Below are 70,959 nucleotides of genomic sequence, written 5' to 3' on the forward strand. Positions count from 1 at the left end.
CGGATGCGATCAATAATGAGGACTTTTTTTGCAGAACCCAAGGAAATGAAAGGCAACTCCGGCCTTGGAATGTCTCAGAGCAGCCCTGCCCCTTCGCGAGGGAAAACAAAAAGACCCGGAAACATTAATCAGTGCTGAAATTCTTTCTGTTTGGAGACGGGGTGCATCCCAATAATTCAGGAAAATCAAATTATTCGTCATGGTGGGCTAAGCAAGGCCACCTTGCAGGGAGGGGGGGGACACCAAGAAAGATTCTGCAATGCAAACCACCTCCAGTCCTTCTTGCCTTTGAAACCCCTTCTTAAAAGTTACCAGAAGTTGGTTGCAATTTGACAGCACTTACGTGTGCAACCAAGATCTCGCTAGTCTCCACAGAGGAGTAAATCAGGGTCATGATTTTGCAGAGGAACCTGCTCTTCACTTGAAGGCAAAATGCATTCCCTTAAGCGTCGTAACTCCGAGCTCCCCGAAGCGCATTAGCAGAAGGATGATTTCATGCGCAGTCTTATAGGCTGGCTCAGCGTTTGACGGCGGTCGTCTCCACGGCTCTCCTGCGGCCAGGAAAAACTGCAGCGAAAATAGTATAAGGCAGTGATGGCGAGCCTTTTCGAGACCGAGTGCCCAAACTGCAACCCAAAACCCACTTATTTAACGCAAAGTGCCAACACGGCAATTTAACCTGAATACTGAGGTTTTAGTTTAGAAAAAACGGTTGGCTCCGAGGTATACATGACTCGGGAGGAAGCTTGGTGGTAGTCGGTGGCTTTGCTTTGAAGCAACCATGCAACTCTTCCAATGGGTGAATCACGACCCTAGGAGGGTTTACTCAGAAGCAAGCCCCATTGCCAGCAACCAAGCTTACTCCCAGGTAAAGGATTGCGCTTTAGTTTTTCGCATGAAAATCAGCGGGTTTAACAGCCCTTAACAGGGTTACCTACACTGCTTCTCCAAAACTAGGTCTTAGGTTTAATGCTAATAATTGAGCCCAGTGGCCCAGGCCATCCTAGATGTGTGCGTGGGGGGGGGTGATTTCCCCCCCACATGATGAACTCTGTGCATGCCCACCCGTGCCATAGGTTCACCATCACTGGTATAAGGGGTACGAAAGTCTATGAAAACAATAAGCCAGATACCACTGCACAAAACATAAACTGTTTTTATATGTATTGTAAATAAAAATGCTTAACCATTGACACATGACGTCTTCAAACAATAATAGCACAATCCAGAGATGAGGGGGACAGGAATGGCGCCATTTGAACGCTGCCCTGCCCGCTCCACGGGGTTTTCTCGCAGTGTGGGAAGACCGAAAACGTTTTTTTAAAACCCTCCAATTCCTCCATAGGGGAGAATAGAGAGATGCTGCAAAAATCATGGAGTATCCAGGGGCCAAGTTGGGTCTGGAGCAGAGGTGGGATCCAGCAGGTTCTCACAAGTTCCCGAGAGTATGTTACTAATTATTTGTGTGTGCCGAGAGGGGGTTACTAATTGGTGATTTTGCCACATGATTTTTGCCTTAGTTACGCCCCTCCTCTCAGCAGTAGCGCACAGAACTTGAAGCAGTCTAGCAGGAGGTGCACCGGCATGCGTGGCAGCCTGCGCCTGCGTGCATTCGTTTCCCGCCCAAGGACCGGCGCAGCGGCTGCGTCCTTGCCACAGCCCCGCCCAGGAATGCCCGGCCACGCCCCCATCATGCCCCGCCCATCCCCATTGGTGCTACGCTACTGTTTGAATCCCACCACCATGGGAACCTGTTACAAAATTTTTTGGATCCCACCACTGATCTGGAGGCTGACTATTCTGCCCTCAAAATGCCCCTCGAATACCGGTGTAGCTGGGGGCGGCATGCCAGCACTGTCCCGAGGCCAAACACTGCGGCTGAGAATTGCGGGGCGACTCAGAAATAATGTGCCAGCGGAGTTGCCCCTTTGCTCGGAGGGAGCCTTTGCGCCGGTGGAAGCCGGCACCACATCCACACGGGGATCCCCCTCCTCAGGATTGTGCTGCCTGTCTTTTTTTCAGATAATTGTTGCAAATTTAGAAAAAGTATTATTGTAAACAGACATTGTAGGCCAGTGATGGCGAACCTTTTTGAGACCGAGTGCCCAAACTGCAACCCAAAACCCACTTATTTATAGCAAAGTGCCAACACGGCAATTTAACCTGAATACTGAGGTTTTAGAAAAAATGGTTGGATCTGAGGCATGCATTACTCGGGAGTAAGCTTGGTGGTAGTTGTTTGTTTTGAAGCAACCATGCAACTCTTCGAATGGGTAAATCAGACCCTAGGAGAGTTTACTCAGAAGCAAGCCCCATTGCCAACAACCAAGCTTATTCCCAGGTAACGGATCACGCTTTAGTTCTTTGCATGAAAATCAGTGGGGTTTAACAGTGCTTAACAGGGTTACCTACACTGCTTCCCCAAAAAACTTTCAGGGTCTTAGAAGTTTCATATGCTAATAATCGGAACCCAGCAGCTCCAGGCCAGCAACCTACAGATGTGGGGGGCGATTTCCACACACACACACACACACACATGATGAACTCTGTGCGTGCCCACAGAGAGGGCTCTGAGTGCCACCTCTGGCACCCGTGCCATAGGTTCGCCATCACTGCTGTAGGCCAACGGATAAGTATCTTTATTTGAAATAGAACTTTGTATTCTTGAAAGGTGCATTGCACGTTTAACAAAATATCTGATCGTTTGGAGACTTTACACACGTATCCAATGGGTTCGTGGTTGCACATTTTTATTTGTGATACATATAAAGAACAGTGCAGGTTTTGTATAGCGATATCTTGCTTTTTTACTGCAAGGGAAAACTGAGCTGTGTTCTCACACGCAATGCGTCTGGCACTGTTTTCCCCCCATCTGAAATGTTCAGATTTTGTTTACAAGGTTTCCGTTGCCAACACTGACAACGGGATTGCTGACGAAGGCCGCTTTGACCCTGAAAATCTTGCTGATCTTCAAGGTGCTAGTGTATTTCTCCCTAGTAATTCTACTGCAGACCCGCCTTGGCTACTCTTTGAAACTGAGACGGCTGTAACAATTTCTTCTGCATCTCACACAAGTGCACGGGAGGCCTCATGATTCAACATGGTGCGGAACTACGTTCCCAAGCTAGCCAATATTCTTGCCCTATACATAAAAATCATCTTTTCTTTTTTCAAGAAAACCCCAGGGGTTATTGGAGCCTGCCCCCAGGTATTACTTTAGAGATTTACGTCCCGCTATTCTCTCCAATAGGGACCCACAGACGCTTACGTTCTCATTCTCCCTCCTCCGTTTTACCCTCACAACAACCCTGCGAGGTTGGTTAGGCTGAGAATGTGTGACAGGCCCAAGTGAGCTTTCCTGGGTTCGAACCGGGGTCTTCCTGATCACATTCTGCTCTTTTCACTGCTACCCCGAGTAACAGTAAAAACACAGCTTTTAAATAATAGTTGAGAACAATCCGAGTCTCTTTCATGTTCCTTAAATGCTCTGGCTGCGCCTTTGTGGCAAAAGCGTCCAGGGGAAAGAACCAGAAAATCTGGGATATACCACAGAACCGATCCAGCGACACTCTCAGTATTTGAGTAACAAATAAGAACATAAGAACTAGCCTGCTGGATCAGACCAGAGTCCATCTAGTCCAGCACTCTGCGACTCGCAGTGGCCCGCCAGGTGCCTTTGGGAGCTCACGTGCAGGATGTGAAAGCAATGGCCTTCTGCTACTGCTGCTGCTGCTCCCGAGCACCTGGACTGTTATGGCATTTGCAATCTCAGATCAAGGAGGATCAAGATTGGTAGCCATAGATCGACTTCTCCTCCATAAATCTGTCCAAGCCCTTTTTAAGTGCACTGGAGGACACCTGAGTCCAAGGAGATGCAGGTGTTTCATCTGTAGAGGCCAAGTGAGGAACACGGGTGATGCAAAGCCAAGGGGGGAAAACCAGCACAGTCCAGTCCGATCGAGAGACGACAAGCACCTGATCCTGCATGGGAAATCCATGCCGTGCCCACAGGTAAACTGGCACTAGGAGGGAAGGGTTGGGAAGACGTCCAATTCATGCTCCTGTGAATGTTCTTATCTTTACAAGCTGTCCATGGGCATCCTCGGTGGCCCCAGGTACAAAACGTGCTCCTCGGGGCATCACAGTATTTTTTCACACCCCGCCCAGGGAATGACTGAAGTCATGCTCCTAAGAATGGGCAGGCTGGAGATTGACAACCTCCTGGCCCAGCCTGGAGATTTCCTGGCATTACAACTGAAGTCACACTCCTTCCTAAGTAAGGACTGGCCCAAGATTGCCAACCTCCAGGCCCAGCCTGGAGATCTCCTGGCATTACAACTGAAGTCACACTCCTTCCTAAGAAAGGACTGGTCCAAGATTGCCAACCTCCAGGCCCAGCCTGGAGATTTCCTGGCATTACAACTTAAGTCACACTCCTTCCTATGTAAGGACTGGTCCAAGATTGCCAACCTCCAGGCCCAGCCTGGAGATTTCCTGGCATTACAACTGAAGTCACACTCCTTCCTATGTAAGGACTGGTCCAAGATTGCCAACCTCCAGGCCCAGCCTGGAGATTTCCTGGCATTACAACTTAAGTCACACTCCTTCCTAAGACAGGACTGGTCCAAGATTGCCAACCTCCCGGCCCAGCCTGGAGATTTCCTGGCATTACAACTTAAGTCACACTCTTAAGAAAGGGCCAAGTGAAGACTGCCAACCTCCAGGCACAACATGGATATTTCCTTGAGGGCGTACCCCACCGCAGCGCCCCCCATCGTGCGCCCCAAGAGGCATCTCCAAACCTCCAGGAATCTCCCCGCCTGGAATTGGCAACCACATGGGCCACCTGACCTGGGGCGCCGCGCGAAGGCCCCTGCCCTGCCTCCCCCGACTCCTCGCCGGCAAGAGCGCAGGGATGCGCGGGGGCGCACCGGCAGGGCGCGCGGCCCCCCTCGCCCAGGCTCCAACGTGGCGGGCCCGGCGCTGGCGCGGCTCCTCCCGGCCGGGCGGAGCCAGAGCGGGGCGGGCCAGGCGGGGCCGGGCCAGGCGCCTTTATGCGGGGCGGCGGGGCGGCTGCTCGGCCACTCGGTCGGCGCTGGTAGGCGGGCGGCGAGGCTGTTGCGCCGGAGCCCTCCTCTTCCTCCTCCTCCTCCTCCGCCGCCGCCGCCGCTCGGACGCGCACGTGGCCGCCAGGGCCGGAGCCCCCGCGGGAAGGAACGAACCCCCCAAGCGCCGCCGCCAACATGGGCAAAGGGGTGAGCTCCCCCGGGCCAATTCCGCGGGCTTTGTTTTGCGCGCGGCGGGTGGGGTTTGGCCGCCGGAGGAAGCGGGGAGCCGACGGACTGGACCTTGAGGGGCTAAGTGGCTGCGTGCGGGGAGAGCGAAGGACTGGACCCGGAAAGGCTAGCTTGCTGCGTGCGGGGAGCCGTCTCCCCAACCCTTCCCTCCTTTGCCTCGCTCAGCTTTCGGCGGCCGTCCGGAGCCAGGCCCTGCGCGCTCGTTTCTGCAGCCAAGCCGGGCGCAGAAGCTCCCCCGAGCCCCATCCTCGCCCTGCTGTACGCAGCCTTCGCAGGTTGCCATCTTGCTGGCGGTGCCACCCCCCGGGCTTTGGAGAGGGCGCGCCTTCGGGGCCCGGGGGCTTCCGTGCGCCCGGCTGGCTTCTTAGCCGGGCAGGAGGGTTGAGATCGCCGGGAGAAGGGGCCGGCCGGGCGGCCTGGGGCGCGGATCGACGCCTTGCGCCTTCTCCCGGGGGAGCCCGTCGTTGTGCACGGCTCCTGCGCGCCCGGGCCCGTCCCCAAGGGCCCGTCGGCGGTGCCCCCGGGGTCAAGTTCCGCCTGGGCCGGGCAGGTGGTTGCATAAGTGGCGCGGACGCCCAGGTGGCCTCTTCTTCCTCTTGTGGCGCAATCGCCCGGCTTTGCAAGGCTGGGCCCGCGCGGCAGGTTTCCTTTTGCAAGGCCTGCGGGGGGGACTCCTGCATGCAAAACAGCCTGGGTTTTTGCAGGCTGCGTGGCCGTAGCCTGGTCTTTTTTGCTCCTCCTGCCCGTTTCACCCGCATCTGTGGCTGGCGTGCCCCTAAGGGCCGCCATATTTGCAGCCCTTGGGGGTGAGTCCAACCAGCACCCAACCGAATGCCAATTGACAACATTGCGCAAATGTGCACGTAATGTGAGATTGGACGGGGACATTCTCGGGTTGGAATAGTATGAAACGTATTTCCAGTTTTCTAGGTTAAGCAGGGCTTCGAGGGCCGGCGGATATTCGGGCAGTTGCCTTTGGTTAAATGCCTCCAAAGATGGCATGGCTCTGGAGATGCCAGCTGCCCCACCCAGCCCGGAAACCACCACCACCACCACCACCACCCCCCCATGAGTTCATTCCGGCCTCCTGGAATCTTTTGGCAATGGGTTGAAATGAGCGCCTGGCCTTTTGCTTTGCGTCTTCCCTGTCCATAGGGGAAAGGGTGTGCAGATCCCAGTTGGAAAGCCCAAGACTGTTTGGGGTCCCCCTTTCCTCCCAAGAAAAACCTGCCAGAATGTTTTTTCCTTTGTGGGGGAGGGAAGAGGACTCGCCTCGCCTCCTCCTTGCTGGGCATATTGATTTTCCGCGGCTGCAAAAACACTCTGATTCACATTTCAGTCAGTCTTGGAGATATTTATTGTGAAGCAAAATGGGAATAACGTTTGCCGAAGGAAGCAGGTCTAAGCCTACAGCATGTCCAAGCGGGGGTTGGGGGGGGGGGTGGGGGGTGTTTTTTGGCTATGTTTCGTAGCTTGAATTAAGCCCATCCAACACGGCAGGTAAATCATCTCTATTTACATGTGTGGGGTGGAAAATGTTTAATGGAAAAGCAACAGTGCTGGAAAATGTTTAGGGGAAAAAATTCACCCCACCAGCTGGAAGGCAGGGGGGCCGCTCTCTGGGTCTCTGGCCTGTTTGGCAGCTAGACTTTCGTGCTCGTTGAATGCAGTCTGCTTTCAGTGCACCTTGGCGGTCAGTTGCAAAAGGCTTTTGCTCTTTCACCCATTGAAATCCGCTCGCAAAGTGCCCTGCAGAGTCATTATTCAGCATGTGGGAAGGAGAAGAAGAGGAGCTTGGATTTATATCCCCCCTTTCTCCCCTGTAGGAGACTCAAAGGGGCTGACAATCTCCTTGCCCTTCCCCCCTCACAACAAACACCCTGTGAGGTAGGTGGGGCTGAGAGGGCTCAGAAGAACTGTGACTAGCCCAAGGTCACCCAGCTGGCGTGTGTGGGAGTGCACAGGCTAATCTGAATTCCCCAGACAAGCCTCCACAGCTCAGGCGGCAGAGCTGGGAATCAAACCCGGTTCCTCCAGATTAGATACACGAGCTCTTAACCTCCTACGCCACTGCTGCTCCTCTAACGGAAAGGGCCGTTGGTCCCATCCAGACCAGTCCTTGTGGAATGCAGTGGTGTTTCTTTTCTTGTAAGATGGTGCGGACAGCCGGTGTCTTTGGTGTTGCTGTTGTGCCCCACCTTGACCAGGGAGCTGGCTGGGGGTCACTTCCCTTGAACTTTGTGTGTGCGTGGGAAGACGGAGAGACGTCTGGCTTTTAAAAAGGTTGCTGAACGTTGAGCTGGCCCTGAAATGGCTCCACACGGCCCTGGGGTGCTTTGGACTGTATGCTGTTAACTTCCCTGGAATTAAGAATTGGTGGTTGTGGGGGGTCGGGACCAGGAGGCGAACGTAAATTAAGCCTGGTTTCTGCCAACAACTAGTCCCAGGCCACACACTGCTCCACCGTAATGTGATTTTTAATCTTCTTTCTGACGGCATAGAAAAGGGACCGGTTTGGAGCCGTCAGCGCTTCTTCCTTTGGCAATGCTGAAAACAAACAGAGCTGACATTTTGCAGCCGGCAGAATTTCTCTGCTTGCTTGACGCGGCTTTTGTTAAACAAACCGCAGAAGACTCCCAGGTTTGGTTTTGCATGAGCGGCAGGGAAAATGGCTGTACTGTGCTGGCGGAGAAACCGCGTGAAGGTGTTTTTTTTTTCCCTCTGGTTCCCTCTTGCTCTTTGCCCAGAGTTAGAGACGTCGGGATTTGGCCCCTGTGTAACAGGACTGTCGCTGCAAGACGTAACCTGCTTGCTCCAAACTATTCCTTTCCGTGCTCGAGAGTCTCCTCTCTGCTGTATTCGAGGTTGTGGATAATGGCCTGTAGCACTTTGCTTTTTTTTGGCTGTTCTTTAAAAAACTTTATTGTTTTAAGGAAAGGGTTGAAATTGGCTCCTTCTCTTGGGATTTTCCATTTCCAGACTTTGGTATGTGTTCGAGCAACCCGGGACCGGAGGCCTTAATTTCTCGTTGTGCTAAATACTCGTCGTTTTCTCGTGCCAGATTTTCATGTCTGAAAGTAGTTAGATTATACCATAGGAAGTGCCTTCAGGATGAAGTCACTAGTTAGGGTCTGTAATGGAAATCCCTGGAGATTTGGGGGTGGGGGTGAGGCTTGGGGGGGGGGGTGTTTGGGAAGAGTCCACCCTCCAAAGCAGACATTTTATCCAGGGAAAGTAAACTCCATACTCACTTGCAAAAGCAGGAAATCTATAGGCCACTTGGAGATTGCCAGCCCTGTAAGTGATCCAGCTAATCATTCATCCGGTCTCACACAGTAGTTCTTTCTGGAGGGCCAGCATACAAGACATAGAGCAGTGATGGCGAACCTATGGCACGGGTGCCAGAGGTGGCACTCAGAGCCCTCTCTGTGGGCATGCGCAAACAGAGTTTGTCATGGGGGGGCGGAATTGCCCCCCCCTCCCACATCTAGGCTGGCCTGGGCCGCTGGGCTCGATTATTAGCATTAAACCTAATTTTGGGGAAGCAGTGTAGGCAACCCTGTTAAGCACTGTTAAACCCCACTGATTTTCATGCAGCTCGGTTGCTGGCAATGGGGCTTGCTTCTGAGATAAACCACTCACGCAAGTGCATTGATTCACCTGTTGGAAGATACCGCGGTTGCTTCAAAGCAAAGCCAAAGCCAACGACTACCACCAAGCTTACTCCTGAGTAACACACGCCTCAGAGCCAACCATTTTTTCTAAACTAAAACCTCAGCATTCAGGTTAAATGGCCATGTTGGCACTTGGCGATAAATAAGTGGGTTTTGGGTTACAGTTTGGGCACTCGGACTCAAAAAGGTTCGCCATCACTGACATAGAGGCTGAGGTCTTATCCTAATATTGCCTCCTAGCACGGTGTTTCTGAGGTTTACTGCCTCTGACTATGGAGGTTCCCTTCGCTCACCATGGCAGACAGCCACGGTGGAACCTGTCCGTTCATTCTCTGTATCGAAGCCAACTTGCCGAATCAATGTGCGTTTGTGTAGACTTAAAAAAACAAACAACCAAGCTTTAAATAGCCACCTTCTTTTAAAAACCTCATTTAAACCTGTCCATTTTATTTTTTTATCTGCCATTATTTTAATAGTTTCCTCCCCCAGCGTAGGTATTTACCCAGAATCCACGGCGAAGATCTCAGAGCGTCAGAGATTGCGGGACCAGTTCTTTGTTGCGAGGCCAAAATTTCCATTTTCTCATCCAAGCGGCTGGCAGTGAAAATACTCTGATGTTCACCACACATCTGACTCATAAGCAGGGTTTTTTCCCTTGTTACCAGTGGCTTGGTTACTGGTTTTTAAATGGCTGGGATGGATTGCTTTCCTTGCTTACAGTTCTGATAATGTCAGAGCTGCATCCTTGCTCCAAAAGGTTGTTGAGAAATATTCTTTTTTGCAAGCTGGCCGTCTGTTCTCTTCCTTCGCCCACTCTGGTGAGCTCATGAAATTGTTCTCTTTTTTGCCTTCTGCTGCATTTGCCATCTGCAGTAATGGTGGCCCAAAAACTTGCACCCATTTTCCCTGGGCATCTGACCTCAAATGCGCCGAAGCCGGGTGCAGTAGTTTGAAGATGTGTATTTTTCCCCCAGCAGTCTTTAGACAAATGTGGTGGTTACATGGCAGGGGTTGTAGTATTATTTTGTGAGCTACAACTGGGTGGGGTTGTTTTTTTAAAAAGTGGAAACGTTCCGTATGAATCTGAAACAAGTGGCACTATAAATAAATGAAAACACAATGGGAGTAATTTGATCCTCCCGTGACCCTAGATCACTTTGGATCCTGAGCTTGAATAATGTTGGCTTAGATAATGAATTGGAATTCATGTCCTTAAAAGTGCAGTATCAGACATCATTCTCTGTAGGAGTAGCGACAGAGTTGTTTTTTTTTAAATGTTTCTGCGTGTTTCTCAAACAAGAGTCCTTTTATGGAGGCTTGGAAATTTACAGGGCCAACAGTTAATTTGGGACTCCTTTATCCCTTTACGGTAACGGAAGCATTGCCTTGAACAGTTACTGTACTGTTCTGGATCTGATGCAGCCGCGAAGCCTCACCGTTCCCTTGTGTAGCAACGCACAGTTTGTTTTCTGCTGCCTCATGAAGTGATAAATTGAGGGAAGTGCACAAACAAAATAACACAATGCAACTTTTTTTGACTCCATCAGACACATTTCAGCCAAACGGCCTTTCTTAGTAGTCAAAATTACTACATTAACATAGTGTCAAGCTTCCAGATTACAAATAACAACTATTTCCTCTTTAAAAGTACAATATAATGTGCCAGTCATGCCCAATTCTGTCAAGGCAAAACCTTATAATGCCTCAGTCATAGGAAAGCCTTTTAGTCTTGAGCAAATGGATTTAAGTTCATCTACAACTGAGGTATTAGAAGCGTTAATTTTAACCACTGAGGAAGCTTGTTTGGTCGAAACGTGTCCGTTTGCTAGAGTTTTTAAAAAGTCTTATTGTGTTGTTTTGTACGATCGAGATATGTGTAGATCAGAGGTCTGCAACCTGCAGCTCTCCAGATGTTCATGGACTACAATTGGCCATGCTGGCAGGGGCTGATGGGAATTGTAGTCCATGAACATCTGGAGAGCCGCAGGTTGCAGATCCCTGGTGTAGATGATTTTAGTGTGTAGCAAGGTTTTGACATTCAGTAGTTTAAATGTTTTCTCAACCTTCCAGGCACTTAATTCTAAATTGAAGGTAGTGCCATCCATGGCAGCTGGCAGAAATGTGTGGCGGTTATCCAGATGTGTGTGTGTATGCACATATGTGTTGGGAATAGATCTTGGCACCAACAATCTGCCAGTCTAGTTCGGGGGAAGCAAGGTAGCAACTGAAGGGGAGGCATTGCCCGTGGGTGAGGTGGCATGGGCTATTGGAAGTGGCCATCTGGTTGCGGTATTGTAGAGCACAATTGTTTCTGCGGCAGAAGGTGCTGTTTGGTTCACAAGATGAACTGGGGTGTGTGGAAAGAGTGGCGTAGCTGGGCGGGGTTTTGTGTCCCTGGGATCTGCCCCAACCATGTCATCCTTTCACTAGAAAAACGGTTGTTGCAGTTTTATTTATTATTGCATTCATATGCCACCCTTCCCTTTACCGGCTCAGGGCGGCTTCCGTTCTTCCCATAATTACGATACAGTAAAACTCATGAAATATAAATATGATTTGAAATCTAATCGAAACTGGCAGCAGAAGTCCTGATAATTTTATAGCCCAGACCAGTAGGAAACATAGGCTGGGATGAACAGGGCAGTACAGAAGTGATTTCAAAAGCCATAGGTGGAACAGTTCTTAAGGCCCTGGGAAACTGACTCAGGGCCCTGGTCTCGCTAAACGGAGTGTTCCATCAGGTGGGGGGCCACTCGCAAGAAGACACTGCCCTTATGTGAGGCTAGCTGGATCTTTCTCAAGCCAGGGATCACCAGATTCGCAATTTTGCACGATTCCTTGGGGTAGCTTCCCTCACCCTTGGAACTGAAGACTCTCTTAGCATGTCTCGCATGGGCGATAAGACCGCTTCCTGGGAATGAGTACTGTGGCCTCTTATCAGAAGAGAAAGGCCCGGCTGATCATGTGAGGGGCACATTTCCTACCCCAGCGGCTTCTCAAACTTCATTTGGAGGCCTGTCTTGAGCACTTGGAGAGGGGACAGTGGCAGGATTTAGGCCTGGAGAAGTCAACGCAATAAGCCTGACTGTCAGGTTTTGCAGAATTCTTCGTCACGGGAAGGAAAGGAAAAGATGCCCGGAAGCCGTTGTTTGCAGCGTGCTGGCCTTCATTGGGTCATTCAAGGAATTCTTCCAGGCCTGAAATAAATAATTTAAAAACCTCAGAAGTGTTTGCACGTAGAAAACAACTGTGCTCAAGGTGGAGTTTTTTCTTTTTAAAAAAACCCTCTCCAACCTTTGAGCTTACAGTTCAACCCTCTCCCTCACCTGCAGCAACTAAGAAAAATATTACCCCTTGATTCGACAGCAACCATAAACTCTTCTGAGCACCAAAAACTTTAATTTGCACCACAGTACGCTAAGACAGAGAAGCAATGGCCGTTCTGTTCATTTCTGAAGGAAAATTACATGAATATAATTAGAATATAACTACATTTCCCCCAAAAAGGGGGAGTAGAGTGGCTGTTGCTTCTCTGTCCTAGCGTACTTTGATGCAACTTAATGGTGGTTGGTTTTTTTGTGTGAGAGAATAAAGTCATCTGCGAGACGGAGAAAATAAAACGGCCTGTCGGGCGTTGATCTATGCAAGCCGATTCCCTGCGTGGCAGAAATTATGAAATTGGTTGTTCTGCTGTGAGCAACGTTGGCGCTCAGTTTGAAACGATGTTCCAGGTGCCGGGTGCCGATCTGGGCAGAACCATAGAGTTGGAAGAGAATTAATAGAATCATAGAGTTGGAAGAGACCACAAGCGCCATCAAGTCCAACCCCCTGCAATGCAGGAACACGCAATCAAGGCACTCCCGACATATATTCATCCAACCTCTGTTTTAAAAAAAGGAGACTCCACCACTCTCCGAGGCGGTGAATTCCACTGTCGAACAGCCCTGACGGTCAGGAAGTTCTTCCTAATGTTTAGGTGGAATCTCTTTTCCTGCACCTTGAATCCATTACGCCATAGGTGTCAAACTCGCGGCCCTCCAGATGGTATGGTACAGTTCCCAGATGGTACAGTTCCCATCATCCCCTGCCAGAATCATGCTGGCAGGGGATGATGGTAACTGTAGTCCATTACATCTGGAGGGCCGCGAGTTTGACACCTGTGCGTTACGCCGTATCCTGGTCTCTGAGGCAGCAGAAAACAAGCTTGCTCCCTCTTGCACTGCCTACTAGTCGGATGGCACAGGGTTTCTCACCCATCTTAGATGGCCTTCTCTGGTTCTAGAACAGGGGTAGGGAACCTTTAACACTCAAAGAGCCATTTGGACCCATTTTCCATGGGAAAAGAAAACACTTAGAGCCGCAAATAATTTTTGACATTTAAAATAAAGATAACACTGTATATATTGGGTTTTTTAACCTTTTACTCCACTCATTCTGAGAAGCGCATGGATGCGTCCGCCCTGCTGCCTGCAGGGCGGGCAAGGATTGGGCCAGCGGCTTGGCCTTGCAGGCCGCCAGGAAAGCGCCCGCCCCGCTCCAATGGGGCAGGCGAAGGGGGGAAACCGCTTGCCCAGCCTAGCTGGCATTTCGCGGGCAGTTAATGCGTACGCCATGCTGCCTGCAGAATTGGGCAAGGATGGAAGACCAGCGGCTGCGATAAATGGAGCACTTGGTGCAAAGAGGCAGAAGAGCCGCATGCGGCTCTCGAGCCGCAGGTTCCCTACCCCTGTTCTAGAAGATCTTCCTGAAGCATGCACAGAACGATTCCTTCCATACTGGCTGAACCTGCAGCCTGGCGGTCCAAAACTTTTGGCCTTTGGGATTCAAGGTAGGCTTGAGGGGGGAGGCACCAAAAAAAGAACCCGCTGTAGACAACAAGCCTGTGCCACCCCATGCTGTTAAGAGCTCTGTTGCGCCTTGAATTGGACCCAAAACTCTGACTTTGGAGCAGGATTGGCACCGGCTGGCACCGTTTCCTACACGCCTTTTTGCCTCCATTCAGAAGGTGCCTGACTGTAGAAATCAACTGCATCCTTTTGGGTAGGCAGCCATTTTTAAACCGTTTTAAGCGTGGACAAACATGTGGGGTTAAAACGTTAATCCTAGCCCTTAAACCAGTCCCCATCCGTGGGAAACCTTGCAGGAAGTGCCCTATTTTGTCCAGAGTTTGCTCATTTCTATGAAGATGGTTTCAGAGGCTGGTCTCCAGTAGAACAACTAGATTTGAGGCCAGTGGGACCTCGAAGCCGCAACTGGATTCAAATGGAGTTGCTCGTCTTTCTAGTGTCCATCTTGTTTCCCAACGTAGCTTTGAAACTGGCTAATGGCAAGTCTCACCCAGCCTACCCTGAAGGGTACGTTGGGTATCCAATCCGGCCAAGCGTTGCCGTGGTTATTTTTTGTTTGTTAGTTTTCGGCCCCCAAACCCCCCGGGTGCCAAAAACCTGCATCTCCCTGGGGTTTACCTGGCCAGGGTGCCGATCTGCCGGCAACTGTGGCTGAAGCCTCCAAACAGTGGCGCCTCCGGCATGCCTCGAGATGCTGTTTTAATGAGGTCACTGCAATAACAGAACCGTTCTTGGGACTTTGTTTTCAATGCGCTCGGGAGTTTATCTTGTCCTGACCGACCAAGCGGCTCTGTTGCTTGTCCTCACCGCCGAGCACGCCTCCTGCTTCCCCACCCCCCCCTTCGCATGCAGGCTGAGTGCTGTTGGAATAAACAAGGCACCCTCCCCCAAACACATTGCGATAGCGGGGTAACTCGGTGGCCAATCCCTCCCCTGGCTTTGCAGTGGCGTAGTGGTTAAGAGCAGGTGTGCTCTAATCTGCAGGAACCGGGTTCGATTCCCCGCTCTGCCACTTGAGCTGTGGAGGCTTATCTGGGGAATTCAGATTAGCCTATGCCAGGGGTCTTCAAACTATGGCCCTCCAGATGTTCATAGACTACAATTCCCATGAGTCCTACCACTTGGCCATGCTGGCAGGGGCTGATGGGAATTGTAGTCCATGAACATCTGGAGGGCCATAGTTTGAAGACCCCTGGCCTATGCACGCCCACACACGCCAGCTGGGTGACCTTGGGCTAGTCACAGTTCTTCTGAGCTCTCTCAGCCCCACCTACCTCACAGGGTGTTTGTTGTGAGGGGGGGGAAGGGAAAGGAGTTTGTAGGCCCCTTTGAGTCTCCTTACAGGAGAGAAAGGGGGGATATAAATCCAACTCTTCTTCTTCTTCAAAGTACTGCACTGTGTTTTCGTTGCTTGCAAGGATCCCAAAGAGATGCTTGCAGTCTGGAATTCCTCAGTTGCTCCGGGAAGGGGGTGGGTGTTAAGAACCAAAGTAGAGCCCATCTGGATCAGATCAGAGGTCCATGAGCATCCTGTCTCACGCAGCAGCCAACTAGTTGCCCTTCAGGAGCAAGAAGAGGACGTGGAAGCTGAGGCCTTTCCCTGAAGGCCGCCTCCTAGCTCTGGATTTCAGAGGTTTAGAGCCTCTGGATACAGAGGCTCCATTTGGCCCTCGTGGCTAGTACCCATCGTTGGATCTCCTCTAAGGCTCATTCCGCACATGCAGAATAATGCACTTTCAAACTGCTTTCAGTGCTCTTGGAAGTTGTGCAGAATAGCAAAATCCACTTGCAAACAGTTGTGAAAGTGGTTTGAAAACGCATTTTTTTGTGTGTGCGGAAGGGGCCTGAAGCAGCCACACTCCCATTTTAAATGGGATTTTAAATTGACTGTTTGTGAGCCATCCTGAGCCTGTCGTTGGGGGAAAGGTGGCCTATGAATCAAATCCTAAATCGAATGCATGATGCCCTCTCGTTGCTGGCGGCCATTTTTATTCCCCAAATCAGCCCTCAGCCTCTATTGTCACGTCCCTTATTTTGCTAGTTCTCTCGCCAGCCTTGTGAGACGAGTCAGAATCCTCCCCGCTCAGCGAGTGGAAATGATGACGCTTCCTTAAATGGAGTCAGCCTCGTTCAGCATTGCCTGCTCTGACTGGCAGCTGCCGTGTTGGAGAAAAAGGTTTTTCCTAACACGCGCTACCTGAGATGTTTTTTTGGTGGGGAGAGGCTGAAGTCTCTTGGCCGGAGGTGCCTCGTCGGACCGTTCTTGGTCTCAAAAGTTGACTGTAACGTAATCTAGCCACCCTGTGGCCCGGCTTGTCTGTATGTTCAGATCGCCTGGGTGTTTCAAAAATGTTCCTGGAAGGGCGAACAGTTGGCGTGAAATGTGTATGTGATTAACATTACTTTTGGCGTGCGTTGCTGTGTGATTTTTGTCCTGAGGTGGTGTGTGCTTCTGACGCAGTCGGGAGCAAACGAGGCCGTGTGCTAAAACCCACCCATCCTTTTCCTTGTAAGTTGGCAGGTTTCTAAAATGCTCGGATAGAACTGTTCTGTAGGTGCCATCCTGCCAACAGAACGTTTCTCGCTTCTTCCCTGATGTGGAGCGGCCAAGGGAATGTGATGTGCAGAAGATGGGCGCATACATCAAAATGCGGTTTCATTGGCAGCTGTAGATCTTTGCTTTGCTTTCGTTTGAGCACGCATGAGCCATTCCAGCATGTACTTTGCATGGCTTGGTTTCAAACATGCAGTTAAGAAAACATAAGTGCCTTTCAGTTCGGGGAGGGGGCGGATTTTGTGAATTCGTTCCCTCCCCCATGCCACTCACTTGGACCGCTGAACTTTTTCAAATGCAGCTTGGGGTGCGGACATGCAAACATCGCTCCCCCTTCCAACAAGAAAACTTACATTTTCTCAACATGGATGGATGCGCCCAACTCACTGAACATGTTTGCTTCACGGAATGGAAATGTCACTGGCCTGTAACATATAGCTTTCTTTCTTTCGATAGCCAACTTAAGCAGCTGCGTGCTGTCGGTTTAGATTGGCTGGCATCTCCTTCTTCCCCCGTAGTTTTGTCTTCTGTTCTCAATTTTCCGCAAAGCTCATGGGAGCGCACAGCCTGCCGGCAGCGCCCGTGAGGTCCTGGCTCCCATTCCCGCTCTGGACTGCGTTTCTTTGGATACCTCGTCACTTTGCCAGGGGTCAGCCGGTTTTGCAAATCCTTGCCCTTGTTGACATTGTGTCTCTCGGCGGCCTGTCATGGACCCAGCGATGAAGCAACCGGGTCATGGTGCCCAAATTCTTACAGTCTCTTTGCTGCATCTGAACCGAACATCCCGTGAGCCCCTCGCCAAAGGCAGGAGTTGCTTTTCGGGTGATCGCCCTGTCCCTTGGAGTCTGCTTCAGCAGATTGGCCAATGGTGCCCCGAGCCAGCTGCATAATGGTTGTGGTGGGTTTTCCGGGCTGTGTGGCCGTGGTCTGGTGGATCTTGTTCCTAACGTTTCGCCTGCATCTGTGGCTGGCATCTTCAGAGGTGTATCGCAGAGAGAAGTCTGTTACGCGCTGTGTCTAGTGCGAAGGGAATGTTTAGTGGGATTAATCCTTCTCACAAAACACAGTGCGTAACACACTTCTCTCTGTGATACACCTCTGAAGATGTCAGCCACAGATGCAGGAGAAACGTTAGGAACGAGATCTACGAGACCACGGCCACGCAGCCTGGAAAACCCACCACAACCAGTTGAATCCGGCCGTGAAAGCCTTCAACAATACAGCTGCATAATGTTTAAATACACTGAAATAATTCTCAAGGACCTGGGATGGGTGCATTCCAGACTTCTACACCTACATGAATTGCATTTGGGGGGAAAAAACACCTAGCGTGGAGAACCCTGATCCATGCAGCCTATTTTTTGAAATAGCAGTGGCCGGAGTTGGGGGCTGAGGAGGAGAGAGAGACTGCAGAGGATATTGGAAGAATAAATCAGGCCCTTTGTGTGCATTTCCCTGCTCATGAGTCATAAGTCGCACTTCCCTTTCGAGCTGGAAAAGGAAGACGCAATAAAATCCACCCAGCGTTCAGGCGTCTGCCGTGCCGGTCTGGTGTTAACCCAAGATGGCATTAATCTCGTTGTTTAAAGCCGAAAGAACTGAAGTGGAAATAACTACTGGTTTACCTGGGGGGGGGGGGGAAACCCAAAGAAATTGTTTTTAATTGGATTCCTCTCCCCCTCCCACCAATACACACACACACAAAACCCTTCCAGCACGCAGGAGACGAAGAATGTGATGCTTTTTACGCTCGGCTCTTGTCTCTTGTGCCCAGGACAAATGTTCCATCTCGCCTATTAAGAAACAGCCCGTGGTGTTCTTCCAAAGGCTACACGGCCCTCCAGAAGTATGAGGCACGTAAATATTCCACTTCGCCTCTTGAGTCATTCAGGGTTTTCAGTGTCCTGCGAGCGAAACGGGGGAAGAACAGACCTCTTTTCATTCGCTCTGACGTGAGCATATTTCTGCTCGCCCCCGTCAAGAGTTGTGGCCGGGGTGGGTTCGGGTGTTAAAAATAGCCTGGGGTGAGTAGAGAAGGGCAAGGTGGCTTCCCCCCACCCGGTCCAAGCTAAGCACCCAGTTTGGAGCAGAGACCCTCACTTTCCCAGGCTGTGAAAAGCCAGCCTGTTCTTTGTTGTGCCAGTTATGAGCAGAAGATTTTTAGGATTTGAGTTAAAGTGAAAGATATGCACATCGGTATGTGCACGTTGCGTAGCCGAGTTTGTACACCTGAGCAGTGATTAAAAAATTGAATGGAAGGTTTTTGGCTGCAGAGCGTCTTTGTGCCGTCAACAGGCAACACTTGGACTGGCCCGGCTTGCTTAGGAAATTGAGCCCTGGTCCAGTTCGTACGTGCAGTGGGCTTCTCAGTGTATAATATTGGGGGCAAAGGGAGAAAAAGAAGAAGAGTTTAGATTTATATTCCATTTTTCTCTCCTGTAAGGAGTCTCAAGGAGCAGCAGTGGCGTAGGAGGTTAAGAGCTCGTGTGTCTAATCTGGAGGAACCGGGTTTGATTCCCTGCTCTGCCACCTGAGCTGTGGAGGCTTTTCTGGGGAATTCAGATTAGCCTGTGCACTCCCACACACGCCAGCTGGGTGACCTTGGGCTAGTCACAGCTTCTCGGAGCTCTCTCAGCCCCACCCACCTCACAGGGTGTTTGTTGTGAGGGGGGAAGGGCAAGGAGATTGTAAGCCCCTTTGAGTCTCCTGCAGCAGAGAAAGGGGGGATATAAATCCAAACTCTTCTTCTTCAAGGTGCCTTGCAACCTCCTTTCCCTTCCTCTCCCCACAACAGACACCTTGTGAGGTCTTGGCTTGCTTAGGATATCGAACCCTGGTCCTGACGGCATGTACAGTGCGGTTTTCCGTGTATATTACGCCAGGATCATCTGATGGGAGCCCAGAAATCTTGGGGACGAAGGGAGAAAAAGAAGACGGGTTTGGATTTATACCCCATTTTTCTCTCCTGAAGGAGACTCAAAGGACCTTACAAGCGCCTTTCCCTGCCTCTCCCCACAACAGACACCTTGAGAGGTCAGTGGGGCTGAGAGAGTTCTGAGAAAACTGCAAGTAGCCCAAGGTCACCTGGTAGGCCTCATGGGCAGGAGTGGGGAAAACAAAATCCAGTTCACCAGATATGAATCAGTTGCTCGTGTGGAGGAGTGGGAAATCAAACCCGGTTCTCCAGATTACTGTCCACTGCTCTTGACCACTCCTTTCCCCTCCTCCTGAAGTTGTGCCCCCCTGCTCTAGCAAGGGTACAAATTGGCTTAATTGGGTGGGGGGGCTTTATCTATCTTGGCACAGGTTCCCCTTTTTGGCTGGGGTTTGGTACCTTTCCTAGAGCGACTCTTGGAGCCTGCAGGAACATTTATGATTCCGACACAGCCCAGTGGGCACAGCAACGGAACGAGTGCTGCAAAATGGCGGCTGCAGGAGGCGGAGCTGGTTGCAAAATGGTTGCCACAGCTGAACTTCAGTAACACAGTGTAGATTTTTTTTTAATTGTGGTGGCAGGAAGAAGCCTCGCTGGGTAAAAACTCCCTGGCAGCACCCGCGTCCCAAAAACACTTGGCAGGTGTCAGAAAAGGGATTGGCGGTGCCATAGTGCCCATGGGCACCACATTGGGGATCCCCTGCTCCATTTTGGGGTTAAGCCCTGGAACTGATCGAGCCGTGGAGGGGTCCCTCCAAGTGAGGCCGACACAGCAGCTGGAGGAAGGTTAGCTGAGGAGGCTCAGGAAGTGGTGTAAAACATCCACAAATTTTGTCACGGGTTGTTGTGGGGTGGAATTAGGAATGGGATCGAAATCCATGCAGCACTTCCCCCGTCAAACTCACACCTCTTTTACCGATTGAGCAACCTCGCGCAATATTTATTACGTAGCCCTTAGCTAAAATGATGCGACCTGCCACGTTTGCGGCATTTAAAGGCATTAGCGTTTTTACAAGGTGAGTTGCAAGCTTGCCCAACACTTGGAAGCTTGGCACACCGACACACCTGGTGCCAGCAGAGCACCTGGCCTTTTACATTTTCCTCCGATGGGGAGACAATGGGAGACAGGAAGAAACGACAGTAGAAGGCGTAGGAGAAATTCTGGAGCAAACAAAAGAAAATGTTTTCTTTCGGCAAAAGCTTTCCCAGAGGGGCACAATTGGAAGCCGGCCAGAGTGTTTGGATATTAAGTGAAATGTTGAAACATTGAACTCTTTATGTTACTATTAAATATGTCATAGCGTATTGATACCAACATTATTTACATTTAAGCTCCGTGATTCCTCAGGCAGCACAAAATAGTATATGTAGAATAAGTGAAATAGTCGAAGACTTTTACAGCCGGAATCACTGGGGTGTTGTGTGGTTTCCAGGCTGTATGGCCGTGTTCTCGTAACATTTCCGCCTGACATTTTGGCCTACATCTGTGGCTGGCATGCCTGTCTCTGAAGTTGCCAGCCACAGATGGAGGTGAAACGTCGGGAGAAAATGCTATTAGAACACGGCCATACAGCCCGGAAACCACCCAGCACCCCAATAAGTGAAATACTTTGTAAGACCAAAGTATTTCTCATACAAAAAGAGTTTTTTCACAGTAGATTTTTTCCCCCTAGTGCTATCCCAAATTGCCCAGTCTTTGCATCAGCAAGAGCTGTGAAAAATTGCTCATGGGCTTGGGTCAGTTTTACATTTTTGAATGTGAAAAACCCTGTGTATGCAAGTATTGCATCGCAAGTGAGAACAGCTCCACCAGTTGGATCACTGCCAGCAAGGCATAATCATTATCACCCCTAAAGGGAAACAGCTGTTCATGGACCACAATTCCCATCAGCCCCTGCTGGCGTGGCCAATTGCTCGTGCCAGCAGGGGCTGATGGGAATTGTAGTTCATGAACATCAGAGTTGGACACCTTTGATCTAAGCGCCAGAGTTGGACACCTTTGATCTAAGCTAAGGAGATCAGCTAGCTTGAACTATCGGGGGGGGGGGGGATTTGGTCCTCTGGAAGGTGGGACACTTGTGGACACCTGCTGGGTAGTTCTGCCTTCCCCCCCACCCCCACCCCCAAAAACACTTCAAGGAAAAGTGAAGGGCTCATCCTTCCATTATCTTCGCGAAAGGACTTCTGTTGTGTTGTTTTAGGACTCGGATTGCAGTGAATTGTCAAAGGCTTGCGCAGCTGGAATCACCTGGCTGTCATGGGTTTTCTGGGCTGCACGGCCATGGTCTGGTAGGTTTAGCAACTGTTTCACCCACATCTGTGCTTGCCATCTTCAGAGGCGGGTCACGGGAAGATGTGTGCCTTTCCATGGCCCAGTGCGGCGTGATTTGTGTAGTTGGGCACCAGGTATGTCCTCAGGTGAGAGGGAGTGTTAACTGTTACACTTATTGTTTATTGATTATTAATAATTATTATTATTTATTATAATTATTCAGTAATGGATGAGCAAGGGTGCCTATTCTGTCTATCAGCATTCGCCCCATCCCCTTCCACATAAGAGAAGGACAAATACCGGTAGTTACTCAACAACACAAATCACTTCGCACTGGGCCACAGAGAGAAACACATCTTACTGTGATACTCCTCTGAACATTTCAGCCACAGATGTGGGCAGAATGTTAGGAGCTAACACCACCAGACCACGGCCACGTAGCCCGGAAATCCCACAACAAGCACCCGGAACACAGTTGGATCGTATGGTGGCAGATCAGTAGTTAATAGGACTTCTTTAATCTATGGCAGGGGTCTGCAACCTGCGGCTCTCCAGACGTTCGTGTTCCAATTGGCCATGCTGACAGGGGCTGATGGGATTTGTAGTCCATGAACGTCTGGAGAGCCGCAGGTTGCAGACCCCTGATCTATGGTTTGGCTTTCTTGGTGCTCAGTTTCTTACATTCTCTACCATCTTTGAAGTATGGTGACCTCTGGAGAGGACCCTGTGGCCGAAGCTGTGGTCTTCAAGGGGTACCATATGCCGTTCCATTCTTGTGCTCCAGCATGATAGTTACTCAGCCTCTGGCGTTTCTCTAAACTGGAGCTGTCTGTATTTGCTTTATAAACATTGGATGGGCCCCCCCCCCCCCCCGCCCCTTCGGTCAACAGTGCCGCATTCCGCAAATGTCTGGTAAAGCTCCATCTTGTATTTCAGGTCCAGCGATTGCTTGCTTCATTACACATGCCCAAGGGGACTCGTGTGTCCCCAAATACACTTGCACTGCCACAAAGAACTGCCTCTGAGTTCGACAGCAGAGGGCACGGCTCTGAGAGAGAGCGCGCTTCATTAAAACAAAGCAGATGACCAGATTCCGTGTTGGATGACGCATCCCCACACGGGGGGATCTTAGAATGAGGCTCTGGGGGGCTGCTGCCAACCAGAACTGGAGAGATACATCAACTCGGTTGCATATGTTGCCACCTTCTCCTTATTGTCGCCACTCTGATTTCTTGTAGACCGGGCGTGACAAATATGAGCCAGCAGCGACGTCTGAGCATGGCGCCAAGAAGAAAAAAGGGAAGGGGAAGGAGAAGGACATGGATGAACTGAAGAAGGAAGTTTCATTGGTGAGTAACTTCACGGCTTTCGCAACAGCATTGGAGGTTGAACTTGTAAAGGAGGGGTTGGGGTGTGGAGATAAGTATAGTCTCCTGTCAGGTTTAGATAGGTACTTTGCGAAGTTTCATTTTCTCTGCTCCTTGTTTGCTCCTTTTCTCCTGTTGTCTTTCAACAATCCCGCATCCAGCTTCTACTGTTAAATGCCCAAGATGGACGCTTGGCGGTGCCCACTCCGTCTGTTAGCATCTTCGGTGTTTTCCAGTGTGTTGTAATCTTGCTGGGCGGCCAGATTATTCCCACATTGCAAAGGACATCTTGCCTAAGAGTGTCTAGTGAGTTCATGGTGAAGATCAGATTAGCCCGAGGACTTCCTAAATTGTTGCTCGGTCTCTCGTAGCCCATTCTGCGCCCATTGGCAAACCATACTTAATATACAATACACCACGTAAAGGGGAAAAGTGCAAATGCTCTTATTCCTATATGAAGGTGCAACAAAAACATATACACAAACGACAAAGACTACAAACACAGATTGCTGTTAATGTGCATCCTGCTATTGTAATGCACACTCCTTTCTTAGGAATTTTATATGCCTCACAGTCCATGAGAATTTCTAAGTATATGACAATGTTCCAGACTAGCATCAAAGTCCATGAAAATTTCTCAGTGTGCAACAATATTCCAGCCCAAAACCCTATCTGTGATAATACAGGGTTCTGATTCCTTCTTCAGTGGTACTGGACCAGTGGTTCTCAACCTGTGGGTGGCAACCCCTTTGGGGGTCGAACGGCCCTTTCACAGGGGTCGCCTAAGACGCTGTGCATCAGTGTTCTCCATCTGTAAAATGGATACATGTTAGGGTTGGGGGTCACCACAACATGAGGAACTGTATTAAAGGGTCGCGGCATTAGGAAGGTTGAGAACCACTGTACTGGACATTCCTTTTTCAGCTTAAGAACATAAGAACAAGCCAGCTGGATCAGACCAGAGTCCATTTAGTCCAGCTCTCTGCTACTCGCAGTGGCCCACCAGGTGCCTTTGGGAGCTCACATGCAGGATGTGAAAGCAATGGCCTTCTGCAGCTGTTGCTCCCGAGCACCTGAACTGTTAAGGCATTTGCAATCTCAGATCAAAGAGGATCAAGATTGGTAGCCATAAATCGACTTCTCCTCCATAAATCTGTCCAAGCCCCTTTTAAAGCTATCCAGGTTAGTGGCCATCCCCACCTCCTGTGGCAGCATATTCCAAACACCAATCACACGTTGCGTGAAAAAGTGTTTCCTTTTATTAGTCCTAAATTCTTTCCCCCAGCATTTTCAGTGTATGCCCCCTGGTTCTAGTATTGTGAGAAAGAGAGATAAATTTCTTGTTGGGAGTCACTCGAAGGGACAGTTTTCTGCTATTACCTCTGCCATGTCCCCTGACCAACAGCGTAATCATAATCACTTGAATAAGAACACTTGCACCTTTTCTCCTTTGTGTGGTTTTTTTAATATAATAAGTTTGGTTTGCCAGTGGGCACAGGGTAAGTTTGTATTCTGTAGTTCATCCCATGGGCCATATGCTATATTATAGCCTTTTAGCTCATTCCCCAGGTACTGTAGTGGGGGAAAATGGCCGCTTCAGCTGCCTGGTTCCTCAGTCAGTACTTGGCGCTGCAGTATCAGAGTCTCAGAGAAGAAGAAGAGTTTGGATTTATATCCCCCCTTTCTCTCCTGTAGGAGACTCAAAGGGGCTGACAATCTCCTTGCCCCATCACAACAAACACCCTGTGAGGTAGGTGGGGCTGAGAGAGCTCCGAGAAGCTGTGACTAGCCCAAGGTCACCCAGCTGGCGTGTGTGGGAGTGCACAGGCTAATCTGAATTCCCCAGATAAGCCTCCACAGCTCAGGCGGCAGAGCTGGGAATCTAAACCCGGTTCCTCCAGATTAGACACACGAGCTCTTAACCTCCTACGCCACTGCTGCTCCTTTGGCAACATTCTTGGGAACCAGAAGCGTTTTATAGTGATTTTTGCTTAACTGGACATAACTGTCTCGCAGTGATTTCTGGGAACACAGTAGACAATTTGCTACAGATGCTTGGACACAGAGGCGTAGCAAGGGGGGAAAAACGCCCGGTGCGCTGGTGCGTCCCCTGTCCCGCCTCCGGAACGCCCTCGCCACGTCCCCACAGGGGCGCCCGCCCGGTGCATTGTGCACCCCTCAGTCCCCTTGGAGCTACGCCTCTGCTTGGACGACTTAATTGATGGGCAGGTGCTTTTGACTTTAGAGGACAACGTAGCGGAAACACTTCTGCCATTCTGTGTTAAGTACTGTAGATGTTTCCACCCTGTCCTGAGAAATTGGAGCAAGGCCGACTGCCGGCCTTCCATGTCAAGAGCAAGAGCAGGCCACGACTGGAGTTTTGCCCATGACTTCACTGGCTATAGAAGACTCAGTTGAGTGTCTCAGCTCGGTTTCTTTGGTCACCATATAGCAGAGGAGTTGGGAGACCTGAAGGGGAAGATTTCAGTTCCCCTACTAAGTACGGGGTGCCATAGAAACTACAGGAGTGTGTTTGGAAGTTCCCAGTTAACCTAAATGGTTCCTTCTACATTCTTCTTTTTTAGCTGCAGCCAACCAGGGGATGGTTTGGGGGGGGGGGGGTGACTGGAGTAGCAACATCTGTTGGTTGTTCTTGTTCCAAAGTTGTACACAGTCCAGCATGATTAATACATGATTGCTCAGCTGAACGGGTGTTTGGCTGGGACCCAACAGAACAGGAGATCTTTCTGCAGTAAGGAGGCCATGTTGGTACCCTCGCTGTGCGGAGGAGTGTCCCTCGTGAGCGTCCCAAATCACACGTCGACAATCTCTTTGCCTTCACAGGAAGATCACAAGCTGAGCCTCGACGAACTTCATCGGAAGTACGGAACTGACCTGAGCCGGGTGAGGATATACGGTTCTCGCAGCGGCCAAAGAATCTCTTTACGCTTAATACCGTGTCTGCGTTTGGGGGAGGGCGGTGAGACTTTGACTGACTTTTCCATCCTGCTGTGTCCCAATCAAAGGTCATCGGTTCTTATCTGGCTGGCTTTCAAGTCTTGGAAAGAGGATGTTCCTTGTTCCTCATAGTACTACTGTACTATCAATTATTGTCAGGACCTTGACTGCTATAAAGTGATAATGGGAGCCGGGGGGGGGGGGGGGGGGGGTTGCCCTCTCATGTAATGGTGAACTATCTTATACCAGAGGGAGGGAGGGGGTCTGTCTTATCATCCATGCAAAAAAGCCTTTATGGCGGGGGGGGGGAGAGGAGAGCGAACCAGCCTGTGAAGGAAACCTTGAAATGTTCCTCACGAGAAGCAGAATGTGTGCAATTTGAGGCTAAGGGGCAGAGCGGCGGCTTCTCCTTAAGTGTGTGCTATAACAGAATTATCGTCGTTTTAGGGCCTCACACCTGAGCGGGCCGCAGAAATCTTGGCTCGGGACGGCCCCAACGCCCTCACCCCCCCTCCCACCACCCCGGAATGGGTGAAGTTCTGCCGGCAGCTGTTTGGAGGGTTTTCCCTCCTTCTGTGGATCGGAGCCATTCTGTGCTTTCTGGCTTATGGTATTCAAGCAGCCACTGAGGAGGAACCCAATAATGACAACGTAAGTAAACCGGCTAGTCTGCCTTTCCCCCCCCCCCCCCCCCCCCCATTCCTCCTCCTGGTCTTGTCCCCTGTTTTCTTACGTGTAATTTAGCGGCTCTATATTTTCTAATTAATTCATTCCCCCTCTGGTTGTGCTAATGTAGTAAGTAAGATGCTGGATTTTGTTGGTCAAAGCTGTTGTTGGTCAAACTGTTGTAGGCCGCTCTGAGCCTGTTTGACAGGGAAAGCCAGCCTCTAAGCCTAATAATAATAATAACTGACTATCTCAAACGTCACAGGCTAGCAGCAATGGTGCACTGGAACCTTTGCAAAAAGTACGGCCTGCCCTGTAGCAAGACCTGGTACGAGCCCAAGCCAGAGAAGACCACAGAAAATGAAGAAGCAAAAATACTCTGGGACTTTAGAATACAGACAGACAGACACCTGGCACACAACACCCCAGACATAACAGCGATAGAGAAAAAAACATGTTTGGATCATAGATGTTGCAGTGCCAGTTGACAGCAGGGTAGAGGACAAAGAGCTGGAAAAAGATCACGAAATACAAGGACCTACAAATTGAAGTTGGACGATGGTGGCAAAAAAGAACAACAGTAATCCCACTAGTAGTCAGTGCTCTAGGACAGTGGTGGCGAACCTTTGGCATTCCAGATGTTATGGACTACAATTCCCATCAGCCCCTGCCAGCATGGCCAATAGGCCATGGAACTGCACATATTCTAATGCTAGTCACTTAATATCCTAGGTCCTTGGGAAGGTCGCAATATTCAGAGATGAATTCCAGACACTTGTGCGCTGTGTTGTTATGTGTATAATAATAATAATAATAATAGTACAAGCTACAGTCATTGCAGAGAAATGCATTTTTAAAGGATCAGCCTCACATTTGGATTACTGTCTCGAAACATGTTACCTTGAGCCTTTAGGCTGGCTACAGGGTTTCCGGCATGTCATGGTGAGATTATGTGGTGGGTGTATGTTTTGTCTGTTACCATCTCTGCCCCCCTGGCATAGCGGAAGGAGATCAGGGGATGCTTATTCAAGAGGGTGACCTCGCCCCAAGATGCCAGCCTAAAAGGGTGATGCAGGATTGCAGAGATGGGGAGCCCATTAGAAGAAGAAGAGTTTGGGATTTATATCCCCTTCCTGCAGGAGACCCAAAGGCTGACAACTTCCTTGCCCTTCCTTCCCTCACAACAAACACCCCTGTGAGGTGGGTGGGGCTGAGAGAGTCCGAGAAGCTGTGACTAGCCCAAGGTCACCCTAGCCGATGGTGGGAGTGCACAGGCTAATCTGAATTCCCTGTTAAGCCTCCACAGCCAGGGCAGCAGAGCTGGGAATCAAAACCCGGTTCCTCCAGATTAGATGACGATCTCTTAACCTTCTTACCACTGCTGCACATTAGGTATACCTACAAGAATTGTTTTCCAGTTCAAGCATGCTCTCAGCTATAATAATAATAATAATAATAATAATAATAATAATAATAATAATAATTAATAATAAATAATAATAAATAATAATAATAGGCACAATGTGTCGAGTCAGGGGAAGAACTGGGACATTGAGGCAGGTAACAGTGGAGCAGGCCAAAGTCTACTCGATTTCGTCCCAGGCCGTAGCCATGACAACTGGGCTCATCCAATAATGGTCATTGACTCCATGTCCTGGATCGGAGCCAAGAAGCCCCAGGTGCCCCCTCCCTTGGCTTGTTGGGGGCCACCCTCTATAGGGCCATGACCCATTGAGAACTTCCCTGGTAAAAGGGCCAGCCCACCCCAGGGAGTGGAAATGGGGGGTGGGGAGAGAGTCTTGGTTTTGTTGTTTTTCAACTCAGCCGTACTGCTGCCTTTCAACTATATTTTATTATGTAAAATGTTTTAATGCCACTTTTCCCACCCAGTCAGGGTTCCCAGGGTAGTAAATGTAAAAGCATTAAATCATTTGAACAGTTCAAACAACACTTAGGACTGTATAATAAATCAATAAAAATGCAAACAGAACCAGAGAGGAGGGCCCACAACCGTCCTTTGAGGTATGCAAAACAAGAGGTATTGTCGAAGGCTTTCATGGCCGGATTCAACTAGTTGTTGTGACTTTTCCACGCTGTGTGGCTGTGGTCTGGTAGATCTCGCTCCTAACATTTTGCCTGCATCTGTGGCTGGCATCCTCAGAGGTGTATCACAGAGAGAAGGGGGGGATATAAATCCAAACTCTTCTTCTTCTTCTTCTTCTTAACTCAGTAGGTTCAGTGTGAGTGTAGTGCTTAGGAGCAGGTGGACTGCAATCTGGAAAACCAGGTTCGATTCCCAGCTCCTCTACCTGAGCATCAGACTCTAATCTGGGGAACCAGGTTTGTTTCCCCCTCTCCTGCACATGAAGCCTGCTGGGTGACCTTGATGTAGGCATAGTTTTGTTAGAACTCTCTCAAATTCCCCTGCTTTGCAAGGTGCCGGTTGTTTGAAGGGGAAGGAATTTTTTAAGCTGCTTTGAGACTCCTTACTCGAGAAGAAGGCGGCATATATATCCAAACTCTTCATCTTCATATTATTATTATTATTATTATTATTATTATTATTATTATTATTATTATTATTATTTAAATTTATAGGCCCCCTCATCCCCGAAGGGCTCGAGGCGGCTCACAACATGACTGTTACCAGAACAGTAAATCAATATAACATAAAACTAACTCATTAAAATTCAGCAGCAATTAAAACAATAAATACAGATTAAACAACAAAGGTTGTGCAAAAACACACACGCAGGCGCTCAGTCTAAAGGCCAAAGGAGAAGGGAGGAGAGGCAGGGCCCAGGATGGAATCAGGGCCCTACCAAGATGGAAAAAGCAGCTTAGTTCCGGTTTCAATGGGGGGGGGGGCAATAGAACCGTGGCCAGCCCCTCCAAAAGCCCGGTGGAATAGCTCCGTCTTACAGGCCCTGCAGAATTCACCAAGATCCCTCAGGGCCCGGACAGAAAGTGGTTCCTTTGTGTCAGAGGAAAGTGATAAGATGTCTGTGATCTTCCGTGGATTCGTTGTCCTCCGATTCCTCAAGCAGTTGGACGGAAACCAGTGAGATCTGCTATATGTTGGGCCATCTGCAGCAACTTGGGCTGCTCGAACATCAACTATCAGTTCAGGCAACATAAGAGCTCAACCTGTTGGCTGGTACCTGAGCTGTCATCTTCTGTGCGGATCCCATTCTCCACCTAAATTGTTCTTATGCCTCAGGGCAACGAGGATGATTGAAGGACTGGAGCACCTTCCTTATGAGGAGAGGCTGCAGCGTTTGGGACTCTTTAGTTTGGAGAGGAGACGTCTGAGGGGGGATATGATTGAAGTCTATCAAATTATGCATGGGGTAGAAGATGTTGACGGAGAGAAATTTTTCTCTCTTTCTCACAATACTAGAACCAGGGGGCATACATTGAAAATGCTGGGGGGAAGAATTAGGACTAATAAAAGGAAACACTTCTTCACGCAATGTGTGATTGGTGTTTGGAATATGCTGCCACAGGAGGTGGTGATGGCCACTGACCTGGATAGCTTTAAAAAGGGCTTGGACAGATTTATGGAGGAGAAGTCGATGTATGGCTACCAATCTTGATCCTCCTTGATCTGAGATTGCAAATGCCTTAACAGTCCAGGTGCTCGAGAGCAGCAGCAGCAGCAGCAGAAGGCCATTGCTTTCACCTCCTGCACGTGAGCTCCCAAAGGCACCTGGTGGGCCACTGTGAGTAGCAGAGTGCTGGACTAGATGGACTCTGGTCTGATCCAGCAGGCTAGTTCTTATGTTCTTATTTTTATTAAGAGGGATTCACCAGTGAAAATATTATCAATGTGTTGGGCTGTTTACTTCTGGTCCTTATTTCTTGTCCCCTTCTTATTCCCTGACACGATGTAGTTAGAGAGGGGGTGGAGAAGGCTAATATTGAGCTACACGCACGCGTGACTCTCAGCGCAGATTTGATGGTGCCAACTCCATTGTTTGGAAAGGTCACCCTTTTGTCCCTGAAGTGGTTTCCAAACTGTTGTGATCTCCTTGGCAGTTATATCTGGGCGTCGTGCTGGCCGCTGTCGTCATCATCACCGGCTGTTTCTCTTACTACCAAGAGGCCAAGAGTTCCAAAATCATGGAGTCCTTCAAAAACATGGTGCCCCAGGTAAGCAAAAGCTGCCCTCCGTTTTGCTTTTCGGTTCCTGGCATCTGCCAGGCTTAGATGGGTGATGGGGTTAGAGCAGTGATGGCGCACCTTTTCGAGACCGAGTGCCCAAATTGCAACCCAAACCCCACTTATTTATTGCAAAGTGCCAACCCGGCAATTTAACCTGAATGCTGAAATTTTGGTTTAGAAAAAACCGGTTGGCTCCCTCTTCCTCTGCCCCACCCGCTCGAGCAGGGACCAGCCTGCTCTAGCCTCCAGCAAGTCCCTTGCGCACTGCTCTGTGCCTCTCTAGCATCTCTGCCTCCTCTAGCATCTCCCCCCCTCGGGCAGCAGCCACCTGGAGCACAGGGACCAGGCCCGCCAGCCGAGTCCTCCCTGCTCACCATGGTGCACGCATGTTGTGCTCAGTGGCCCAGGCCAGCCTAGATGTGTATGGGTGTGTGTGTGATTTTCCGCCCCCAACATGACAAACTCTGTGTGCGCGTGCCCACAGCAAGAGCTCTGAGTGCCACCTCTGGCACCCGTGCCATAGGTTCGCCATCACTGGGTTAGAGCAATGCTGGATTGTTGTCCAGAGAGACGTTGAAAGGAACTTTCTCATCTTTTTTCAGTAATTTTTTTTATTGTATAGAATATTTGTACATTTGTTACATTCAATATCTTCATTCCATCTATACATTTTTCCATTTTCTCCCCCCTCCCCCCCTCTTTTCTATTGGTTATTTCATGCAAGCAGTAGGACATTCATTCTTCTTATTCTCTTATTCCATAGTTCTTCGTTAAATCCGGCTTCTTCCATCCATTTTTCATATACTGTCCATAGCTTCATGATATCTTCTATTTTTTCTTTCCATAAAATGTTTTTTTGTGGAACTTTCTCATCTTGCAGCAAGCTTTGGTGATCAGAAATGGGGAAAAGTTGAGCATCAATGCCGAAGGTGTCGTGGTTGGAGATCTCGTGGAGGTGAAGGGGGGAGACAGAGTCCCAGCAGACCTGAGGATCATCTCTGCTCACGGCTGTAAGGTATGTGTGCTTCAGTCAGGAGGCAAGAAGAAACCACCTGAAGCCCTCCCGGGGGAATTAGGGCCGTCGCCCCTGAGCCCTTGTGACCGCTTCCCTCTCTTCTGCTCTGCGCGTAGGTCGACAACTCTTCGCTCACTGGCGAATCAGAGCCGCAGACCAGGTCTCCGGACTTCACCAACGAGAACCCGCTCGAGACAAGAAATATTGCATTCTTCTCCACCAACTGTGTTGAAGGTGAAAACTGTGTGGTGTTGACTCAAATGAGCAAGCGATCTAGGGCTGCTGAAGCAGACTTACGGTTCTCCCCCCCCCCCAAAAAAAATAGGGTTTTCTGCGTAGCAACCCTGGACAAACTGGTGGTCTCCCCTTAAAATATTGACCAGGGCTGACCCTTCTTAGCTTCTGAGATCTGACGAGATTGGGCTGACCTGGGTCATCTAGGCCAGGGCAATAAGCAGGGGGGATTTCAAAATGAGGGGAAGTAGGACGGCTTCTCTGTTAGCACAGCCTAGCTCAGGGGTAGGGAACCTGCGGCTCGAGAGCCGCATGCGGCTCTTCTGCCCTTGCACTGCGGCTCCATGAGCCGAGCCGCCGGCTTCATCCTTGCCCGCTCTGCAGGCAGCAGGGCGGGCGCACCAATTGCCCGCCTGGCAGCCCGGCTGGGTCAGCCGCTGGTTTCCCTCTCTCGCCCGCCTTGTTCAAGCGGGGCGGGCGCTTTCCCGGTGGCCGGCAAGGCCAAGTCGCTGGCCCCATCCTTGCCCGCCCTGCAGGCAGCAGGGCGGGTGCATCCATGTGCTTCTCAGAATGAGTGGAGTAAAAGGTAAAAAACCCCAAAATATACAGTGTTATCTTTATTTTAAATGTCAAAAATTATTTGCGGCTCCAAGTGTTTTCTTTTCCCGTGGAAAACGGGTCCAAATGGCTCTTTGAGTGTTAAAGGTTCCCTACCCCTGGCCTAGCTGATGGGAGATGGCTGGCATGGTGCGGAGTTTCTTGTGGGTGCGTTCTGGGACCATTATCGGCTGCCCTCTCCCCTCCTTGGAAGAACTCCATAATTCCCGAAGCCTAAAGAAAGCCCAAAATATTCCGAGAGACCCGTCTCATCCAGCACACTCTCTTTTTGAACTGCTGCCATCCGGCAGACGATACAGGTCTATCAAAACTAGGACCAAGAGGCTTAGAGACAGCTTCTACTCTAGAGCTGTGGCTATGCTAAACTCCGCAGCTTCGTGTTGATGTGTTTGGGGCTGTGTAGGGATGGGCGGAGGAAGGGGAAAGTGAGGATGGGGTATGAGTCTGAAATTGTGCGCATCGAGGAACGCTGCTGTAAATTTCGTTGTGCATGCACAATGACAATAAATGCTTATGCTTATTAATGATGTTCTGCTAGAAGCCCCCGTGGCTTGGATTCTATACCGGTGGGCCGTACAGTGTTCTTGCCATACGATAAAGAAATAATTGCAACTCTACCAAGAGCCTGCCTTTTAAGGGGGAGAAGCAAGCAAGGGTCACTGATGACTGTTTTTGGATGCAACAGCACCCGGGGGCAAAGAACACGGACATTGGAGAGGATGGAAAAACTTTGATTCCTCCCCCTGGATGAGAGTCTGTGTCACCACTCTTGTTGGGGCGGGGGCAGAATGTCTTGTAGCTGGGGGGAGCCAAAATATCTTGTAGCTGTAGGGTTCCTCTTTTGTGGTGTGTGTATGTGGGTGGCAACAAGTCACAACCTGACGTCTGGCAACCCTATGTGGTTTTCAAGGCCAGAAACGTTCAGAGGTGGTTTGACGTTGCCTGCCTCTCTCTCACAGCCCTGGTATTCCTTGGAAACCTTCCAGCCAGATACTTGCCAGGGCTACCTAGCTTCCTAGGTTATCCTGGGGCTATCAAGGTAGAGGTCATGAGGAGGAGGAGTTTGGCTTTATATCCCCCCTTTCTCTCCTGTAGGAGACTCAAAGGGGCTGACAATCTCCTTGCCCTTCCCCCCTCACAACAAACACCCTGTGAGGTAGGTGGGGCTGAGAGAGCTCCGAAGAACTGTGACTAGCCCAAGGTCACCCAGCTGGCGTGTGTGGGAGTGCACAGGCTAATCTGAATTCCCCAGATAAGCCTCCACAGCTCAGGCGGCAGAGCTGGGAATCAAACCCGGTTCCTCCAGATTAGATACACGAGCTCTTAACCTCCTACGCCACTGCTGCTCCTTAAAGTATCGTTCCTCTCACTTGCCTGCTTACCCAGGGTGGTTGGGAAAGACAGCGGACCTTAGTTCACGCACAAGCTCATTCGTGTTCACGTTCGGCTGAAAGCATGCGGCCGTTCTTCTTAACCTCCGTCCCTGTTTCCAGGCACTGCTCGTGGGGTCGTTATTAACACTGGGGACCGTACCGTCATGGGCCGCATTGCCACCTTGGCTTCCGGGCTGGAAGGTGGGCGGACACCCATTGCTGTGGAAATCGAGCACTTCATCCATATCATCACTGGCGTGGCCGTGTTCCTCGGGGTCTCGTTCTTCATTCTCTCGCTGATCCTTGAGTATACGTGGCTGGAGGCTGTGATCTTCCTGATCGGCATCATTGTGGCCAACGTGCCCGAGGGTCTCCTTGCTACCGTCACAGTAAGTTGGGTGCTGGTCCCCGCATCTTCGAAAGAGAGCATCTCTCTGAAGACTGGCTTGCCGAATACAGAGTACCTTACATACTCGCATATAAGTCTACTTTTTCGGCACATTTTTTTGTGCTGAAAAAAGCCCCCCTCGACTTATACACGAGTGAGGGTCCCACTTAATTCTTGCGTGGCGTTCCCCCCTCTCCCTTCTTCGCTCTCTCCTGCCTTCTTCTCTGCCTTCCCTTTTTCAGCTGCTTTCTCTGCCTTCTTCACTCTCCTCTGCCTTCTTCTCTGCCTCCCCCCTTTCAGCCGCTTTCTCTGCCTCCTTTGCTTCGCTCTCCTCTGCCTTCTTCTCTGCCTTCCCCCTTTCAGCCGCTTTCTCTGCCTCTGCCTTCTTCTCGGCAGCGGCCAGCCCCAGTCGACCTGGGTGAGCTGGACAAGGAGACGTCTGAGGGGGGATATGATTGAAGTCTATAAAATTATGCATGGGGTAGAAAATGTTGACAGGGAGAAATGTTTCTTTCTTTCTCACAATACTAGAACCAGGGGGCATTCATTGAAAATGCTGGGGGGAAGAATTAGGACTAATAAAAGGAAACACTTCTTCACGCAGTGTGGGATTGTTGTTTGGAATATGCTGCCACAGGAGGTGGGGATGGCCACTAACTTGGATAGCTTTAAAAGGGGCTTGGATAGATTGATGGAGGAGAAGTTGATCTATGGCTACCAATCTTGATCCTCCTTGATCTCAGATTGCAAATGCCTTAGCAGACCAGGTGCTCAGGAGCAGCAGCAGCAGCAGAAGGCCCTTGCTTTCATGTCCTGCATGTGAGTTCCCAAAGGCACCTGGTGGGCCACTGCGAGTAGCAGAGTGCTGGACTAGATGGACTCTGGTCTGATCCAACAGGCTAGTTCTTATGTTTCTTATGTTCTTATGACAAGCTGCGGGATGGAGAGACCTTGGGATTGGTGAGATGGGGAGCCAGTGGCAGAGACCCCCAAATAGCGCCCGACTGTATCTATTTTTATTTTTGAAATTTACCAGGAGCTGCTGCATTTCCCACCCTAGACTTATATTCGAGTCAATAAGTTTTACCCTGTTTTCTGTGGTAAAAATAAGGTGCCTCGACTTCTATTTAGGTCAACTTATACACAAGTATATACGGTAATTCACTCAGAAACCAGCATTTTTTCATCTATACGCATCCCCCTCTTTTCACTCCTTAGGTGTGTCTGACTCTGACAGCCAAGCGGATGGCTCGCAAGAACTGCCTTGTGAAGAATCTGGAAGCCGTGGAAACTCTGGGCTCCACGTCAACCATCTGCTCGGATAAGACGGGCACCCTGACTCAGAACCGCATGACTGTTGCTCACATGTGGTTTGACAACCAAATCCACGAGGCTGACACCACGGAAAACCAGAGTGGTAAGCACGGTTGCTCTGCTGGTCGGGGAGGTGGCGGCATCGTAGCACGGTTGCACGAAATAGAAGTCAGAGAGACCCTCAGAAGGGTGGCTCAATTTGTGCAGGAAAATCCGGCAGCTCTGCATGCAATTGGTCTTGGTATAGTCAAGGAAAACATGCTAGTGGGTCAGTACATGGTTGACTATTTATTTTTTATTTATTTATTATTTATATGTATATACCGCCCTCCCCGAAGGCTCAGGGCGGTGTCCAGCAACACTAAAACAATTTAAAACATCAAATACATAATTTACAATAAAATAATATTAAATAAATAAATAAATAAATAAATAAATAAAATGCTAAATAAATAAATAAAATACTAAAACTACAGATGGCTTCAGCCCCTCCTTCCCCCTTTATGTACCCACGGGAGGCCAGATGTTCTTATGGCGGAGTTGACCTCATCCTGGCTGGCCAAACGCCTGGCGGGACAGGTCCGTTTTACAGGCCATGAGAAAACTTTGTAAGTCTCGCAGGGCCCTGATCTCACCTGGAAGCGCCATTGTTCCATTTCGGAGTGTAGGGGGAGCCAGAGTCCGTAAAGCCCTGGCCCTTGGGTGGAGGCTAAAGCGGATCGCCTTGGGGCCAGGGGATCACCAGTGATAGGAGTCCGCCCTCCGACTGAGGCGGAGCGGCCTAGAAGGGCGGTATAGGGAGAGACGGCCCCTCAGATAAGCAGGGCCAAGGCCGCGATTGGCTTTAAAGGTCAGTACCAAAACTTTAAACATGACCCGGTACTCGATTGGCAGCCAGTGCAGTTGGTATAGGACCGGCGTAATCTGGTCCCTAGCTGTTGCCCCAGAGAGGAGCCTGGTCAAGACTATGGTCAAGAAACCTTGATTCCACACTTCCTTCTGCTATAAACGGAAGCCCGTTTACATCCACCTGTTGCAGGACTTCTGCTAATCTCCTGGTTACAGCTAGGCAGAATTTGGGGTGTTCCATCAGCACAGGATCATTCAAACAAGAAGAAGAGTTGGTTTTTACACCAACTCTATACCCTAAGGAGACTCAAAGGGGCTTACAAACTCCTTTACCTTCCCCTTCCCACATTAGACCCCTGCCTTGTGACACAGGTGGGGCTGAGAGAGTTCTGAGAGAACTGGGACTAACTCCAAGTCACCCGGCAGGCTTCATGTGGAGGAACCGGGAAACAAATCCAGTTCGCTGGATTGGTGCCCACGGCTTCTTACCACACCACCACTCTGGCTCTCTCACAGACTGGTTTTTTATCAGGACCCTGTGGAAGTTAGCAAAGCTGTACCCAAATTGGAAAGTTCATCAAACCTCCCCATTGCTGCATGCTAAAATCTCCCGTCTCGTTTAGTTTGTTCGGCTATTGTGTAGATAGACCAGTGATGGCGAACCTTTTCGAGACCGAGTGTCCAAATTGCCACCCAAAACCCACTGATTTATCGCAAAGTGCCAACACGGCAATTTAACCTGAATGCTGAGGTCTTAGTTTAGAAAAAACAGTTGGCTCCGAGACGTGCGTTACTCAGGAGTAAGCTTGGTGGTAGTCGGCGGCTTTGCTTTGAAGCAACCGTGCATCTCTTCCAACGGGTGAATCACAACCCTAGGAGGGTTTACTCAGAAGCAAGCCCCATTGCCAGCAATTGAGCTTACTCCCAGGTAAAGGATCATGCTTTAGTTCTTCGCATGAAAATCAGTGGGGCTTAACAGGGTCACCTACACTACTTCCCCAAAACTAGGTCTTAGGTTTAATGCTAATAACTGCTGTTTTATTATATTTATGTCAGTTGATTTTGATGATTTTATGAGTGGTTTTATGCTGTACACCGCCCAGAGCCCCTCGGGGATGGGGCGGTATATTAAATAAATAAATAAATAAATCATCATCATCATCATCATCATCATCGAGCCCAGTGGCCCAGACCAGCCTAGATGGTGGGGGGGGGCACTCTGTTTGCGTGTGCCCACAGAGAGGGCTCTGAGTGCCACCTCTGACACCCGTGCCATAGGTTCGCCATCACTGAGATAGACCCACGGTTGGTGAGTTCCCATCACTCGGGTTGTCTGCAGAGAAGTTAAGCAGAAAAGGAGGGTGGTTTTCAGTTCTTGGGGTAGAGCCTGACAAACCTCACGCTGCGTTTCCTTGCCCAGGGGCCTCTTTTGACAAGACGTCTCCGACTTGGACCGCCCTGTCTAGGATCGCGGGTCTCTGCAACCGTGCCGTCTTTCAGGCTGACCAGGACGGCCTCCCCATTTTGAAGGTAGGTCAGTTGGCCTCTCGGTTTGTGTCTCTTGAGATTCAGTTGCAAGTTCTCTTGTGCTGAGCCAGACCCGCGGCCTGTAAGATTGGTGTTGTCTACTCAGATTGACAGCTCCCCTCCAAGGTCTCAGATCTTTCACACCATCTCCTGCCTGGTCCTGTTAGGCTGGGGGATATGCTGGGGATTGAACCCGGGACCATCCGTTTGCCAGGCGGATGCTCTGCCACTGAGCTGTGCCTCCTCCACCTCCTTTTCATTTTGGTTCCATATCTTGGCCTGGTGGTGCTCATGAAATTCCTGGAAGAGGCTGTTTGGAGATGGTTGGACTCCTTAGATGGGCTAGAGGTGAAGTTGCCAAGAGAGGCAACATCAGAGAAGGTCTCTATGTCCTGTTGCTGGACCTCCAGAGCAGGGGTCTGCAACCTGCGGCTCTCCAGATGTTCTGGACCTCCAGAGCAGGGGTCTGCAACCAGCAGCTCTCCAGATGTTCATGGACTACAATTCCCATCAGCCCCTGCCAGCATGGCCAATTGGCCGCAGGTTGCAGACCCCTGCTCTGGAGGAACTACAATTCTGGACTACAATTCCCATCAGCCCCTGCCAGCATGGCCAATTGTAGTCCATGAACATCTGGAGAGCCGCAGGTTGCAGGCCCCCGCTCTGGACTAGATTCTGATTTTTCCTTCTGTTCTTAACTTTATGGAAACAGCAGGCAATGCAAGAAATGTTATTTCATAACTTTCTGGAAACAGTAGACCTCTGTCAGCATGCCCTGGTGATAACAAAATTATTTATGGAAACAGTAGGCAATGCAGGAAACATTGTTCCATAACTTTATGGAAACAGTAGGCCTCTGTCAGCAGTAGGCCTCTGGTGATAACAAAATTCATTCACTTCAGTCATATCCCACTTCTCTCCCCAATGGGGGAGACCAGGGGTGGCTAACCTATGGTGCTCCAGATGTTCATGGACTACAATTCCCATCAGTCCCTGCCAGTACGGCCAATTGGGAATTGTAGCCCATGAACATCTGGAACACCATAGGTTGGCCACCCCTGGAGTGGACCATTTAAAACATTATTTCCGCCTCTATCCTCACAACAGCCCTGGAACTGTAGTGCTCTTACTGGTGGCCATGTTCCTCAGGACTGACCCAACTGATGGAGAGGAGATGCTGGTACCATGTCACACCACTGAGCAAAAGTGCAGCAAAATTGCATCTTTAAAATGCCCCCCCACACACACACCACTGGTGATGCTGCAGACATATTGGCCAAAGGCTCCCAGGAGCATCGGAGTGCGGCTTCGGGACGGGCAGTGCTTGAGTTCTCTGGAGGTCCCAATTTTGAGAGCAAGGCTGGCCTCCAGAAGGCTCACGTGCCCAGCAGCGTTTCTCTTGCCCTGCTTCCCGACTTCATGGAATTTCTTACCTCTGCTATGCCACAGCAGGTGGAACTGTTCTGTGCCCAAAGGGGCATCAGGTCAAGCCTGGAGTGGACCCTCCAAACCAGTGGTTCTCAACCTGGGGGTCGGGACCCCCTTGGGGGTCAAATGACCCTTTCGCAGGAGTCACCTAAGACCTTCGGAAAATGGTCTTTTTGTATTTTATATATACCAATTTTATGGTTGGGGGTCACCACAACATGAGGAACTGTATTAAACGGTCGCGGCATTTGGAAGGTTGAGAACCACTGCTCCAAACCAACTAGCTCCAAGAAGCCCTCGCTCCGAAGGATGAGGGTGTGGAGAAGCCGTAGCTCACCAAAGCCACACGAAAATGTAAAAGGGTTGCCCCCTCGAGAGATCCCTCTGACAGTGGGTTTGGCTCAAAAATATGGAATGAGGGTGAAGATGGCGACAAAGATCTGGTTCACAGTTTCTGACGAGGAGCAAAGGCAGTGTGTGAAGGACCCTTCCTCCTCTCATAAAAGGTCCATCCCAATAAATGCAGGTTGCCTTTTCACTGTGGGAAAAAATGTCCTCTACTTGGGTTGGGAGACCTTTCTTTTAGATGCACCGGACATGTGCCCAGTGGTGAGCAGGTACATTCAGTGTGTGTTTGGATAATGTTGTGTTGTTGACAGAGATATATTTTTGGCAAGCTTCTCTTGGCTTTTGCGGGTTTCTGTTCTTGGAATAACCTCTAGGGTTATTGTAAAGAAGGAATACCATCGCTTAAAGACTAGATTATTTGATCAAGAATATCAGTTTCTCCTGAGCAAAGCGCAAAGCTCTTGCTCTCCAATATTCTTTGGGATTATCCCTCAGAAATCTAGCCCTGCTCTATACCTGGAACAACTTGTTAATTACAGTTGCAGATGGGTCATGACTAGAGCAAGGTGTAACTCTTTTCCGTCAGTACATCTTCAAGGTCGCTTCTCTAATATTCCACAAAATGAGCGCTGCTGTCGATTTTGTCCTGATACAACTGATTCACTTTCTCATATTCTGCTTCACTGTTCAAAATAACAACAACATTAGAACTGATTTGAGAACTGTATTACCAACAGGATTTATGCTCCTTTCTGATAAGATAAAAATGGCTTCTAAATAACTCTAATGTTGAAATCTCAGAAGCTGTTGCTATATTTTTACTCTGTGTACTGCAAGGTGTGCAATAATGATCATCTTATTGTATTTGGAATTCTTGACCCACACCAGTTTTATGCCTAATAAAGGTTTTGGATTTGGTAAAGAAGGAACAGGCGTTGCTGTTATGAATAGGGGGTTCTCTCTAGGGGACGGAGGACCAGAAAGTTAACATGTTGGTCTGTATCATTCGCTAGAGGTCGGTGGCAGGTGACGCCTCTGAGTCTGCGCTCCTGAAATGCATCGAATTGTGCTGTGGATCTGTCAGGGAACTGCGGGAGAAGAATCCCAAAGTGGTGGAGATCCCGTTCAACTCGACTAACAAATATCAGGTAGGAGCAAACGTGGAGGAAAGACCGAGGAAGCGCTTCTGAGCCAGCCAATCCTCTGTTGATTCCCCGTGTGGTTGCTTTCTGTGCTGATCAGATGAATCCTCCCCCCTTCAGTATATGGGATGGTCGAACCGTAAAACTATAGTTAGTGCGTACGTGAATTTAAAACCAAACTTCTAGTCTAGAACCTATCGTGTCCAAATGCATCCGTTTGTAACACTGCCCGAAACTTTTCAACGTGCAGCTGTCCATCCACAAGAACGCAAACCCATCCGAATCCCGATACCTGCTTGTGATGAAGGGTGCCCCGGAAAGGATCCTAGACCGTTGCAGCACCATCCTCATCCACGGGAAGGAACAGCCCCTAGATGAAGAGGCCAAGGATGCGTTCCAAAACGCCTACCTTGAACTGGGAGGTCTGGGCGAGCGAGTGCTAGGTAAGGCAAGACGTTTGGCTGGACTTCTTGGCACGTGTTGTGATGATAACCCTGCCCTGGGAATTGGGAGAGCTGGGAAAGGTGCCAAAAAGGACAACTGAAACGAACTTCTTTTCCCCCAAGGGCAGGCTGAAGTGTTCATTTTGATAAGTTTTATTGTTCATCATTAACAAAAAAGAGAAATACATACGTACAGTATTAACTGAAATGGATCTTAAGACTAGTAATATTTTATACTTAAGAAGAAGAAGAGGAGTTTGGATTTATATCCCCCCTTTCTCTCCTGCAGGAGACTCAAAGGGGCTTACAATCTCCTTGCCCTTCCCCCCCACAACAAACACCCTGTGAGGTAGATGGGGCTGAGAGAGTTCCGAGAAGCTGTGACTAGCCCAAGGTCACCCAGCTGGCGTGTGTGGGAGTGCCCAGGCTAATCTGAATTCCCCAGATAAGCCTCCACAGTTCAGGCGGCAGAGCTGGGAATCAAACCCGGTTCCTCCAGATTAGATACACGAACTCTTAACCTCCTACGCCACAGCTGCTCACTTAGGCTTAAGGGGAGCCTTTAAAGCTTTCTGATGATTTTACACAGTGTCCGCTTAGACCTTTGATTAAATCTATCATTTTAAAAAGTTCAGTCTATTGCCGAAGGCTTTCACGGCTGAAATCACTGGGGTGTTGTGTGGTTTATTTATTTATTTATTTGGTTTTATATTCTGCCCTATCCCCGAAGGGCTCCGGGCGGTGTACAACATAAAAATTTCACCACAAATACAACCACAACAAGAGGAGCAAGAATTAAATACAAATAGATATATTACAAATTACACCAGCTCCACTAGTTATAAAATATAATTACTAAAATCCCTTTAAAAACAGCGGGTATGCAATAAAACGGCGTCCAGCGCAAACCCATTTTTATTTAAAACCCTCCCCAAGAGGAAGGAATTGCGGGCCCCTTTGATGTTAAGGGACCCCTGATGTAAGGAGAGCAGAAGGGGGCACTCTCAGCGGCTGGACTCTCCAAAGGCCCGGAGGAACAACTCAGTCTTACAGGCCCTGCGGAATTCACCAAGATCCCGCAGGGCCCGGACAGCTGGAGGGAGAGTGTTCCACCAGGCCGGGGCCAGAGCTGTAAAGGCCCTGGCCCGCGTGAAGGCCAGCCGCATCATTGAGGCCAGCCGTTTCCGGGCTGTGTGGCTGTGAAAATAGTTTTGACAAATCCGGCGCATCTGTAAGCTTCTTTAATCTTTACAGAGAATCTCACGTGAGGGAAGAGAGGAAGATGTGGCTGTTTGATCCACATCTCTCATCTTTCCCAGAGAAAGGGAATAGCAAAGTGTGGAGTAACCATGTTGATAGCCAAGTGAAATATCTACCTTTCTTGAGAGGCACGTCTCCCAATAGCAGAGGAGAGCTGTTGCTTCCAGGACGTTCTTGCAACCTGGGAAGCATCTCTGATTCATCAGCATCCCTTTTTAAAATGTAGCTATCAAGAAGATGCTTGCTCACTAGGACTGAGCAATACCGAAGATATTTGGTAAAATTCAGATTCAACTTTATTTGGGTGTAAACTTATCTGTATACCCGAATAAGCCGAATTTCATATTCGAATATCCTGAATAATTCGGGTCCATCTGATTTTTTCGGGAATTTTTATGTGGGTTTTGGGTTTTGGCCTATAGGGGGCGCATTTCTAAAGCTAACAGTGCCAAAATTGTGAGGTATCTTTAGGAGACTCTCCTGATGATGCCACCCACGTTTGGTGCAGATTGGTTCAGAGGGTCCAATTTTATGAACTCCCAAGGGGGGTGCCCCCATTGTTTCCAATGGGAGCTAATCAGTGCGGCTAGCTTTAAAAATGCCCCCCTGACAGGAACCCCAAGGTAAGTATTGTGGGGGATTGTCTGGGAGGTAGACTCTTTAGTTTTTTTCTTTTTTTAATTCCGGAGGGGTGGGGGGAAGGTGGACTCTTTCATTTATTGTGTTCTGCCTTTAAACATTGTTTACTCTCTTGAAACAATGTTTAAAGACAGAAAACAAGTGAAAGAGTCCATCCCCCCTTTCCCCCTGGAAGCGGCTGCATTCGGGAGTCCATTTAAATGATCCCCGCATGCAGCCAATTCCAAGGGGTGGGGGGTGTGTGTGAATCTTTCATTTGTTGTTTTCTGTCTTTTAAACATTGTTTCAATCCTATTGCTCATCAAGGAGCAGCAGTGGCGTAGTGGTTAAGAGCAGGTCTACTCTAATGTGGAGGAACCGGATTTGATTCCCCGCTCTGCCGCTTGAGCTGTGGAGGCTCATCTGGGGAATTCAGATTAGCCTGTGCACACACACACACACCTTGGGCTAGTCACAGTTCTTCTGAGCTCTCTCAGCCCCACCTACCTCACAGGGTGTTTGTTGTGAGGAGGGGAAAGGAAAGGAGTTTGTAATCCCCTTTGAGTCCCCTACAGGAGAGAAAGGGGGGATATAAATCCAGCTCTTCTGCTTCTTCAACCATATTGCTCACCACTAGGCAGAGGAAAGTATGGCGGTTACCTTTGTGCTGTTAGGAAATCATGTGGCAGCTTCCAAATGGATCTGGCTGCCGGAGTTTTCTGGATTTGTAGTTTTCTGGCTTCATTTTATGTAGACTTGTCCGCCTGCCTGCTGCAGTCTCATTCAAGGACACCAAATTACCTTTTCGGAGGCCGAAGCTCACTTCTGCTGGTTCCCTGGGTGGCTGGTGTTAAGAGTTTCCAAAAACCTCTCCGTACGGAAGCTTTTTTGGCACCTGAGATGTCTATAATTGCAACTGTGTGCAACATTTGCCTTTAATCGTGTCGGTATATGGAAGGCTGCTTCAACGACTCTGCTTTCTCCAGGTTTTTGCCACCTGGCCCTGCCAGATGATCAGTTTCCGGAAGGCTTCCAGTTCGACACGGATGAAGTGAATTTCCCAGTGGACAATCTGTGCTTCGTTGGGCTGATTTCTATGATTGACCCTCCCCGGGCAGCTGTGCCCGACGCTGTGGGCAAATGCCGAAGTGCTGGCATAAAGGTACGGCTGTTGTTTATTGGGCTTGTCAGTGAACCAGCACTACTGTAAATTGAAGGAAACAGGTGGGGAGAACATAAGAACTAGCCTGCTGGATCAGCCCAGAGTCCATCTAGTCCAGCACTCTGCTACTCGCAGTGGCCCACCAGGTGCCTTTGGGAGCTCACAGGCAGGATGTGAAAGCAATGGCCTACTGCTGCTGCTGCTGCTCCTGAGCACCTGGTCTGCTAAGGCATTTGCAATCTGAGATCAAGGCGGATCAAGATTGGTAGCCATAAATCAACTTCTTCATAATTCCAAGCCCTTTTTAAAGCTATCCAGGTTAGTGGCCATCACCACCTCCTGTGGCAGCATATTCCAAACACCAATCACACGTTGCGTGAAGAAGTGTTTCCTTTTATTAGTCCTAATTCTTCCCCCCAGCATTTTCAATGAATGCCCCCTGGTTCTAGAATTGTGAGAAAGAGAGAAAAATTTCTCTCTGTCAACATTTTCTACCCCATGCATAATTTTATAGACTTCAATCATATCCCCCCTCAGACATCTCCTTTCCAAACTAAAGAGCCCCAAACGCTGCAGCCTCTCCTCATAAGGAAAGTGCTCCAGTCCCGCAATCATCCTTGTTGCCCTTCTCTGCACTTTTTCTATCTCTTCGATATCCTTTTTGAGATGTGGCGACCAGAACTGAACACAGTACTCCAAGTGCGGACGCACCACGGTTTTAAATAAGGGCATGACAATCCTTGCAGTTTTATTATCAACTCCTTTCCTAATATCCCCAGCATAGAGTTTGCCTTTTTCACAGCTGCCATGCCTTGAGTGGACATTCCCATGGAACTATCAACTAAGACGCCCAAATCCCTTTCCTGGTCTGGGACTGATAGCACTGACCCCTGTAGCGTGTATCTGGGAGGCCCAGATGAGGCAAATCTTTGGCTCAGTCTTGAGCCTTGGCTGGTGGGGTTCTCCACAAGAGAGTCTTCCCTTCATGTACAACTGTGGGACTGTCACGGCTTGCTTTTTCCTCTCAGGTAATCATGGTGACTGGAGACCATCCCATCACGGCGAAAGCCATCGCCAAGGGAGTCGGAATCATCTCGGAGGGCAACGAGACGGTGGAAGATATCGCCCTTCGCCTCAACATCCCCATTAGCCAAGTCAATCCCAGGTATGAACCGTTGAAACTAAGGCTGCTTTGTTTGTGTGAAAAGGGGCGTTCTTGAATGCCAGCTTTCCTCAGCAAAATGTCCGCCTCGGCACAGTGCGGCAGAGGCTGATAACCAATGCGGTGACAAAAAATAACAAGCAAGAAGGGTCTTTTCCTCCTCCTCCAGCACAATCAGGGCAGCACAGAGTTTCCTCAAGGGATATTTGACCAAAGATTAGGCTTCCAAACCTTTCAGGCATCGTCCCACTGCCACAGTGACCCAGAGTAGGGGACAAGGGGGAATTCCCCCTCAGGCAGCGCTTGCCAACAAACAACTTGAAGAACGTGCCAGAAGATCTCACCCCATTTGGTTTTCAGGGACGCCAAAGCCTGCGTGATCCACGGCTCGGACCTGAAGGACATGACCACCGAGCAGCTGGACGACATCCTGAAGTACCACACGGAAATCGTCTTCGCCAGAACGTCTCCTCAGCAAAAGCTGATCATTGTGGAGGGCTGCCAGCGACAGGTGAGGGAAGGAAGGGCAGGCCGCCCCTTTAGCATGGCTCCCTTGGCCACAATGGGGCAGCAGGGCTTAATTCACAAAACGGTGTGATATTTTATTCCTACCTGTCTCCCGGAAAAGCCCCCTTTGGTGGTTGATGTCCTGCTGTGCCGAGAGATGGGCAGTGGGGCTACACAGTCTTGCTCTCTCTCAATGCGTTGTTATGGTCCATCAATTTCTATGGCTCATTCCGCACATTCAGAATAATGCACTCTCAAACTGCTTTCAGTGCTCTTTGAAGCTGTGCGGAATAGCAAAATCCACTTGCAAACAGTTTTGACAACGCATTATTTTTCATGTGTGGAAGGGACCTATGTGTTTCTTATTCTGCCTAGCAAAGGGTCTTACAGATGCAATAAAACCTATAGATTGTCGAAGGCTTTCACGGCCGGAATCACTGGGGTGCTGTGTGGTTTCTGGGCTGTATGGCCGTGTTCTAGCAGCATTCTCTCCTGACGTTTCACCTGCATCTGTGGCTGGCATCTTCAGAGGATCCTCTGAACAACATGATCCTCTGAAGATGCCAGCCACAGATGCAGGCGAAACGTCAGGAGAGAATGCTGCTAGAACACGGCCATACAGCCCGGAAACCACACAGCACCCCAAAACCTATAGAATTTCCAATATATATATATAACTTACAGCGCTACGGTAACATGAAATGTCCAGGCAAGAGAATAGCAACTTTGCCCTTGAGCCCTGAGCAGGCTCAGAAGATGGACATGTGCTTGAGGCTCACAGAAGCTGCCCGGGTGCCAAGCTGGCATCTGACCTTTGCTCCTCTTTCTTCCCAGGGTGCCATTGTGGCCGTCACGGGAGATGGTGTGAACGATTCCCCCGCCCTGAAGAAAGCAGACATCGGCGTTGCTATGGGTATCGCCGGGTCGGACGTCTCCAAACAGGCAGCAGACATGATTCTGTTGGACGACAACTTTGCCTCTATCGTGACAGGAGTGGAAGAAGGTGGGTCGTGACTCTGGGTAACCCCTGTTTCCTAAGAATAGTGCCCTACTCCTCAGCTTCTTCCTCCTGTTTGGCCCATTAGAATGTAGAAGAAGAGAAGAAGAAGAAGTTTGGATTTATATCCCCCCTTTCTCTCCTGCAGGAGACTCAAAGGGGCTTACAAGCTCCTTGCCCTTCCCCCCTCACAACAAACACCCTTTGAGGTAGGTGGGGCTGAGAGAGCTCCGAGAAGCTGTGACTAGCCCAAGGTCACCCAGCTGGCGTGTGTGGGAGTGTACAGGCTAATCTGAATTCCCCAGATAAGGCTCCACAGCTCAGGCAGCAGAGCTGGGAATCAAACCCGGTTCCTCCAGATTAGACACACGAGCTCTTAACCTCCTACGCCACTGCTGACAGCCCAGCTCCAAACAGTCTGGAGCCGGCAGTCTGTCTGTGGTGGATCTTCCTTTGTTTTGGGAAGACTTCATCTGTCCCGAGTTGCCCTGGCCTCTGGAACAGGTAGCTAACCCTCTGCCTCACAGTGGCCTCTCTTCTCCCTCCCTCTCTCAGGCCGCCTGATCTTTGACAATCTGAAGAAGTCCATCGCGTACACCTTGACCAGTAACATCCCCGAGATCACACCTTTCCTCATCTTCATCATCGCCAACATCCCCCTGCCGCTGGGCACCGTCACCATCTTGTGTATCGACCTGGGAACCGACATGGTGAGTGAACGAGTGGCCGCTCTTAGCCCGCTGTGATCGTTCGTTGCCTGCTCCTCCTCGGGGCGTTTTCTCCCTCTTTCTGAAGCGGCAAGCGGGGGTGAGGGAAAAGCAAGCCTGCAACTCTTTCTCTCTCTTGCCCGAAAGGTCCCTGCCATCTCTCTGGCTTACGAGCAAGCGGAAAGCGACATCATGAAGAGGCAGCCGAGGAACCCCAAGACGGACAAACTGGTGAATGAGAGGCTGATCAGCATGGCTTATGGCCAGATTGGTAAGGACGGCGGCCACGCCCTCCGTTTCTGTTGTGCGTCGGGAGTGTGCTCTCTGAGCATGGGCCGGGCGGGGTGTGTGAAAACGTTCAGAAATGTGCCTTCTCGTGTCGGCCATTTGTGAAAATGTCCCACTCTGCACCTGGGAGCTAAAGTATGAAAACACCCTAGAGATTGCAAAAATAAATTTCAAAACTTATTTGTTTTTACTCACTGGCATACAGTACAAAATATCAGGCGTACACAGATGCCTTCACAAATAAAATACACAGTAGGCAATGACACTTCTGGGTTGTTGTCAAAGCCTATTCTTCTCCTGGGGTGTAAGTCACTATAGTCAAACCCCTGGGATCGCGGCGTGTGTGTGTCGTCTTTCCCAGATTGCGGTTTCCACTGCGGAAGAAATTTTAAAATTTATTTTTGGACTCTGTAGGGTGTTTTCATCCTTTAGCTCTCAGGGACAGAGTGATGTGATTATTATCGAATGGTGTGCTGATCCCTGTAACTGGTGTGTGAAAATGTGTCTGCTAGTCTTCAGGTGGAGAGCAAAGGCGCCCATGGGCTGAAGGAAGTAGGACAGCTAGGTGCCAAAGCTCCTCCTAGGTCAGGGGTGTCCAACCTATGGCGCTCCAGATGTTCATGGACTACAATTCCCATCAGCCCCTGCCAGCATGGCCAATTACCTATGGCGCTCCAGATGTTCATGGACTACAATTCCTATCAGCCCCTGCCAGCATGGCCAATTACCTATGGTGCTCCAGATGTTCATGGACTACAATTCCCATCAGCCCCTGCCAGCATGGCCAATTACCTATGGCGCTTCAGATGTTCATGGACTACAATTCCTATCAGCCCCTGCCAGCATGGCCAATTACCTATGGCGCTCCAGATGTTCATGGACTATAATTCCCATCAGCCCCTGCCAGCATGGCCAATTGTAGTCCATGAACATCTGGAGCGCCATAGGTTGGCCACCCCTGTAAGCTGCTCAGGTGCTGGGCTGGAAGCCAAAGACTTCCTGGGGCTCAGGAGGTAAGGAAACGTGTAACCAGGGCGTGGTTTGATGAGCAGCTTTCCGATTAGCAACTCCCCTCACAATAAGAGCAAGGTGGCACAGCGTGGTCAACTGCAGTGCCGCAGGCAAAGCCGTGCTTCCAACCTGAGTTCGATCCCGGCGGAAGTCGGTTTCAGGTAGCCGTCTGAAGGGTGACTCCGCCTTCCAACCATCCAAAGTCGGTAAAAAGAGTCCCCACCTTGGTTGGGAGTAAAGCGTAAATGACTGGAGACAGCAGTGGCAAACCACTCAGTGAACATAGTTTGCCCAGTAAATATCGTGCTATGACATCACTCCACTGGTCACTAGTGACCCAGTGCTTGCATGTAACTTTTACCCCTCCCAGCTAAGGGATGTGACGCCCCTCCATTGGCCACCATAGACTGCAAGGCTTGGGTTGGGGAATTCTCCATTGTTGATGGTTTGCCTGAAACGTAGAGATGAGCATACAAGAGCAAGAACCTAAGCATGGAGGGTGGAGTAGCAAACGCCTGAGGGAGCTACTGGCCCAAGAAGGGGCTGGGTAGGGGGTCCCACGCATGAGGCTTTTCGGGGATTTAGATTGCCACTTTGTGAAGACCGGCACATACCAATATGCTTAGAATCTTCAAGAAGTATTCAGAGTGAGGATCTGTTCAGGAGCAGTTGAACTTCTCTGCATGCACACAGAGAGGCATGGGAAAGTGTTTCAAAAGATTCGAACTCTTGTGCATTGTGGTTTCAAATGTGGTTATGATGCAACAGTGACACCTCAGTTGTGGCGTCGCAGCACTGGTGAGCAGTAGAGTGTCACTGCAGAAGTTCGAGCGGTGACTGACGATGGCGTCGCTCAGCAGGGAGGCAGTTGGCAAGACAGGTGTGTCTTCCTGCTGATCTAGAGACCTTGAAAAATTTTCACTCCTGAACCTCTGCTGGGTGTCCATGTGTGGTTCAGTCATAAAATTTAGGCTGGGGGGGGCACATAAAATTTAGGATTTAGGCTGGGGGGGGGCACATTTTTATCGCTGCTTTTAAAGGTTTTAGTTGTTTTATCTTTATATGTGACTGTCTGTTGTGCACCGCCCAGAGCCCTTTGGGGATGGGGGGGGGGGGTATAAAAGATGGATGGATGGATGGATGGATGGATGGATGGATGGATGGATGGATGGATGGATGGATGGATGGATGGATGGATGGATGGATGGATGGATGGATGGATGGATGGATGGATGGATGGATGGATGGATGGATGGATTCAGACGTCTGCTCCAAGTGAACTAAAAGGCTCTCTCCTTCCGGCTCTTAGGGATGATCCAAGCTTTGGGCGGGTTCTTCACTTACTTCGTGATCCTCGCCGAGAATGGTTTCTTGCCGTCCTCCTTGCTGGGTATTCGAGTGAACTGGGATGACCGTTGGACCAATGACGTTGAAGACAGCTACGGGCAGCAGTGGGTGAGCATCCAAATAGCCTGGGAGGAGGCTGGCAGGGTCGGCCGGCCGGCTTCCTTGTGGCCGTCAGCTGAGAAAAGCAAGCACAAGAACAAGCGTCTCTTTTACCCCTCCAGACCTACGAGCAGCGGAAGATTGTCGAGTTCACGTGTCACACGTCCTTCTTTGTCAGCATTGTGGTCGTGCAGTGGGCTGACTTGGTCATCTGTAAGACCAGAAGGAATTCTGTCTTCCAGCAAGGCATGAAGTGAGTGTCAGAGCTCTGGCGGTCTCCGAAACTAATCCCAAGGGTTGTTCTGGTGGCCCAAGCCACCTTTCAGGGTGGAGGGGAATTCCGGATGTTGACTCGAAATGAGTTTGATGTGTGCCCAGTGGAAAGGTCATTAGAACATAAGAACAAGCCAGCTGGATCAGACCAGAGTCCATCTAGTCCAGCTCTCTGCTACTCGCAGTGGCCCACCAGGTGCCTTGGGGAGCTCACATGCAGGGTGTGAAAGCAATGGCCTTCTGCGGCTGTTGCTCCTGAGCACCTGGTCTGCTAAGGCATTTTCAAGATAAGGCATTTGCAAGACCAAGATAGACCATCTATGATCTCCTGTTTGGGCCATGGCTGAGTGGGAGGTTCTCTCCAGGGGGTTAAGAACATAAGAACAAGCCCACTGGATCGGACCAGAGTCCATCTAGTCCAGCTCTCTGCTACTCGCAGTGGCCCACCAGGTGCCTTGGGGAGCTCACGTGCAGGCTGCGGCTGTTGCTCCCGATCACCTGGTCTGTTAAGGCATTTGCAATCTCAGATCAAAGAGGATCAAGATTGGTAGCCCTAAATCGACTTCTCCTCCACAAATCTGTGCAAGCCCCTTTTAAAGCTATCCAGGTTAGTGGCCATCCCCACCTCCTGCGGCAGCATATTCCAAACACAAATCACACGTTGCGTGAAGAAGTGTTTCCTTTTATTAGTCCTAATTCTTCCCCCCAGCATTTTCAATGAATGCCCCCTGGTTCTAGTATGGTGAGAAAGAGAGAAAAATTTCTCTGTCAACAGTTTCTACCCCGTGCATAATTTTATAGACTTCAATCATATCCCCGGTGGAGATTTGTCTGTGTCAAAGCCGCAGAGTGAGCGTTTTGTGTCTGTCTGAAGTTGCCTCACAAGACAAGTACTGTAGCGCTGCAATATTCACATGGGGCCCGAGTTGTCTTGTAAGCACAGCGTTGATCTTGCTTTTCCCCTGTGCTGGGACACCAGGAATTCATGATTGGGCCACTGCTGCCCATTGCTGTGCCGAGGGGCACACGATTCCTGCCAAACGTTTTTAGAAGCTGGGTGGAGATAACTTGGGTAAAATAACTTTGCCCAGTAAGGCTTCTCATTGGGTATTAAAGGTCTGAATGTCAGAAAAGCAGCTTTGTAGCAATCTTCACTGTGTGACTGAGTTCAGAGTTAAGAATGCTGTTAGAGTCATACAGGACCTCACTTCCTGGAATTTGTGGCTGGCTCCGCCCTTCGTGGCAGCCATTTTGTGCCAGAATTCCATCAGCGCCCACGGTTGAGGATGAGGCAGTGGCTTCTTTAGTAGGGCATGTTTTTCCACTAGCATAGTGCATCCTGGGGCCCCACGTCCGCTGGGATTCACCTGAAGAGAGAGAGGAGAGTTTTGGGGAAGACATAAGAACATAAGAACGAGCCTGCTGGATCAGACCAGAGTCCATCTAGTCCAGCACTCTGCTACTCGCAGTGGCCCACAAGGTGCCTTTGGGAGCTCACATGCAGGAGGTGAAAGCAATGGCCTTCTGCTGCTGCTGTTCCCGAGCACCTGGTCTGCTAAGGCATTTGCAAGATAAGGCATTTGCAAGACCAAGATAGACCATCTATGATCTCCTGTTTGGGCCAAGGCTGAGTGGGAGGTTCTCTCCAGGGGGTTGACCCCTCTCAATGCTTTTCACCAGGAACAAGATCCTCATATTCGGTCTCTTTGAAGAGACGGCCTTGGCTGCTTTCCTCTCTTACTGCCCCGGGATGGACGTCGCCTTGAGGATGTATCCTCTCAAGTAAGTGGAGAACTTCCTCAGGATGGTGGGGCCTCGTGTTGGTCAGTCTCGTGCACCGGAGCGTTCTTCATTGCTGCGTTCTTCCCTTGCAGACCGACGTGGTGGTTCTGTGCCTTCCCGTACTCACTCCTCATCTTTGTGTATGATGAAGTAAGGAAACTCATCCTCAGACGCAGCCCTGGAGGTGAGGATCTGTGGTATCTACGGCAGTCATGGGTGGAATGTGATATTCATGGAGGGATTTTTCCTTTTTCGGGAACAGGGTGTGCCACGGAGACCCTGCTTTGATGGGGAGGGGTGCCGCGGGGACCCTGCTTTGGTATTTCTTGGCTTTGCCAAGAATTGGGTGATCACCACAAGATGGGAGAAGGACGTCTTCCGAGGAATCTCTGCCAGGCACCCATCCCGAATATTTGGAGAAAACGTACATTTATCTGGACCATTATCTGGACCAACTTCTTAATCACAAACTCAGATGGGCATTCTCAAGAGCAAGATGCATAGCATAGCATAGCAAGCCTTTATTGGCATAGACACCAGTACAACAATAATAAAAAACAGATTTAAAAGCATATACAATACAGGAAATAAATATTAGGTCGAAGGAAATCTACTGGCGTTTAGTAATTTCCAGGAGAAAGTCTGCCACTATCATACAGAGAGAAGGATCAGGATTGTCCAACAAGTAGTGTAATCTCATTAAATCGGGGAGATGGGGTAAATGTAAAGGAGTAAGATTCACATACTTGGATCTGATTTCCTTGAATCTGAGACAGTGTAGTAATTGGTGGGCCAGAGATTCAACTGAGCCATCGTTACATGGGCACAATCTTTTAGCCTTTTCTTGCTTATTAAATCTGCCTTGTTACATGGCAGATTTAATAACATTAAACCTGGCGAGCATTATGGCTCTCCTTTGAGCAGGGTTTATTAAGCAATACAGGTAGTGTGCCAAGTGGCCCCGTTAAGAGCAAGATGCTGTTCCTTTCTATCGTCTTTACTTCAAGGCCGGTTCTCAGACATCCCTGGGCATGATGGACACTGTTCTTTCTGCCCTTCTTACATTGACTCCCTTGAACACATCTTGCTCTTCTGCCCGACGTACAACACCTTTAGGTCCAACTTCTCTGCCTTAACCTCAGTCGGGTTCTCAGACCTTCCTACCAATGCAATCGTGATTTTTTTTGCTCAATAATCCTGAAGCTAAAATAACTGAAACTGTAGCCAAATTTCTCCTGTGCATTTTAGATTCGGTTCCCTTCATTTCTGTTCACATCACTCACACTGTTCTATGCTGGATTGACCCCTGTTCTTTGTCCCTGTGCTGTACATGCTAACAAAGGTCTCTACATTCTAAACTCGAAAACATCTCCAGTTCAGGAAACAGGAAAAACAGCTTGACGCATTTCTTTCTCTCTCTTTTCTCCCCCGCCCCCCATTCCCTTGCAGGCTGGGTAGAGAAAGAAACCTATTATTAAAGCGTAACACCGTTGGATTTGCACCCTGACACTTCTCCGCTGTGCACCTCTGGAATGCAGGAAGATGGAAGAACCGGAAGGAAGGAAGGAAACGGAAGGCACTCGAAGCAGCGGGGGGGGGGGGAGAGGAGAATGTCCAGCATAGCCCGGGGGGAGGGGGGGGGGGGAAATGGAGTAGTTTTTAAATGTGCCTTTTTGTTTTGTTTTTGTTTTGTTTTTTTAAAGAAACGGATGATAAGGTTTTATATCTGGACTTTTACAAATAAAGGCGGACCGTAAGAGAGGATGTTTGCGTCTGCTCGTGTCTCTGCTTTCGCGCAGAACCGATCTCGCCAGTCCCCAGAAGAGCGGCAGCATCTAGCGCAATTCAGGATTATTCTCCTCTTCTTTGGGTTTTCAGTATATCCCTCCCGCCCTCAAAACTTTGTGGCAAAAAGGGAAGCGGAACATTTTATTGGGAGGGGGGCGGGGTGTGTGCCAGCTGCGGCTTTAGCTGTTGTTGTTCACTGAATGGGGAATCTGATATCTTTTACTTGGGTTGGGCTTCCCAGAACCTGGCTGTTAGCCTGACTGAAGTTGAAAGGGGATTGGGTTGTGGGGGGAGGGGCATGTCACTCCTTCCCCTTGAAGCTCCTGCCTCTCTTTTTATTGTTAATGATTTATCTGGTTTAGAGCTCTAGACGCGCACATACACCCCCCTCCCCCAGCATAAAATTGTCTTTGCAAGGTGAATGAACTCACTGCAGAAAAGTGGCAAGCCAAATAGCCATTCAAAAGATTGCTGTGGTGCTGGGCATCTTGATCTAGCTCAGGGGTAGGGAACCTGCGGCTCTCCAGATGTTCAGGAACTACAATTCCCATCAGCCTCTGTCAGCATGGCCAATTGGCCATGCTGGTAGGGGCTGATGGGAATTGTAGTTCCTGAACATCTGGAGAGCCGCAGGTTCCCTACCCCTGATCTAGCTAATGTAGCAGAGGCAGCAGTGGTGGCGAACCTTTGGCACTCCAGATGTTATGGACTACAATTCCCATCAGCCCCCACCAGCATGGCCAATTGGCCATGCTGGCAGGGGCTGATGGGAATTGTAGTCCATAACATCTGGAGTGCCAAAGGTTCGCCACCACGGGGCTAGGGTGTGCTGTAAATATAGCTGCATCCATGGACAGATTCTTATGTCCAGGAGGTAAACAAGATCCCCAAAGTATGAATTTTCAAGCGTCGAAGCACCCTTTGATAGACATGACATGGGGACCTTTGTGTTGAAAGTTCCTACCACGAAAATCTTGTTGGTCAAATGCAGACCTTCCATCTAGAGACTGTCTTGCAATCTTTTGGTGTAACAGCTGCACTGAAGAACACTGGGAGATGGTGGGGGGCTGGTCCATTAATTGGGAGCCACCCTTGGCCGCTTGGAGACCATCATAAGAACATAAGAAAGAGCCAGCTGGATCAGACCAGAGTCCATCTAGTCCAGCACTCTGCTACTCGCAGTGGCCCACCAGGTGCCTTTGGGAGTTCACGTGCAGGAGGTGAAAGCAATGGCCTTCTGCGGCTGTTGCTCCCGAGCACCTGGTCTGCTAAGGCATTTGCAATCTCAGATCAAGGAGGATCAAGACTGGTAGCCACAGATTGACTTCTCCCCCATAAATCTGTCCAAGCCCTTTTTAAAGCCATCCAGGTTAGTGGCCATCACCACCTCCTGAGGCAGCATATTCCAAACCCAATCATGCGTTGCGTGAAGCAATGTTTCCTTTTATTAATGCTAATTCTTTCCCCCCAGCATCCCTTTCCGCCTTCCAATTAATTTTTAACTCCCCCAGGAACAGCGCTGAGAATCCGGTGTGGGGGTCACCCCTGCCTTGTGTTGAAAGTTCCTACCACGGAAATCTTGTTGGTCAAATCTTGTTGGCCATCTTAAATATGTTCTTACTGCCAAAGCTTGCCCGACGAGTCGAGGGCGTTACACCAGAAAGGAGGGAAGGTAGCGTGCCAGGATTACGGTAGAGCTTTAGAGGAGATCAGCCCCGTAGCTCGGCCTGTAGGACAAAGAATGGCACCCAGCCAAAGCGTGCCCTTGCCCTCTTATCTTCAAGGACCTGTTGCGGGAGCGGGCTCGTAACCGGGAGGCCAAATCTGGCTGCCTTCCAATTGGCGACTTAACCCAGACTTCCCACAGATGGGCATTTCAGGCAATGGTGAGAAAGGGGGAGGGGGGATTGGCAAGTGTTGTCAGTCCCAGGTTAAGTGTAAGTTTAGCTCCTTTCTCTGCCCTTTGGCCCTCCGAGTTAACAGTAAACTGAGGTTCCCTGTCTGAAATCTGACCTCCCTGCTGGTTGGGCATCTCTCTTGAGTTACTAAGCGCATCGGGTTGAATTTCGAACCCGCCTTGAGGCCTTCGGCATTGTGCGAGTTTTGAACCGGCGGCACACCGTAAGAGAGAGGTTTCTCTCCCAAGCTGCATACCTTGCGGCTGGCCACATCTTTTCTCTGCTGGTCGCAAGATGCGGGGTCTTCTGGTCAGGTCTGATTCAGATATGAGCCAGCGTGGTGTAGTGGTTGAGAGTGGTGGAACCAGATTTGATTCCCCTCTCCTCCACATGAAGCCTGCTGGGTGACCTTGAGCCAGGCACAGTCCTCTCAGGACTCTCTCAGCCCTACCTGCCACACAAGGAGTTGGTTGTGGGGAGAGGAAAGGAAGGAGGTTTGTACACTGCCTTTCGTCTCAGAGGACAGAAAGGTGGGATGTAAATCCAAACTCCTCAACTAAGATAGTTACAGTATGTTGTCTACACCAAAAGGCAAAAACAGTAACACAAGGCTTATATATACACAACACACATCAATAAGTGAACATTCCAACCTTGTGTGTATTACACATACGTTTCCACAAAGGAAAAATAAAACAGGAACATGTAACTTGAAGGATTGGCGCAACATAACCTGAGAGTTGCAAGAGATCAAAGGGATTGTTTTGCATTAAACTTTTTAAAAAATGTTTATAAAGATAAGACGATTTTCTACAACTTCTAGGGACAGCTCTGCTTGGTTTGATCTAGAACCCACTTATTTGGGGAGTTTGGGGCATTCCATGGTATCTGTCAAACTCTTCCAGCCCCATATTTAGAACAAATTTACTTTCTTCCTGTCATTTTCCTTTGTCCAAAGTTCACGCCCATACATAGTGATGGGGAGTATTATGCCATGAATTGATTTCATCTTGGCTGCTGGTAACACATCCTCACACTTAAGAACCTTTTCTAGCTCTTTTGTGGGCTCCCTTCCCAGTTTCCATCTCCTCCTGATTTCTTGGGTGCAGTCTTCCTTTCGGTTGATGAGGCGGCCAAACAATAGAAAGTCTTCAACAATTCCAATTTCCACCTTGTCCACCATAAAGTTGAGGAATTCTCCAGTAATAGTTACTCTTTGTCTTTTTGGTGTTCAGCTGTGGTCCTGCTTCGGAACTTCCTATATTAATTTTCAGCACTAGTTGTTTCGGATCCTTGCTATTTTCTACCATTGGTATATCTCACCTGGTTACCTATTTAATGAATCTACCTATAGACTCATCTTTCTCTATGACTGATCTGACGCTCTTTTAAAGCACCTTCTGGCAGGGAGTTCCAAGGAGGTCGCAGTGTGCTGCATCTGATTCTAAAATGTCTGGAGACTTAGTCTGCAGGGGTAGAACAAGAAATGACCTGACTCTGAATATACGAGGTTACACAAAAGTACAGGGGTTGTGCAACTAAAACCAGTGGAATAAGCAAAATTCCACGATATATGGCTTGCTGTTCAGCAGAACCAAATACTTCCAACAATTTACTTCAGTGAAATTTACAAACAAACATCGAAGCCAAATAACAAACTTGGCCCCAAAAGTTCCGATTCCAATCAAGCATTTTGTGCGGAACAGCACAAGGTCAGTTTCAACAACTTAAATAGCTTCGAAATAGTCTAAATATTAAATAGCTTTTAAAGAGTCAGCGTGGTGTACTGGTTAAGAGCAGGTGCACTCTAATCTGGAGAACCGGGTTTAAATCCCTGCTCTGCCACTTGAGCTGCGGAGGCTTATCTGGTGAATCAGATTAGCGTGTGCACTCTAACACATGCCAGCTGGGTGACCATGGGCTAGTCACAGCTTCTCGGAGCTCTCTCAGCCCCACCTACCTCACAGGGTGTTTGTTGTGAGTGGGGAAGGGAAAGGAGTTTGTAAGCCCCTTTGAGTCTCCCGCAGGAGAGAAAGGGGGGTATAAATCCAAGCTCTTCTTCTCTAATATGAAATCAGTATCTCTAACACAGTGTAGAAAACCCACACAGCTAACCAGCGTCCAGCAATCTTCAGAGATTCTTGGTGGTGCCTACAATAAAAACGTATAATCAATATGGGAAAATACTTAAGCCTATTGGCTACTGTCGAAGAGAAAGTCTTACTAACTTTCTTAGTTCATCGCTTAAGCCCCTTCCGCACATGCAGAATAATGCATTTTCAATCCACTTTCAATGCACTTTTCAGCTGGATTTTACTGTGCGGAATAGCAAAATCCACTTGCAAACGATTGTGAAAGGGGATGGAAAGTGCATTATTCTGCATGTGCGGAAGGGACCTGAGTCACACTAATAAACATCCTCAAACTCTGCAAAGTGAAATAAATGTACATCAGTTTCCGGGCCTTGACACAGTGTTTCTAAACGCTGTCTTAACTGGAGAATCGCATTGTGCTGAACCTGATTCTAAAAGACCCGCAGGATAAAGCATGGGATGGCCCGACTCTAAATAAGGCAGCTTCATAGGTTCTGTTCCCTGCAGCGACAAGGGGCAGGCGCAATGGAATGGAAGTGCTAAGATAGGGATTATCGCTCTGCCTGAATTCCGTCATGCATCACAGTCAGACGGTTTCTGATCTTGTGGCCAGGCCATACCATGCAGTTCTTTGTGACCATCAGCATCCTAATTTGGGCAACTGTACAGATACCGGCCGACCACTCAAGCGCTCTCTCTCCCTCTTCCCCTACCTGTATCTTCAGTTGACATTTTATCGCATCCCAGAAGATGCCAAGTCAGGGTGGAGGAGGAAGTCAGTGAGCGTTTTCCCACTTACCTTCTGCTGCGCGCTACTGTAGCTAAGTAGTGCGGGGTCCCCCAGCACTCCCCACTACAGGGGCGGCGACAACGCAGCCGCCCCGACGCTGCCGCTGTCGCGCCCCCTCAGCGGGCGTCATTCCTGGCGCTCTTCAAAACGGCGCCTTTTGATGACCCTGTGCAGAGCGCGGGGTCGTGGGGAAGCCCGGGCGCGCATCAGAAATGACGCGCGCTGAGAGTAGCACGTGCCATAGGGGGCTCATGGTAAGTGGGGAAACGCTCTGAAACAGTGGTGGATTTTGGAAGAAGAAGAGTTCAGATTTATACCCTACCTTTCTCTCCTATAAGAAGACTCAAGGCGACTCCCTTACTCTCCCCACATCAGAAACCACCTGAGGTAGGTAGGGCTGAAAGTGTTCTGAGAGAACTGTGGCTGGCCCAATGTCACCCAGCAGGGTTCCAGTTCACCAGTTAAGAGTCCACTGTTTATGTGGAGAAGTGGGGAATCAAACCCTGTTCTCCAGATTAGAGTCCACCTGCTCTTGACCGCTATGCCGCACCACTTGGAGCTCTCCAAAGGTGCCACGTTCTCATGACTGCATCAGCCGGAAAACCCTCTTGTGGGTCGACTGGGCTGTTGAAATGCAGGTGTGCCGATCGCACTTGTGTGAATGCTGGTTGTATATTTTAGGAGCAACGAAGAGTTTGGATTTATGCTCTGCCTTTTCCTCCCATAAGGAGCCTCAAAGCGGCTTACAAACTCCTTTCCCTTCCTTTCTCCCCAACAGAGACTGTGTGAGGTAGGTGAGGCTGAGAGAGTTGGGAGAGAACTGTGACTGGCTCAAGGTCACCCAGCAGGCTTCATGTGTAGGAGCGAGGAAACCAATCCAGTTCACCAGATAAGAGTCTGCCACTCAGGTGGAGGAGTGGGGAATCAAATCCAGCTCACCAGGCACGGTGCTGCTCATGTGGAGGAGCGGGGAATCAAACCTGGATCTTCAGATCACAGCCCACCACTCCTAACCACTACATCAGTGGTGGCGAACCTTTTTGAGACTGAGTGCCCAAACTGCCACCCCAAACCCACTTATTTATTGCAAAGTGCCAACACGGCAATTCAACCTGAATACTGAGGTAAATTTTAGTTTTTAAAAAACCGGTTGGATCAGAGGCATATGTTACTCGGGAGCAAGCTTGGTGGATGTCGGTGGTTTTGCTTTGAAGAAACCGTGCAACTTTCCCAACGGGTGAATCACGACCCGAGGAGGGTTTACTCAGAAGCAAGCCCCGCTGCCAGCAACTGAGCTTACTCCCAGGTAAAGGATCGCACTTTAGTTCTTCGCATGAAAATCTGTGGGGTTTAACAGCGCTTAACAGGGTTACCTACACTGCTTCCCCAAAATTAGGTCTTAGGTTTAATGCTAATAATCGAGCCCAGCGGCCCAGGCCAGCCTAGATTTGGGGGGGGGAGGCGACTCTGTTTGTGCATGCCCACAGAGCGGGCTCTGAGTGCCACCTCTGGCACCCGTGCCGTAGGTTCGCCACCACTGCACTGCATTATACAGGCTTTATCACAAGTCGGTTAGTACGACGGGTTTTTTTTAAAGTATGGATTGGCTCAGTTGCTTGTTCCGTGGTTGAGAGCCCGGCTGCATTTTGCTCCCTGCTTCTGCTAGGAAAGGTTAGGAAGATGAAGGGAGGGGACGAAGGTCAGATCAGCCCTGCGGCTCTGTAAGCTGCTGCCTCTGGAGAGCTGGCACCCCCCAGCTCCCCTTGCCGGGTGCCAAGGCTGCCAGATGCCAGGGCGGCTGATCTCGCCCCCGTCCCGTGCTCACAGGGAGGCCTTTGTTCCCACAGGGCAGACAAAGAGTCCTGTTCTTTCCTTACCTCGGTCAAGCTGTTCATGGATGTGCCGTCAGAGTACATTTAAGAAGAATAAATCATTTATGGATCATCTGACTTGGCTCTGATCCCCCCCCCCTTTCCTCCCACACGGCACGCACACCAATGGCTTCGGGGAGGCCAAACGGGCTTCTGGGATCCGGTTAACGCTCCGCAGGGCCGCTGCCGATCAGTACAGGCAACCTGGGGGGGGGGGAAGGGGAGAGGTGATTAGTACTGAACCTGGATTGCCTTTCTGGGTTTCATGTGTCAAGTCCAGCACTTGTTAATCCGAGCAAGGGAAACTTGCCCTCGGGAGCTTTATATTGAGTTTCTCCCCGATCTCTGTGGCCAAAAAGGGACCAGGTTTAACCTGCTGGGTTGCAAACTTCTACTCTGTTGCGCTTTTTGGCCTTTACTGTTGTTGTTTTTTAAAAAAAAAATAAGTTTATTTAATTCAGCATTTCAAAAGGACCACATACAAAAAGAATTCAATTTACAATTATACAAATTTTCAGTCCTGTATAAGGTATAATACATCGTAATATAATATTATCTATGTTTCAATTATGACTTCACGTTCGGACCCAACTGAGACTGTTTTCTCGTAAAATTTAACTTTCTTTAACTAACCCCTTATAAATACCCAAAGTTAATAACCTACTACAAAGTTCTTAAAAGTTCTCCAATCCCTCCAAAGAGGAGCATTTACCCCTTCAGAAAAATATTTCTTCTCCTTTCCCACTTCCTACTATTCTCCAGGGGGATTCGATCCTCCTTTTTGGGGTATTATTGTCATGTTCTTTACTTAAATTTAATATACAGCTGGGGGTATTGTTACATCGTACTCATCTGCTTTAAATCGTAACCATGGTTGCCAAATGCTGCTATATCTTTCCACCGGTAATAACTTGAGCTGGTGGGCTCCTTTGTCCAACTCCATTCGGTGTAATTGGTTTACTTTCTCCTTCCACTCCTTCCAAATTTGGGAGATGTTCTGACTTCCAATGAATAGAATAGAATAGAATAGAATAGAATAGAATAGAATAGAATAGAATAGAATAGAATAGAATAGAATAGAATAGAATAGAATCTTTATTGGCCAAGTGTGATTGGACACACAAGGAATTTGTCTCCGGTGCATATGCTCTCAGTGTACATAAAAGAAAAATACATTTGTCAAGAATCATAAGGTACAGCACTTAATGATTGTCATATCGGTCTAGTAAGCAATCAGGAAACAATCAATAGTAATAAAAACATAAAATGTAAAATCATAAAATAAAATGAAATGTCAGCACAGGCTATAGTCATACAGTCATAATTGGGGAGGAGACGGGTAATAGGAATGATGAAAAAAGTAGTGCAGTAATTATATAATAAATATATAATAAATAGTTTGACATTATCGAGGGAATTATTTGTTTAACAGAGTGATGGCATTCGGGAAAAAACTGTTCTTATGTCTAGTTGTCTTGGTGTGCAGTGCTCTGTAGCGACGTTTAGAGGGTAAGAGTTGAAACAGTTTATGTCCAGGATGCGAGGGGTCAGTAAATATTTTCACAGCCCTTTTTTTGACCCGTGCAGTATACAGGTCCTCAATGGAAGGCAGGTTAGCAGCAATTGTTTTTTTCTGCTCTTTGGAGGGATTGCAGAACTTTTAAGAACTTTGTAGTAGGTTATTAACTTTGGGTATTTATAAGGGGTTAGTTAAACAATGTTTGGCCCGGGTGATTCGTGCAGCGGCTATTAAATGGAAGAGTAGGGGCAGCTGTGCCTTTACTGTTTGTGAACTCTTTGACTGCCTGTTGTGGGTTTTCCAGGCTGCGTGGCTGAGCCTGGGTAGTTTTTGCCCCTATCTATGGCTGGCCTCTGTGCCCACATCTATGGCTGGCATCTCTAGAGACAGGTCACGGCAAGGTGCGTTTCTTCCCATGACGTCTTACCATGACATGCCTGAAGATGCCAGCCACAGGTGCGGGCTAAGCGTGAAGAGCAAAAAACTACCCGACCAAGAAAACACATCTCGCTGTGACGGGCCTCTGAAGATGCCAGCCACGTACACGGGCAAAACATTAGAAGCAAAAACCGCCATACCACAGCCGAAGCCTGGAAAACTCACAACAGCCCATTGGTTCTGGCCACGAAAGCCGTTGACAAAACATCTTGGACTTGGAGCAGCAGTGGCGAAGTGGTTAACAGCAGGTGGAGGAACCGGGTTTGATTCCCCGCTCTGCCACTTGCGCTGCGGAGGCTCATCTGGGGAATTTAGATTAGTCTGTGAACTTCAACACATGCCAGCTGGGTGACCTTGGGCTAGTCACAGTTCTTCGAAGCTCTCTCAGCCCCACCTACCTCACAGGGTGTTTGTTGTTAGCGGGGGAAGGGAAAGGAGTTTGTAAGTCCCTTTGAGTCTCCTTACAGGAGAGAAAGCGGGGGGATATCAATCCAACTCTTCTTCTTCTTCTTCTTCTTCTTCTTCTTCTTGCTGTTTGTTAGCAGGTGGCATAAAAAATAAACCTGAATTCGACGTCGGATTGGCTCCTGGCATCCTAGCTGCTTTTAGGGCAGCCATGACAGTTCTGCATTTCCAAGGAAGACAGAATTGGGTAGTAACAATGTCTAGAGCCGTGGTGGCGCACCTTTGGCACTCCAGATGTTATGGACTACAATTCCCATCAGCCCCTGCCAGCATGGCCAATTGTAGGGGCTGATGGGAATTGTAGTCCAGAACATCTGGAGTGCCAAAGGTTCGCCACCACTGGTCTAGAGTAAGGTCTAATCAGACACAGGTTCATGCACAAATGGAAGGTGCAATAGCAGGGTGAAGAGCCCAGACTAGCCTGATCTTATTGGAACTGAGAAGCTAAACAGGATTGGTTGGTTGTGGTTCATATTTGCGGGAGACCATTCAGGAAGTGCAGGATTACTCTGCAGAGGAGGGCAACGGCGGACGACCTCTGCTCCTTTCTCGCCTTGAAAATCCTTTTAGGAGTCGCCGTAAGCAGTGGTGGGATCCAAAAATTTTAGTAACAGGTTCCCATGGTGGTGGGATTCAAACTGTGGCGTAGCGCCAATGGGGCTGGGCGGGGCATGACGGGGGCGTGTCCGGGCATTCCAGGGGCGGGGCATTCCTGGGGGTGGCTGTGGCAAGGACGCAGCCGCTGCGCCGGTCCTTGGGTGGGAAACGAATGCATGCAGGCGCAGGCTGCCACGCACGCCGGTGCACCTCCTGCTAGACTGCTTCAAGTTCTGCGCGCTACTGCTGAGAGGAGGGGCGTAACTAAGGCAAAAATCCCGTGGCAAAATCACCAATTAGTAACCCCCTCTCGGCACACACAAATAATTAGTAACCTACTCTCGGGAATCTGTGAGAACCTGCTGGATCCCACCTCTGGCCGTAAGTCAGTTACTCGGGTCTCGGATTAGTGACGGAGTGGAGGAACGATAAATTCCTACAAGTTGTGAAATCGCCGGTTTATTAAAATGATCCAAGATATGCTGGGGGAGAGTTCAGTGGGAACTGAGCTCAGAATGCCCTTTTGTAGCATCTTAGAGACTACCAAGTTTGGCGGTGTGTGTGTGTGTGTGTGTGTGTGTGTGTGTGTGTGTGTGTGTGTGTGTGTGTGTGTGTGTGTGTGTGTGTGTGTGTGTGTGTGTGTGTGTGTGTGTGTGTGTGTGTGTGTGTGTGTGTGTGTGTGTGTGTGTGTGTGTGTGTGTGTGTGTGTGTGTGTGTGTGTGTGTGTGTGTGTGTGTGTGTGTGTGTGTGTGTGTGTGTGTGTGTGTGTGTGTGTGTGTGTGTGTGTGGTGCTAAGCTAAGCTTTCAAGAGTCAGAATTTCCCGTGGGAGCTTTGTTGAGTTTTTACAGCGCTCCTGGGCTCCAATCTAGCTGTTTCAGAGCAGACCAACATGGCTAATCCCTGACCAATACGGGTGTTTTGTCAGAGCTAAGTGTACAGAAATGTTTCCAAACAGGCCTCTGGGGAGCTACGCAAACCAGCTGTTATCAGTTCCCAAGTGAGGCAAGAAGACCCGCCGACGATACACAACCACATGTTTGTGTCCTTTGCTGATTTGCTTTCACTGGCTGCCAGGAATACCTCACTCCCAGCCCCAACCCACTGTCTCCTGTTTCCCAACCGGCGCATCAGCAAAACCAAGGAATGACTTCTTGGTAACTCCTACGTACTTTAAATAATTGCAGGTGGAGGTTTGCAACATATCCCCCTGCCTGGCTGCCAATTGGGTTAGCAAAGGCCATCTCCTCTCCCACGCACCCAAAAGGCAAATTGAGTTCTCTCCTGTACCCCCCAACCAGAGGTGGGATCCAGCAGGTTCTCACAGGTTCCCGAGAGTAGGTGACTAACTATTTGTGTGTGCTGTGAGGGGTTTACTAATTGGTGATTTTGCCACGTGATTTTTGCCTTAGTTACGCCCCTCCCCTCAGCAGTAGTGTGCAGAACTTGAAGCAGTCTAGCAGGAGGTGCACCAGCGTGCATGGCCACCTGTGCTTGCGTGCATTCGTTTCCCACCCAAGGACCAGCAGAGCGGCTGCGTCCTTGCCACAGTCCCGCCCCCAGAATGCCCGGTCACGCCCCCACCGTGCCCCGCCCAGCCCCATTGGCGCTATGCCACAATTTGAATCCCACCACCATGGGAACCTGTTACTAAAATTTTTGGATCCCGCCACTGCCCCCAACTTATGTGTGTGTTGTGGTTAGAGGGGTGATCTCCACTGAAGGAGACCCGGAAGCTCTCACTGCATCGGCAGTGGTTCGTGGCAACCATTCCACGCTCGAGGCAGCATTGAATCTCATGGCATATAAGTCTTGGGATGGGGTTGAGAGAGAGAGAGAGAGAGAGAGAGAGAGAGAGAGTTGTGCATGTTGATTTCTGCACGTTGTTCAGCAATTCGCAGAGGCAATAGTGACATCCAGTAATTCTCACACCTGACATTATGCCCTTTGATTATCTCAGTTACATTGAGTATTCCTCAGGCCTCTGAAGCAGGTGCATTAGCAAAATGTATGTTTCCCTTCTGAAAAGAATGAAGCCTCTTTATGGGAGTGTATAACCAGTGCTGTAGCAAGAGGGTGAAGAGCCCCGGGCGCCACTTCCTTGAGGGTGCATTGCAGAGCCGTGCCCCCGCCCACAGCTGCACCCCGGCCCAGAACTCACCGTGGATCTTGGGGCAGGGGCACAGTTAAACTCTGGAGCCATCTGTGGGGACAGGCATGGCACCCAGGGTTAGGCTCAGGTGATGTTTTATACAGCTACACACCTCTGTGTTTAACGCCATGATGGATGTGATAGTTCTCACTGTGGAGTAGCTTCACTGATGGATGAGGCTTTGAAAACATGGATCTTTGTTTTTGTACATGACAACAGTAGCAAAGAATAGTACATGCACAAAAATGGAAAACATCAGCTATTCCAACAACTGAAGAATGGTGGGTGAATGTATTAGAATGAGCAGAAACAGCCAGACTTACATCACTGCTTAAACTAAAGGAACGAATTTAAATACAATTTTGGACAATTAGAAACCTACTGGTAAGAGGAAACTGGGGATGCAAAAAGGTATGGGAACATAAATGGGATAAAAACATAAATATTAAAAGGATGCAAAAGCTTAAAAACCACAAAAGAACTACAAAAGGGGGAATAGGCATAGGGGAACAATAAAACTGGTAAATGGAAGGCTAACATGATCAGATCATTAAGCCTGCTTTTTTGCACAAACCAAGCTGTGACATCACTTCAGTGCTGCTAAAAAGAACCTGGCAACACCCTATGATCCATCAGGATTAGTAGCTGTAAGCAGCAAGGAAATGTAAAATTGTTCTGTGCAGTAGTGTAGCTGCCACGGGAACATCTGGGGGAAATGCCCTGGGCGCCCCCGTGAAAGTCACATGGGGGTGAAAAATCGGCCCCAACCAGAAAGGAGGAAGGGCATGGCTAGGCCTTGGAACGACATGTGTGCACCGCCTGGGCCAAGGCCTGTCTGGGCGGCATGTACACATCGGTCCAAGGCCCAGGCATGCCCCTCCTCCTTCCTGGAAGTGGCTGGGCCTCGGCACGACGTGTGTGCGCTACCCGGACCAAGCCCGGGATGAGGTCTGCGCCAGTTGGCCAGCCTCCAGGAAAGTGTAGTTCCCACCCCTCCCCGTGCAACCCTGCTCCCGCTTGCCTGAGTTCAGTTGGCTGCAAAATGCAGCCGGCTGAAAAAGTAGCCGACACTTTCCAGGAGACCGTGCGAGCCCCGCCCAGGGAGGCCTGTGCAAGAGTTGTCTATGCAGGAGTTGGGGTGCCATGGGGGTGGGGCCTGGGCACCATTTTGCCCCGGGTGCCCTCCCCCCCCATGCCACAGGTTCTGTGTGACCTGGGAATCTATACTGCAGGGCACAATAAAACAAAGATGTCGGTTTTTCTAATACTGACAATGGAGAAGCACATGTTCCTGCGTGTCCGGATCCACAGTGACATTTTCTTTCCTGATAAGGAGTCTTTTTATGTAGGCCTTCTAGGACAGCTGGAGGGAGGGTCTGGCACCAAGCCAGAATAAAAGCTCTCTGTTGTTTAGGCACTTTGAGATCAGTTAGATATGCCATAGGGGAGGTAGAGTGCCTATTGGTTTTCGCCGGCAGCTGCCTAAGGCATGGAGCCAGGCAGGATTTAGCTCCCTTGGCCTGCACATTGCCAGTTTGTGAAAATAGACACGTTCCCCCTCCCCACGTTTCTCTACAAAAGAATTGGGGCTAACAGGGTGTAGGTTGGGTATTTGCATGAGAAATGGGGTGGATGGGTGCTTTCGTGCTTCAACACGCAATTTTAAAAAATCTTGCCGCTGAGGTCTCAGGAAGCTCATGACTGATCTCTCCTTCTGAGAAGTCACACCCTTCTCCCTTGCAAATCTTGAGGGTTTCCAGTCCAGGGCTAGCCCCTGGGAGGAGACGGCAGAGAGAGGGGGACACGGGAAACTGCCGTTGCAACAGCACCGCGCAGACCTTGGCCATGAACCTGGAAGTGACATCACTGCATCATGCAGAAATGATCATGTCATTTCCAGGTTTGGGCAAGCATAGTGCTGCTTTGCCCACCTGTTCCATACCCACACGTTCTCTGCAGCACTGTTGAGCAACAGTGGAGATGGAGGCATTACACGGTGTTCTTGGTTTTCTTTCTCAAACGTCTCTTCCCCATTTCAGCTCCACTTTTTGAACATTCCTCGAAGAGCGTGGAGCCATTCGAGGCCATTTTGGCAATCAAGGAGTAGGCCAAAGGGAAAAGGGAAGACGCTCGAAGCGTGTCCTCTCAACGGGGCAGCCAAAAGGGAATTAAGGGGACTGCTCCCTCCCGCTCCAACCATTTTGGTGAGAAACCTTCCCGCCTACAGCTCTGAGGGGAGGGGGCACTCTATTACCAGGGAGGGAAGTCTGTCATTCTGTCAGGGTGGAGCCTGGCATTAAGCAAAGAGACACCAGGGGGGATGGGGAGCTCCAGATGCTGGCAAATTACTTTTGTTTTCCCTAGGTAGCCAAGTAGAGACTCCCAGAGCTAAAAGCAGTGGGGAAGCTACAAGGGGACAGGGGGGGTACTCCATGCACCAGGTGCACACCTGGGGGCATGGAAAATCGCTCCCAGGCCCCTCCCCCTTTCCCCCTCCCCCCGCGGTGCCCCCGTGCCCACCCACAGTGCCCCCTCTTTCCCCCTTCCCACACTTACCTTCCTTTCCTTTTTGAGAACTTTTTCAGGCTGCAAAAGGCCTGTTCACAGTAAAAACGCTTTGAGGAACTACAGTTCCTAGGAGACCTTGGGGCTCACAAGGTCTCCTGGGAAGTATAGTTCCCATCAGGGCGTTTTTACTGAGAACAGGCCTTTTGCAGCCTGAAAAAGTTCTCAAAAAGGAAAGGAACTAAGGTAAGTGTGGGAAGGGGGGAAGGGGGGTGCTGCGGGGGGGGGGGCACCGCGGGGTGGTGGTGGAAAATATAAAATGTGCACCGAATGCAGTTTGGCCCAGCTATGCCTCTGGCTAAAAGACATTATCTCAGCCTTCTGAACTTGAGTCCAGCCTGCATTCCTGTTTTTTGGCACTTCTGCAGTTAGGGCTTAGGAGTTAGGGGCCTGGGGAGAAACAGGGTTTGATATATTGGGGTTGTTTGAATGTTCTGGCCGAACCAGCTTTTCCCTCTAATCCGTGTGTCTATAAATGCTTCTTCCAGTTACAGAGTCTGATTTGGGTCATAGATCCAGGGTTTGACACATCCATATCTGCAGCAGGCCTGCGCAAGCACAATCCCACGTGTGCCTGCACAGAAGACCACTCGATGTTCCAGTTACAGGTAAGCAACGCTGCTTTTTACTTCCTCAAACGGTTCAAGCTTCAGGACCTGGTCGCTTCTGGCAGAGAACTTGTTTGCTTGCACAGAGGCTCCCTGGGACCTTTTTCCTGTCATCGGAGCTCAGTTGCTCTGGAGACAATCTAGAGAGAAGCGAGAGCTGACGTTTTCTGAGCAAGGGTCCCTCTAGGGCACGGGGGTCCCTGGGCATTCGTGCCGCAGTCACTCCCATGCCTGCGTGGAAAAAGGAAATGATGTGATTGCTATGTTGCAAAAGAGGGTACCCAGCATTGGTTCTGAAGCAACACATGACAAACTCCAGTGCAGATGGGCAGACATCTCTTTTGCAGAGACGTCTCTTTTGCAGAGGAGGTTAAGAGCTCGTGTATCTAATCTGGAGGAACTGGGTTTGATTCCCAGCTCTGCCGCCTGAGCTGTGGAGGCTTATCTGGGGGATTCAGATTAGCCTGTGCACTCCCACACACGCCAGCTGGGTGACCTTGGGCTAGTCACAGCTTCTCGGAGCTCTCTCAGCTCCACCTACCCTCACGGGGTGTTTGTTGTGAGGGGGGAAGGGCAAAGAGATTGTCAGCCCCTTTGAGTCTCCAAAGGAGAGAAAGGGGGGATATAAATCCAAACTCTTCTTCTTCTTCTTTGGGAGCACCTCAGATCCCAGCTTCTCTGGCAGAAACAACCAGGCCCTGGAGCCAGAGCCGTCTGAGTAAGGAAAAAGCAGCGTTGCTTATTTCATATCCGACCTCTCTTCCGTTTGATACTGACAGGAGGCATACAGAGAATTCGCCTTTCTTGAGAGTCAGGAGAGCAAAAACAGATACACAATATAGAAATATGTATAAAACGTTGATTAGAGCAATACATGCAGTGATAGCGTTTGGGTGGAAAGATCAGAAAAAATGGACGATTCAGAAACGGTTGGAATATATATGGGAACAAGTGACATTAGACATTTTTTGAAATATTATCAAAGAATAAACCTGGCAAGAAAACCAGAATGAAAGAATGAAGATATGGACAAGTTATGAGAATCGGATGAAGGAGACATGAGTCAAAGAAGACGTATGGATAAGAAGACAACAACGAATGAACTTACTGCTGTTTGGTTAAAGAAAAGTTAAACATAATATTAGGGGAGGGTGGGAGGGAAAAAGGGGAAAATGTATTGTTTGGAAATTATATCAGAAAGATGTAAATAGAATGATTATTTCAAACTATACAATGAAAATATATTTTTTTTTTTAAAAAAGAGAGCGTCAGGAGAGCCGCACAGGGGTTTACAGTGTACCATAAAAAATGTAATTGACTTTTTTTTTTTGGAAGCTTGAAAAGAATCTGTTCGAATTACCTACCCGGTCTGGAGGGGGCATTGTTTTCAATGCGTGTGTTGTTTTTTAACCTTTGAATCATTTTCTATTGTTGAGATACCTGTGAATGTGTCTGTCTCGTCCTTTCTGTGGTACGTTTTTGCCCAGTTTTATGTAGAGGCCGTTTTGAAATGATTCTCGTTTTGATCCAAGGTATTATATAGAACAATTG

At 49.5% G+C, this 70,959-nt stretch overlaps 1 protein-coding gene across 1 annotated transcript; it reads left to right on the top strand.

Moving 5' to 3' along the window:
* The first annotated feature begins 5,054 nt into the window (after positions 1-5,054).
* Positions 5,055-54,390, top strand: LOC125436056 (sodium/potassium-transporting ATPase subunit alpha-1). Its single transcript, XM_048502639.1, has 23 exons — positions 5,055-5,255; positions 22,818-22,928; positions 25,791-25,850; positions 26,352-26,555; positions 30,609-30,722; positions 31,615-31,749; positions 31,866-31,983; positions 34,095-34,363; positions 35,581-35,779; positions 37,946-38,055; positions 40,842-40,976; positions 41,221-41,413; positions 44,278-44,453; positions 45,482-45,618; positions 45,976-46,126; positions 46,957-47,125; positions 47,675-47,829; positions 47,974-48,097; positions 50,435-50,580; positions 50,694-50,824; positions 52,525-52,626; positions 52,719-52,810; positions 54,076-54,390. The coding sequence occupies exons 1-23, from the start codon at positions 5,244-5,246 to the stop codon at positions 54,102-54,104; spliced, it is 3,072 nt and encodes a 1,023-aa protein (XP_048358596.1). The 5' UTR covers positions 5,055-5,243; the 3' UTR covers positions 54,105-54,390.
* Positions 54,391-70,959: the final 16,569 nt, after the last annotated feature.

The sequence above is a fragment of the Sphaerodactylus townsendi genome, linkage group LG07 (assembly GCF_021028975.2).
Source record: "Sphaerodactylus townsendi isolate TG3544 linkage group LG07, MPM_Stown_v2.3, whole genome shotgun sequence".
Taxonomy (NCBI): domain Eukaryota; kingdom Metazoa; phylum Chordata; class Lepidosauria; order Squamata; family Sphaerodactylidae; genus Sphaerodactylus; species Sphaerodactylus townsendi.

Coding starts and splice junctions, on each gene's coding strand:
- LOC125436056 (XM_048502639.1), top strand. Junction 31,750..31,865: donor TCTCTGCTCACGGCTGTAAG/GTATGTGTGCTT, acceptor CTCTGCGCGTAG/GTCGACAACTCTTCGCTCAC. Junction 50,825..52,524: donor GTCTTCCAGCAAGGCATGAA/GTGAGTGTCAGA, acceptor GCTTTTCACCAG/GAACAAGATCCTCATATTCG.